General features: G+C 36.3%; 1 protein-coding gene, 2 non-coding genes and 1 pseudogene across 3 annotated transcripts; 3 read left to right on the forward strand and 1 right to left on the reverse strand.

The window, feature by feature from the left end:
- The first annotated feature begins 23302 nt into the window (after positions 1 to 23302).
- On the forward strand, positions 23303 to 36029 carry LOC108459292 (receptor-like cytoplasmic kinase 176; annotated as a pseudogene).
- A 5977-nt stretch (positions 36030 to 42006) lies between these two features.
- TRNAN-AUU (transfer RNA asparagine (anticodon AUU)) lies at positions 42007 to 42076 on the forward strand. Its single transcript has one exon. It is a non-coding gene; the product is annotated as a tRNA-Asn (tRNA).
- Positions 42077 to 42865: 789 nt separating this feature from the next.
- Positions 42866 to 44870, reverse strand: LOC108460970 (expansin-A6-like). Its single transcript, XM_017760698.2, has 3 exons — positions 44608 to 44870; positions 44084 to 44402; positions 42866 to 43604 (listed from the first exon to the last, which is right to left on the reverse strand). The coding sequence occupies exons 1-3, from the start codon at positions 44771 to 44773 to the stop codon at positions 43295 to 43297; spliced, it is 795 nt and encodes a 264-aa protein (XP_017616187.1). The 5' UTR covers positions 44774 to 44870; the 3' UTR covers positions 42866 to 43294.
- Positions 44871 to 66717: 21847 nt separating this feature from the next.
- On the forward strand, positions 66718 to 66824 carry LOC128292160 (small nucleolar RNA R71). Its single transcript, XR_008282145.1, has one exon. It is a non-coding gene; the product is annotated as a small nucleolar RNA R71 (small nucleolar RNA).
- The last annotated feature ends 5265 nt before the right edge of the window (positions 66825 to 72089 follow it).

Genomic DNA, 72089 nt, shown 5'->3' on the forward strand with positions numbered 1-72089 from the left:
TGAATAAAATGAAAAACTTTAAGGGCATTCAAAAAATTAAATTGAATTGGTACATGCATGTTAGGGACTTTTATAAAATGATTGGTATTAATAAATTGAATAGAATTATTGTAGAGATCGAGAATTAAACCAAATTGAGGATAATCAGGGAAAGGCAAAATTGCTAATTTATCCTTAAAAACTTGTTTGTTTGTTGTTTTGTCAGTTAAGTTCATATGAAACTTACTGTTTTGTTTCATGCTATGATTGAATTGTATTTATTTTGCTTATTAGTTTGTACAAATGTGATTTGGTGATTTTTGGCATTAATTGGGCTAAATTGCAAAGTATGAACTATGGTATTTATGAATAGGTACAAGGTACCAAAATGGAAATGGGATATTTATAAGATTGGTATGACATGTAAATGTTGTTACAGGGATTGAAATTGTATGATTAATAGTAATAATGCCCGTGTGAACTTAGTAAAAGATTAGGATACGTACGGCATGCAATTAGGGTCAAATATGAAAACGATTAGGGATTTTCATGGTTATATGAGATCCAACATTCTTTGTGGATTCTCGGCTTATATGTATCATTGGTTTAGCCTGGACAACCTTGATACGATATCAACTTGTGTGAGAAAATTCAAAAATGTCAGCTTATGTGAACAACCCTAATCACTTTCAGCTTGTGTGAGCAATATAGTCTCGTGTATTCGAGTTTGATTTACTAAGGTTCTTTTAGGCGAAAATGTAACTTAATGGAAATGGAATTATTGAAATGGATTGAATACGAATTGAGCTATATATGTTTTCTAATAAACTATTAATTGGTTGGTACATTTACCAAATTGAATGGTTATATATGAATTTTGTTATAAGTTCTTGATATATAAATTGACTAACCATTAGTTGTATATGATGATTTGGATATGATGCTACAAAATATGTCAAAAGATGTCATGTTAAGTACCAATGTGTTTTTAAATGTTAGTTTGTTGAAATGTCAAGATAAGTTAAGTAAATTTCATATGGTCTTACTAAGCATTCAATATGCCTACTCTGTTGCCCCACTTTTTCCTTATAGATTGGCATCTTGCAGAATGTGTCAATTGGATTGTCGAGAAGCTCACAATATCCCGTTATTGATTTAGTAGTTTTTCAATTGTTAAAAAGTTCGATTTTGTCGCATGTATATATATATAGGTTTTGGTACAATTTGAATGTATTAAGGACTTGATGAGTTAAAGGTTGTTTTGGTGCATGATATTGAAAAGTATGTTTTAGCCATGGTTTATGTTTAGTTGAAATGATTTATTTTGCTTAATAAGTTTGAAATATGTATGCTATTGAATGGCTAAGTGATTAGATGAATTGGTTGAAATTGAACAAGTTGAATTGATATGTTTTAATGCCAATTTGAAAATATTTTGGATTGATTAAATTGAAATGGCTAAATGCAATGTTTTGGTATGTGTTTGGGATATTTTTTGTGCAGGTAAGTTAGACAAATGAGCACAAAATGTTAAGTTTGTGTGGAAGCTTTGAAATAGGTACCAAATGGCTTTAAATTTACCAAAAATAGAGTCCACGTCCCGACGAGCCACCTTCCTCGTCGCAATGTCGGTCGACAATGAGTCACGTCGTGACGTTGTGTGGCCTGAGGTCACAATGTGACAAACTATTTGGCAATGTCACGATGTCGACTCTAAAATTTCAAAACTTTATAATTTGGTGACATTTCAAGCTCAAGTCAACAAAAGATCTTTCGTAAGCTCGATTAAGGCTCGGATTTGATTGCTTAACATAATGTAAATTTGTTTAACATATGATTGAATGTTTGAAATATTTATTTACAGTGTATTTAACGATAGTTGTTCCAGCAACGAACGTGGCATTCCTATAGCTCGGATCCGATAATCAGGTTGAGTAAGGGATGTTACACTCATGAGGTGTTGAACTTTTATAAGACTTTGGTTGGAACTACAAGTGAATATGGCATTGATTTTGTTAATTTCTTTTTTCTTTCAAGAATTTATCTTGAAATTTTGATAAAATTATGAGGAGCTATTAATGATATTATTCAATTTTAGTGGAGCGTATCCTCCAAAGACAGGCTTCTTTCTATGCTTTGGACTTAAAAAGGGAATAATATCATAAATGGTCCCTTATAATTTTATCAAAATTTCAAGATAAATTATTGAAATGAAGAAATTAATAAAATCAATGTCATATTTACTTGTAGTTCTCACAAAGTCTTGGCTTGAAACCGGGTAATATTGTATTGAAAACAAAAGAAAAAAAAACAATTGAAAATAACTAAAATTTGTTATTATAAAAGTTTGATAAAATATGGGGACTATTCATGATATTTTATCATTCTTGAGTTGAGCAGACCAAAAAAATATATATGAAATCCGACTTCAACTATTTTGCAAATTATTATTTTTCCGCCTATTTTGTTAAATATTTTTCTTATTTCATATAAAAAAAACGCCTACTTTACAATTTACGAAATGTGAAAAGAAAAAGGAAAAAGTACAAGTTCATTACTTTCTTTTTCTTAATCTTTGCCAGAATTAAAAGTTATGGAATTACAAAGGGAATTTGCTGGGCTAAAACGGGAAAGAAAATCAAGATATGAAGAATGGTATCTTTGGCATGATTAAAGCTGATTTGACTTGTCAAAACATATTGTAAAATTGAGGGAGATTCTCCTAATTTGTCAATAATATTTTATTATTTTTTAACTCAATATATTGATGTGATCTTAATGGGGGTGTGTGAGGGGATGAAGGGGCGGGGGGAGTTGAGACTTATTGCTTCCTCATCAAAGGTTGTGATTGAAGCAAAGCCATATGAGAAACAGTTTCAATGGTCCTGATTGAGGATTGCACATAGCAGCCATGTGGGCAGCAACAAACTATGAATATATTCTTTCTAATTTAATACTAAAGCCAAAGCAGTACAAGGAAAGGCTGCAAATTTTGTATGGGGATCGGTGGGGAGTGGTATCTGAGCTGACCTGACCCTGTCTGAGCCATTATCATCTTTAACCCCAACATGGTTCCATGTAGGGAAACATCCCTACACCTTTCCTTGCTTTTACCTTTTGAGCCACCATCTCTCCCTCTACCTAATGATCCCACTGTTAACCTACATCCCAATTTCAAACTTGAGATTGGGTGATTGCATGAAGTAGATTCCTAAAATTTAGTTCAGTTTTTGAATGAAACGAGAATTTGTCTTAAATAGAATAGTGGGCTTCATATTAGACAAGATGAAGATGTTAAGCCCAATGTTTTATAGATACAAGTGAACCTCCACTTTGGTTGGCCTAAAATAAATAATTGATCCCAGTGTTTGAGGCCTGCACTACGCTCATGCAAATCACATATTTGCCTGACGTGGGGACCTAAACATGGGCATTTTTGTGCTTACTCAAGTAATAAAACATTAGCAGATATAAAAATTCAAATTCTAGGTGTGCAATTATTAGAGAATGGAATATAATATATATGTTAGATGCATCTGCCTTCCTACACCCAAATTCCTCTTATTCCAATATTAGATATATACTAGAATTAATAACATTATAATATGATAAATTTATTTAATTGTTTTATAAAACTATAATTGTAATATTTTGAAATATAAATAAATACAAAAAAATTAATGCTTAATTTCAATAAACAATAAATATAATACTTCTCTATTTTAATTTTAATATTTCAAATGTGAATATTATATTATTTTATTAATTAATCGAGTTTAAACTCAATTGGCATTAGTATTATTGTCGATTGCAAGGGATGCGAGTGTGTCTTTTTATAATTACATTAATCATAAAAATTATATAACTTACTAATTAATTAAAAATATTTTATAAATATTAATTTTCATTTAAATAGCTAATTAAAAATATATTTATATTTTATATAAAATATAATATATATATATATATATATATATATGAAAAATATTTGGTATCTTGCCATTGGAGTTTTTGGACTCCACAAACAGGATTAGGAAGTTGACAAGTGTCCTATAAAATATAATAAAATATTAATAAAAAAGACATGTCAATTTTTTAAAACTGCTTGTAGAATAAAAAAAGTACACTAACAGTGGAGTTTTTTAGAATCCACAAGTACGAAGTTGACAAGTGCCCTATAATGGTATAGTAAAATATTTTAAAAATAGATATTTAAGTAGGGTTAGGGGGTTGACAAATGTCCTATAGAGGTATGATAAACTATTGAAAAATAGATATTTAAAAAAGCATAGACAAATGTTATTTTTTTAATGCTGCTTATGAAATGAAAAAATATATTGCAAATACTCACCCATAGAGGAAAAATATTTGGTACATTGTCAGTGGAATTTTTAGACTTCAAAAGTAGAGTTAAAGGTTGACAAGTGTCCTATATGGGTATGATAAACTATTGAAAAATAGATATTTAAATAGGATTAGGGGGTTGACAAGTGTACTATAAGAGTATAGTAAAATATTTATAAAAAATAGATATTTAAGCATGGTAAAGGGGTTGACAAGTGTCTTATAGGAGCATGATAAACTATTGAAAATAGATATTTTAAAAAAACAAAGACAAATGTCATTTTTTTTAATGTTGCTTGTGAAATGAAAAAATATATTGCCAATGTACCAAATGCTCACTCATATTAGGAAAATATTATTGCACTGTCAGTGAAATTTTTAGACTCCACAAGCAGGGTTAAGGATTGACCAGTGTCCCATATAGGTATAGTAAAATATTAATATACATATTTAAATATATATATATGTCAATTTTTTAAGGATGCTCGTGGAATAAAAAAATTATAGTGCTAGTTGAGTTTTTAGACTCTACAAGCAAGGTTAATGGATTAACAAGTATCCTATAGGTGTATGGTAAAATATTAAAAAAAAGACATATGTCAATTTTTTAAAGTTGCTTGTGGAATAAAAAAAGTACACTACCAATATACCAAATACTCCCCCATATAAAGGAAAATATTCGGTACAATGTCAATGGAGGTTTTAGACTTCATAAGTAAGGCTAGGGTGTTAACAATTGCCTTATAGTAGTAAAATATTAAAAATATATATATTAAAAAAAGACACATGCTAACTTTTTAAAACTGCTTATGAAATAATAAAAAAAGTACATTGTCAGTGTATCAAATACTCACTCATATAGGGAAAATATTTGATACACTGACAAGGGAGTTTTTAAACTCCACAAGCAAGATTAGGAGATTGACAAGAATTCTATAAGGTAAATATTAAAAAATATATATTAAAAAAAGAGATACATGTCAATTTTTTAAAGTTACTTGTGAAATAAAAAAAAATAGATATTAAAATAAAGACGTAGCTTAAGCTTATTTTGAATCCTTTAAAAGAGGGACTGATTGCAACATCATTTACTAACATTTTAGATTCATCAATGCTAAATTTTTAATGATTTTTGTTAAATATAAATGGTATTTTTGTTGTTGTTGTTAAATATACACAATATATCAAAAAGTGATTAAAGTAATACATCAAAGAAGATGCCCTAAAATGGAAAATTTTAGTTTAATCTCTTTAAAATAATAAAATTGTAAATTAATCTATAGTAAAATTATACTTTGACCCCTAAATAAGAAAAATTATATTTAATTTCTTCAAAAATAATGGAATTATAAATTAATACATGATAAAATTACATTTAAATCTCTCAAAAAATTTATAATTCAATTTTGACTCTAAAAAGGATTCTAACTTCACCTCGAAGATATATAAAATTATAAAAATTCAAAGTATAATTGTTGAAGAAGGAAACGTGAAAGAGACAATTACAATATGCATCAAAGTTATTCTATTATTGATAAACATTGAAATTGATAAAACAAAGCATAAATGCCTATATTTATAGGCTTACAAAGAAACTACCTTAACACAAAAATAGCTACAACTTATTCAATTAAACTGAAAAGTTGGAACTAATAAAGATTCTACCGAGATACTTGGTCAACTAAACAACCTACTACTTTGAATTAATTCTCAACACTCTCCCTTAATTCAAAGTTGCAGAAACCAAGTAGACTTTTGAACTTCTCATTTGATAAAGCCTTTGTTAACACATCTGCTAACTGCTTTTGGGTGTTGCAATACTTCAAAGATATTTCCTCTTTTGCTACCAAATCATGAATGAAATGATATTGAATATCGATGTGCTTTTTTCTACTATGAAATGTTGGATTCTTTGTCATGAAGATAGTGGATTTGTTGTCACAAAATATCTCTGTTGCACATTGTTGTCACAAAATATCTCTGTTGCACATTTCTACTCTTTTTGAAGATTGGCTAACACTCTCCTTTGCCAAATAGCTTGACAAGCTGCTGCAATTGTTGCTACATACTCAGCCTCTGAGGTTGACAATGTTGTTGTAGCTTGCTTCTTAGAACTCCAAGTGATCACCCCTGAACCTAGAGTGAAAACATTTGCTGATACACTTTTTCTATCATTTAAAGAACTTGCGCAATCATTGTCTGTGAACCCACACAATTTGAAATTTGGAGTTTTTGAGTACCAAATGCCATACTCCAAAGTTCCAACAATGTACCGAAAGACCCGTTTTGCTACTCCATAATGAACCTTTGAAGGTTGCTGCATAAACCTAAAAATAACACCAATAAGAATGCAATATCGGGCCTAGTGTGAGTAAAATAAATTAAACCTCCAACCAAGCTTCAAAACCTACTTGCATCTGTCATTTCTTCTCCATCTTCTAGCTGTAATTTCTCATTGATATTCATGGGTGTAGCTACAGGTTTGCAATTAAACATGCCAAAATTACTGAGAAGATCCTTGGCATATTTTCTTTATGAGATAAAAATTCAATCTTCAGCTTGATGAACTTCAAGACCAAGGAAATAATGCAATAAATCCATATCCAACATCTCGAATTCATTCATCATTTGAGACTTAAACTCATCAATAAGAAAGTTAGAGGAACTAGTATAAATGATATCATCAACGTAAAGACAAACAATGATGAAATCATTTTTACCTTCCTTTTTCACATATAAGGTGGGCTCATTCTCACTTCTCATGTACCCTTTCTTTTGAAGATATACATTGATCTTGTTGTACCATGCTCGAGGGGCCTGTTTCAATTCGTACAATGCCCTTTTCAACTTGTACACCTTTGTTTATTTGCCCTTCTCTATGAAACCTTCTGGTTATGCTACATAAACCTCATATTGTAGATCTCCATTGAGGAATACTGATTTGACATCAAATTGATAAACAGGCCATTGCAAGTGTGCAACTAATGCTAGAACAAGCCTCACTGTTTCAAACCGAGCTACAAGAGAAAAGGTTTCTTTAAAATCAACACCATATTGATGTACATAACCTTTCACTACAAGACGAGCTTTGTGCTTTTGGATGCTTCCATCTGCACAAATTTTTTTCTTAAACACCCACTTCAAACCAATTGCATTTTTGTCTTCCGACAAGTCGACCAACTCCAAAGTTCCATTCTTTTCGATAGATTTCATCTCCTTTATCATCACCTTTTGTCATTCTTCCTTATCAGCAATTTCTTCATAACATAGAGGATCTAAAACAGCTAAAGCAAATTGAAAAGATGCATAAGTGCGATTAGTATATTTTGGATTCAACTTTCTGACCCTTGTTGATCTTCTTAATGGAATTGGTTCTTCAGAAGACTCTTCAAGTGTTGTAGATGTTGCTGGTGCTGAAGCTTGTTTTTCATCTGGGAATCTTCAATTGGAAAAGAAATCTCCTATTGTACCTGCTCTACAGTATATCCTAACTTGTATTTTCATCAAACACTACATCTCTTTTACTTGAAAATTTTCCACTATGAGGGTTATACAATCTATATGCTTTGGATTGAGTACAATAACCAATAAAAATACATTTTTCATATTTTTCATCAAATTTTTTACGAGCATGAGAATTTACCAAAGCATAAACAACACAACCAAAAATTCTTAAATGACTTACATTAGGTTTCCTACCACACCAAGCTTTATATGGAGTTTTGTTCATGACAGCCCTTGTTGGCGAGAGATTCAGTAGATAGACTGATATTGCCACAGCTTTTGCCCAAAACTGATTTGAGAGTCCCTTTGCTTGTAACATGCTTCTTGCCATCTCCACAATAGTTCGATTCTTCTGCTCAACAACATCATTCTGCTCTGGAGTGTAAGGAATTGTTAACTCCTTACGGATGCCATTGTCTTCACAACATAGATTGAACTCCTTGGACATGAACTCTTCTCCTCAATCTATGTAAAGAAATTTGATATGGCAGCCGCTTTGGTTCTCCACCATAGCCTTGAATTTCTAGAACTTTTCATAAGTTTCTAAAATGTTTTCTAGAAAATACACCCAACTCATGTGGCTGTAATCAGCAGTAAACAACAAGAAGTAACTGCTCCCAGCCAAGGACTCAGTTTGCATTGGACCACATAGATCTGCATGAACTAATTTTAAACATTCAGTAGCTCTCCATGCTTTTCCAACAGAAAATGGCTTTTTAGTTTGCTTTCTATAAATGCACCCCTCACATAAATCAAGAGAGCCAATTTTTGGTAGTTCAAGAACCATACCTTTATCACTTAGCAATTTCAGGCCTTTAATATTGAGATGTCCATACCTCAAATGCCATAGCTTCGAGTCATTCTTTTCACTTGCAGCAAGAACAAAGTTCTCTATGTTTGAAACATCTAACAGAAACATCTTGTTTGGAGTCATATGGACATGGACTTGTTTGCTTGACTTTTTATTTTTGATGATACATGCATCATCATCAAATATGACAGAATATCCACCAGCCATTAGTTGTCCAACACTCAATAAATTGTATCCTAAATCAGGAAAAAAGTGAACATTGTCCAAAATATTTCCTTCTCTAAAAAATTTCACCGTTTCTTTTCCTTCAACTTACATCTCCCTTTTGTTTCCAAGCTACACCTTTATCTTTTGTAACTCATCAAGCACCTTGAACAAGGATTTGGCGCCTGTCATATGATTCGACCAGCCGCTATCCACAAACCACAAATCACTTGGCTTATGGTTAGCATCAATACAAGCCATAAAAAGCTTGTTTTCCTCATCACTTTCTACTGCAAAGTTAATTTTTTTATTCTTATACTAGCAATCAGCTTTTATATGCTCATATCTATTGCAAAGATAATATTGTATGCCATATTTTATGTTACCTTACTCATTATATTACCTCTGACCATCATTCTTTCCTCTGCCTCTACCTCTACCTCTACCATAACCACGGCTATGACCACCACGAAATCTTCCTCTTCCTCGATTATTGTTTATTGAACAGTCATTTTCGCCTTGATTTGTGAATGTCTCCTTCACTTGAAATGTCTGCTCTTCACTCTTTTCTGCTAATCTGTTGATTCTCCCCTCATGAGATTGAAGAGACCCCATCAGTTCATCGACGAAGAGAACTAACAGATCTTTGGGTTCTTTTATAGCAGCCACAACATGATCAAATTTTATCGTCAAGCTTAGCAAAACTTTCGCTACAATTATCTTATCTGAAATTTGTTCACCGTAAGAGCGCAATTGGCCAACTATTATCCTTGTTCGTGACAAAAAATCAGCAATTGATTTACCATTCTTCATCATCAAGGTTTCAAAATCACGTCGTAGTTATTACAATTTCACCACTATAACCTTTGAATCACCTTGATACTCTTTCTGTAAAATTAACCATACTTCATTTAATGTGGCTGCTACAACAATTCGTGAGAAAATAGAGTCAAGAATTGCTTGCTGGATAATGAACAATGCCTTAGCATCGTTTTTCTTGGTTTCTTTCAATCTCTTTTCTTCTTCTTCATCAGGTTCAAGTATGTCAGCAAACCCATACTCGACCAAGTCCCATAGCTCTTGTGATCTGAGCAATGTCTTCACCTTGATGCTCTACCACTCATATTTCTCACCATTGAAAATAGGTATGAGTGGTTGAGAGGAAAAAAAACCAGCTGATGCCATTCCAAGAACACACACTCTCTTCTCTCATGTTTCTCAAAGACCCAAAAAGGTGTTTCTCTCAAATACCCAGTGGACCCAAACCTAACTTTCACTCAATTTCCTAAAATATCGAACCTAGCTCCAATGCCAAATTTGTTAAAGAAGGAAATGTGAAAGAGACAATTACAATATGCATCAAAGTTATTCTATTATTGATGAAATTGATAAAACAAAGCATAAATACCTATATTTATAGGCTTACAAAGAAATTACCTTAACACAAAAATAGCTAACAACTTATTCAATTAAACTGAAAATATGGAACTAACAAAGATTTTACCGAGATGCTTGGTCAACTAAACAACCTACTATTTTGAATTAATTTTCAATAATAATTAGAAAATGATCAAAGTAGTAAAATATTGAATAGCAATACCATAATCTAATCATGCCAAAAGTAATTCAATGTGCATTCTCAAAAGTAAAGAAAAAGATTAAACGTATATATGCTTGTAGTTCTAAGATGTTCAAGACAAATTCAACCATAGCTTTTCATCCAATTTTTCAGAAAATGCTCCAATTATTATAATAGTTAAGTTATACAAAAAATTTAGAATAGATTACGGTGGTTATTTATATTGTATGTAGTGTGGAGAGTCACTAAGTATGGAAGCTTAGGATGATGTTTTAATAAAATGATGACTAATAATTGATTTTCTATCATATGTGTCTTGTTCTATTTTCTTTCATCTTTCTTTGATCTTAGAAGAGGTATTTATAAGAGAAGGAAGTAATCCTTCATATCATTCTTGCCTCTTTAAAAGAGTCCAATTTAAACTTAACTTAGGGTATGATCTGAGTGTATTACCATGTGAAATTGATGAACTTAAAAAGTAATAACAATATTAAATTTAGTGTGACGGTTGTCTTTAATGATATCATGATAATACTTTTTTATAATGTGAACAGTTATATTTAATGATGCCATGAAAACTTTTTTTTAGTCTGAAGATATCAGTATAACAAAAATTCCAGTGAATAATAATTGGAATCAAATCAATACAAAACCCTTCACATTTTTTTAATAAAGTCTTGGTTTTTAATCTTCAATAGTCTTTACATTAAAGTTTTCTTATCATACATTTTATGCATGAGATTTCTATTTTATGAAGCCAGAGTTCAAGAGTTATTGATAAAATACTAATACGTCTTGTTAAAACATTATAGAAATATTTGCATCTTGCATTGCTTATGTCTTAAAGTAAATAACTTCCATAAAAGTCTGAATTTTTCTTTTAAAAAAAAGAAAGAACTTGACTCGCTTACTTTGACTTTAATTAAGGTAGGAATGTCACATGTAGAGGCTTGTTGAAGTAACCTTAACAAGTCAAAGAAAATGTGACAGCCCAAAATTGACCCTAGTCGGGATGTGGTTTCGGGACCACAAAACCGAGGCATAAAAATAATTTAAAATTTATTTTGATGCCTATGATATGTGTTAATTTGTGTGTGACATTTTTGATGTTTCGATTTAGTGTTATAAATGTGAATTTCACTAGAAAGGACCTAGTAGTGAACTTTGAAAGTATGATGGGAAATGTGTGATGACTAGTTGCTCATGCATGCAAAAATAAGGATTTGCATGTCAAATTTCCCCCAACATGAAGTGGCCGGCCATGGCAAGAGAGGATGGGCAAAACATGTCATGAAACATGTTTTGTTGGTGCATTAGGGAGAAATAATAAACAAAGGTGTATGGGTAAGAAAAGAATGAAAAAAATGTGTGTGAGTGTGGTATTCCCCGCTGTCAGTGAGTTGTAGAGAAAGAAAGAAAAATTTTGTTCATCCTTTCTTTGAGCCAAAACTAAGGAAGAAGGAGGATTTTGCTCCATTTTTGGTTTGGAAGAGATCTAGAAGGAGATTTTGGCTATACTTGCATCAAGATTAAGGTATGTATGAGGTTGTGTCATGAGATTCATGCATGTTTTAGTTGCTAACTTGATGTTCATGTTAGCCATGGTTCAAATCCTTGTTATGCCATGGAAATGGTATTTGGCCAAGGTTGTTATTGTGTTGAAGCCATTGCATGCTAAATGTGAAGCTTGCTAATGATGCATGCAATGATGGATTGACTACTCTTGAAATTTCTTTGTAGCAATCTTGAGTAAGACATTGAATTCTTTGTTTAACCATGACCGAAGTTGAAAGAGTATGGTTGTGATGTATTCGCCATGGTGCATTCATGAGCATGATTTATGCTTGTTACTTGATTGGTAAAATTTGTGTTTGGATGGGTATGAACCCCTTGAGATTGACCTTGCACCTATATGTGTATACATGTTTGCACATGATGTATTGGCATGACATATATACTATTTCAAGGTATATATTTGCTTGTGATGATGTTTGGTTATGAAGTACATGAGAGATGTGTATTGAGCTACAATATGTAATGCGTTAGTTAGTAAAATGCATGCTGTTTTGTGTGGTATTAAGTGCATAATTGGCCTCAACATGGACATGCATATTCGCCACATGAGGGGAAATTGGTGTGCATGCATTCGGTTAGAGGCAAGCATATTGATGCCTATTCTTGGCTTAGAAAATTCGCTAAGAGGAATATTAACTAATGTGTTGAGTTCGATTCGTGATTTCGTACATATGTGACTTTGATGCCTAATGAGCATATATATTGGCTAGGTATCTTGAATTCCTCTTCGATGCTCAATTGATAAAACCAATTTATTTGTTAAATTAAGCTCAAGAGCAAAGGGAGCTAAATCCGATAAGGGAAGGAAAAGTCGTCGAATAGCCGTCGAAATCGTTCGACCACGTCCGAGGTAAGTTTTCGAGTATCGAAACTTAGATTTTGATTCGATTAAATGAAGTAATGAGCAATCAATTTGTGCCTTTGTATGTGGCCATTGAGCCGAAATGATATTTTTGCTAAGGAATTGTGCATAAAAGTTGTGTTATGAAATTGAAACAAAGATGTGTATGAATGTTCGAGTGATATCTGGGCTAAGCTCGAAGGCAATTGTGCAAATTGTGATACCGGGCTAAGCCCAAGGCAATTGTGCGAAGTTATGATATCCGGCTAAGCCCAAGGCAATTGTGCAAATTGTGATATCCGGTTAAGTCCGAAGGCCTTTGTGCGGGTTCCATAACGGGCTATGTCCCGGCGTTTGAACGAGTAGCTATATCCGGATAAACTCCAAGGTATGTGATTCGAGAACTTTGAACTTGCTGGAAAATTTTCAATTAATGCACTTGTGAAATTCCCAACAACAAGGTATGTTTTGTGTGTGCTTCGCACACTATGAGTAAGTGCGTATGAATATTCGCTCTAATGATAAATGAGCTATCGGCATTAACTAGGCCGTTATTTGTGTATGAATATAAGAGTTGGGATTGTGAAGTAAGCATGTCTTTGAGAAATTGTGCATATGAATTATTGTTTAGCTACTTGAATGCTATGCTTTGGTTGTGTGTATATTATGGCTCGAAACTTACTAAGCATAAATTGCTTACTGTTTCTTTGTTTCTCTGTTTATAGATTTTGCTCGTTAGCGATCGGATTCGGGATCATAGAAGTTGAAGTCAACCACACTATCAAAACCCTTTTGGTACTCCTTTAGTTGAGTTTTGGATATGGCATGTATAGGACTACTCTCGGTTGTTTTAAGTACTTGTGATGTATATGCGTGTATGCCATGCGAAAATGGTTCGTAAAAGTGGAGTATGGAATTTGACCATATGTGGTTTGTAATTATATTTGGTTTCATGATGTGATTATGGTTTGGAATGAGAGAGTTGGTCACATGATCAGCCATTGGAATGGCTAAATATGATCATATGTTGGACCTAAGTATGACTAGACTATAGTTGGTCCATGGGAACTACAATATAGGTAAAGCCTACCTTAAAAGCAGATGCTGCCACTGCAGTGACGTGGATGTGGAAAATCACCAAAATTTGTAGGAATGGTGTTAATTAGTGAATAAATTATGCGATCGAACCTTGACGAGTCTATTTTCATATGAAAGTAACGAAACAATCATATGAACAGTATACCGAGAGATATTAAAGTTCTCGTGAGACAGGGCCAGAACGGTTTCTGGGTCCCCTATTGTGACTTTGAAAATTTACCATAAATTATCCAGAATGAATTAGAAGTCATGCCTTATATGTGCAGATTCCTTTTTGAGTCTAGTTTCATTAGAAACAAATGGCATCAGTATTGAAACCCTGTACAGAGAGATATTCAAGTTGTAACGCGCGAAGGTTAGTCTAGTCGACCCCTATAACATGGGTGACTTTAACTAATAAACTGTACCAATTGGCCCAACCAAAAATTCTAGAAATAAATCCATGGAGGGAAAATTTATGGAATCAGTTTCCGAGTTGTGAAACTCGAGATACGCTTTTTAAGGCGACAATGACGCAGCTTTTCAACTTGCTCGAAATGTCAAATTGGTCGGTGCCATAAGTGGTTTTGGCTTGTTAACCCCTTGTGTCCGACATCGGCAACGGTCTCGGGTTCGGGGTGTTACAATTTTATTGGTACCAGAGCTACGGTTTAGTCTATCCTAGGACTACCGTGATATGTTTGGGGTCTAGCTATACATGCCATTAAGTGATAATTGATAGTGTGGTTATTTCTGACATTTTGAAATTTGTGTTTGTTTATAGCCATGGATCTCGATCCCAACCGAGCAATAGTCGATAATGTGGAGAGTGTGGAGCTGCTCCCGCGCAAGGGACAAATCTTGGCAGACTCTCAACCTATTGCTAGCAATCAATGATGAGGCTAAGCAAGCCTTTTATAAGCGTGATGAATGATTGGTTCAACCAATACATTCGAACTAACACTACTGTTCCACAACCTCCATTCCCGACTAATGCAACCCTCAAGACCTACAATACCTCCCAGAATCGACCAAATAAGGTCAAGTAAGCCCCCAATCGATGTAATTCGAAAACATGGGGCTCTGAATTTAAAGCTACGGATAGCGACGATGCCGAGCAAGCTGAATTTTGGTTGGACAACACTATCCGGTGCTCGATGAGCTATCATGTACACCGATGAATGCTTAAAGTGTACTATCTCCTTGCTACGCGATTCCACCTACTATTGGTGGAGTACTCGACTTCTGTTGTGCCTAGGGAGCACGTAACTTGGGAGTTCTTTCTAACCGAGTTCAAAGAAGTATATCACCGAGATTTATGGATCAAAGCGGAAGGAATTTCTTGAACTTAAACAAGGTTCCATGTCGGTTCCGACTACGAACGAAAATTTGTGAGGCTTAGCCAGATGCTGCTGAATGCATTTCTTCGAAGGTCGTGATGTGTAAACGCTCAAGATGGATGAATAATGATATAAAGCGGTATGTTGGCATTTTGGATATCCGAGAGTTTGTGGCTCTTGTCGAGCGGCGCGGCAAAGCCGAGGAGCTCAAGATGGAGAAAAGAAAAGTGAAGTGGGAGCAAGGGAGTTTCAGAAGAGGTCTTTGGGAAGCCCTTCCCACATCATCAAAGAAATTTAGAGATGGCTTAGGCGGTCTAGAGACACTTCGGGCTTTTCTAGACAAGACCGCGATCAACCCCCTATGGGCACGCTGAGTCACTTCGATCGCCGGTGTTGGCAATGATCGTCGAGATGTAAGCAGAGTGCCAATATTGTGGCAAATGGCATTCAGGAGTTGTAGATTCCGTGACCGCTTCGTTACAAGTACGGATCATCGATCATTTCATTAAGGATTGCCCGAGTTTATCCGAACAAAACGTAAATCAAAGTAGGAACCCGGTGCTACCACAACTCGAGGTAGGCCACCTAGAAATATGGGCAATGCTAGTGGCGGTCGAGAGGATCTAGAGATGCTACCATCGATCCGAGGCTCGTGCTCTCGCTAGGACTTATGCCATACGCCGACGTGAGTATGCTTCCTCGTCCGATGTTATTACCGGTACTTTTACTCTCCTTTACACTAATGTGATTGCTTTGATTGACCACGGTCCTACTCATTCTTATATATGCGAAACCTTAGCATCCAAAGAAGACTTTGCCCATTGAGTCTCATCGAGTTTGTAATTCGGTGTCAAACCCTTGGGTCATTACGTGCTTGTCAACAAAGTGTGTAAGAAAAGTCCCCTAGTATTCCGAGGTTCTTGTTTTCCGGTGGACTTGATGCTTTTGCCGTTCGACGAATTCGACGTTATTCTTGGTTTGGATTGGTTGACCATGCACGATGCGGTTGTAAATTGCAAAAGCAAGACTATTGATCTGAGGTGCGCAAATAACGAGATAATTCAGGATGAGTCTACGGATTTAAAGGGGTTGCCAGCTGTAATATCAGCAATGTTGGCCCAGAAATATGTAAGAAAAGGGTGCGAAGCGTACCTTGCGTATGTGCTCAATGACAAGGAGTCAGAAAAGAAACCCGAATTTGTGCGTTGGTTTGTGAATACCGGATGTTTTCCTCAAGAATTGCGGGTTTACCACTGCTCGAGAAATAGAATTTGGCATCGAATTGGTACCTGGTACCACTCCAATTTCGATAACTCCGTATCGTATGGCACCAATGGAATTAAAGGAGTTGAAAGCTCAGTTGCAAGAATTGGTGGATAGAGGTTTTGCTCGCCCGAGTTTCTCGCCTTGGGGTGCGCCAGTGTTGTTTGTGAAAAAGAAGGATGGAACCATGAGGCTGTGCATCGACTATCGTCAGCTTAATAAAGTGACGATAAAGAACAAATATCCGTTACCGTGTATCGACGATTTGTTCGATTAACTGAAGGGAGCTTCAGTGTTCTCGAAAATAGATTTGAGATCGGGCTATTATCAATTACGAATTCGAGATTCGGACATACCCAAGACTGCCTTCAGAACGAGATATGGTCACTACGAGTTCCTAGTGATGCCATTTGGGCTTACTAATGCCCCTGCGGTATTTATGGATTTAATGAATCGGATCTTGCAGACCATATTTGGATCGGTTCGTAGTCGTGTTCATTGATGACATCTTGGTCTATTCAAGAAATGAGACCGAACATCTTTGAACACCGAGGTTAGTCTTTGCAAATTTTACGGAATAAGCAATTATATGCTAAGTTCAAGCAAGTGTGAGTTACGGTTAGAGAGGTTAGCTTCTTGGGGCATGTGATATCTCAGACGGGTATTCGAGTCGACTGAACAAAATTTCAGCCATACTTCTTGGAAGCCTCAGAAATATTACCGAGGTTCGAGCTTTTTGAGGTCGGGCGGTTATTACCGACGATTTGTGAAAGGTTTCTCAACGATAGCCACGCCAATGACGGTTACTCCAAAAGGATGTTAAGTTCGAATAGACGGAGAAATGTCGAAAAGTTTCGATCAACTGAAAACTTATTTGGTGAAGCCCCAATTCTAGTGCAACCCGAATCGGGCAAAGAGTTTGTCATTTATAGTGACGCATCCCTACTTGGGTTGGGTTGCGTATTGATGCAAGAAAGGCGAGTTGTGGCCTATGCGTCGAGATAATTAAAGCCACATGAGAAAAATTATCTGACCCATGATCTCGAATTGGCTGCCATCGTATTCGCCTTAAAGATATGGCGATATTACTTATTTGGTGAGAAGTGCCATGTGTATTCGGATCACAAAAGTCTCAAATATTTGATGACCCAAAGAGACTTAAATCTGCGACAAAGACGTTGGCTCGAGTTGTTAAAAGATTATGAGCTCGTCGTTGATTATCACCCGGAAAGGCTAATGTGGTTGCGGATGCCTTAAGTCGTAAATCATTATTCGCTTCTGAGCGATGAATGTGCACTTGTCTGCTCGATCCGACAATGTGTTAGTAGCTGAATTGAAAGCCAAACCATTATTGATACATCAAATTCGTGAAGCTCGTAAAGTCGACGACGAGTTGGGCGCAAAACGGCCGAGTGTGTTTGAACAAGGACTCGGAGTTTCAAATCGATGATGACGATTGTTTGAGGTTCAAAGGTCGTCTGTGTGTTCCAAAGAATTCGAAACTTATTTCGATAATTCTGAACGAAGCCCATAGTAGCCGAATGGCAATCCACTCGGGGAGTACGAAGATGTACAACGATTTGAAACGTCGGTTTTGGTGACGTGGTATGAAACGAGACATCTCCGACTTTGTTTTGAGATGTTTAATATGTCAACAAGTGAAAGCGGAACATCAAGTGCCTTCAGGATTACTTCAGCCGATCACGATACCCGAGTGGAAATGGGATCGAGTCACAATAGACTTTGTATTCGGACTGCCATTGTCAGCAAGTAAGAAGGATGCGATTTGGGTCGTTGTAGATAGATTGACTAAGTCGGCTCACTTTGTCCCCGTACGTGCGGGTTTTTCAATGGACAAACTAGCCGAATTGTACGTTTCTCAGATTGTGAGATTACACGGGTGCCTATTTCCATCGTGTCGGATAGAGATCCGAGATTTACCTCGCGATTTTGGAAGAAGTTGCAAGAAGCTTTGGGTACCAAGTTGCATTTCAGACCGCCTTTCACCCCCAAACCGATGGTCAATCCGGCGGATAATTCAGATACTTGAGGATATGTTAAGATGTTGCACCTCGAGTTCGGTGGTTCATGGGAGCGGTATTTGCCTTTGATTGAATTCGCACAACAATAGTTTTCAATCAAGTATTAAGATGGCACCCTACGAGGCTTTGTACGGTCGTAAATGCCGTACGCCATTGTTTTGGACTGAGCTCGGTGAAAGCAAAATTTTCGGGGTGGATTTGATTAGAGATGCTGAACAGAAAGTGAAAGTAATCCGTGAAAGTCTGAAGATAGCCTCCGATCGTCAGAAGTCGTACGCGGGTCTGAAACGAAAAGACATCGAGTATCAGGTGGGAGATAAAGTGTTTCTCAAGGTTTCGCCTGGGAAAAAGATACTCAGATTCGGCCGTAAGGGCAAGTTGAGCCCGAGGTTCATTGGGCCATATGAGATATCCGAGCGAGTCGGTCCAATGGCATATCATCTGATTTTGCCCCCTGAACTCGAAAAGATTCACGATGTCTTTCATGTTTCGATGCTTCGACGCTATAGATCTGATCCATCGCACGTGATTAGTCCATCAGAGGTTGAAATTCAAGTCAATATGAGTTATGAGGAAGAACCGATTCGTATCCTATCACGTGAAGTGAAAGAGTTGCGAAACAAGCGGGTTCCTCTGGTGAAAGTGTTGTGGCTCAAACACGGGATAGAAGAAGCTACTTGGGAAACCGAGAACTCTATGAAAGAGCGATACCCAACCCTATTAACTGTAAGATTTTCGGGGACAAAAATTTCTTAAGTGGGTGAGAGTTGTGACAGCCCAAAATTGACCCTAGTCGGGATGTGGTTTCGGGACCACAAAACCGAGGCATAAAAATAATTTAAAATTTATTTTGATGCCTATGATATGTGTTAATTTGTGTGTGACATTTTTGATGTTTCGATTTAGTGTTATAAATGTGAATTTCACTAGAAAGGACCTAGTAGTGAACTTTGAAAGTATGATGGGGAAATGTGTGATGACTAGTTGCTCATGCATGCAAAAATAAGGGATTTGCATGTCAAATTTCCCCCAACATGAAGTGGCCGGCCATGGCAAGAGAGGATGGGCAAAACATGTCATGAAACATGTTTTGTTGGTGCATTAGGGAGAAATAATAAACAAAGGTGTATGGGTAAGAAAAGAATGAAAAAATGTGTGTGAGTGTGGTATTCCCCATTGCCGTGAGTTGTAGAGAAAGAAAGAAAAATTTTGTTCATCCTTTCTTTGAGCCAAAACTAAGGAAGAAGGAGGATTTTTGCTCCATTTTTGGTTTGGAAGAGATCTAGAAGGAGATTTTGGCTATACTTGCATCAAGATTAAGGTATGTATGAGGTTGTGTCATGAGATTCATGCATGTTTTAGTTGCTAACTTGATGTTCATGTTAGCCATGGTTCAAATCCTTGTTATGCCATGGAAATGGTATTTGGCCAAGGTTGTTATTGTGTTGAAGCCATTGCATGCTAAATGTGAAGCTTGCTAATGATGCATGCAATGATGGATTGACTACTCTTGAAATTTCTTTGTAGCAATCTTGAGTAAGACATTGAATTCTTTGTTTAACCATGACCGAAGTTGAAAGAGTATGGTTGTGATGTATTCGCCATGGTGCATTCATGAGCATGATTTATGCTTGTTACTTGATTGGTAAAATTTGTGTTTGGATGGGTATGAACCCCTTGAGATTGACCTTGCACCTATATGTGTATACATGTTTGCACATGATGTATTGGCATGACATATATACTATTTCAAGGTATATATTTGCTTGTGATGATGTTTTGGTTATGAAGTACATGAGAGATGTGTATTGAGCTACAATATGTAATGCGTTAGTTAGTAAAATGCATGCTGTTTTTGTGTGGTATTAAGTGCATAATTGGCCTCAACATGGACATGCATATTCGCCACATGAGGGGAAATTGGTGTGCATGCATTCGGTTAGAGGCAAGCATATTGATGCCTATTCTTGGCTTAGAAAATTCGGCTAAGAGGAATATTAACTAATGTGTTGAGTTCGATTCGTGATTTCGTACATATGTGACTTTGATGCCTAATGAGCATATATATTGGCTAGGTATCTTGAATTCCTCTTTCGATGCTCAATTGATAAAACCAATTTATTTGTTAAATTAAGCTCAAGAGCAAAGGGAGCTAAATCCGATAAGGGAAGGAAAAGTCGTCGAATAGCCATTTAAATCGTTCGACCACGTCCGAGGTAAGTTTTCGAGTATCAAAACTTAGATTTTGATTCGATTGAATGAAGTAATGAGCAATCAAATTTGTGCCTTTGTATGTGGCCATTGAGCCGAAATGATATTTTTGCTAAGGGAATTGTGCATAAAAGTTGTGTTATGAAATTGAAACAAAGATGTGTATGAATGTTCGAGTGATATCGGGCTAAGCTCGAAGGCAATTGTGCAAATTGTGATACCGGGCTAAGCCCAAGGCAATTGTGCGAGTTATGATATCCGGGCTAAGCCCAAGGCAATTGTGCAAATTGTGATATCCGGGTTAAGTCCGAAGGCCTTTGTGCGGGTTCCATAACCGGCTATGTCCGAAGGCGTTTGAACGAGTAGCTATATCCGGATAAACTCAAGGTATGTGATTCGAGAACTTTGAACTTGCTGGAAAATTTTCAGTTAATGCACTTGTGAAATTCCCAACAACAAGGTATGTTTTGTGTGTGCCGCACACTATGAGTAAGTGCGTATGAATATTCGCTCTAATGATAAATGAGCTATCGGCATTAACTAGGCCGTTATTTGTGTATGAATATAAGAGTTGGGATTGTGAAGTAAGCATGTCTTTGAGAAATTGTGCATATGAATTATTGTTTAGCTACTTGAATGCTATGCTTTGGTTGTGTGTATATTATGGCTCAAACTTACTAAGCATAAATTGCTTACTCCGTTTCTTTGTTTCTCTGTTTATAGATTTTGCTCGTTAGCGATCGGATTCGGGATCATAGAAGTTGAAGTCAACCACACTATCAAAACCCTTTTGGTACTCCTTTAGTTGAGTTTTGGATATGGCATGTATAGGACTACTCTCGGTTGTTTTAAGTACTTGTGATGTATATGCGTGCGGCCATGCGAAAATGGTTCGTAAAAGTGGAGTATGGAATTTGACCATATGTGGTTTGTAATTATATTTGGTTTCATGATGTGATTATGGTTTGGAATGAGAGAGTTGGTCACATGATCAGCCATTGGAATGGCTAAATATGATCATATGTTGGACCTAAGTATGACTAGACTATAGTTGGTCCATGGGAACTACAATATAGGTAAAGCCTACCTTAAAAACAGATGCTGCCAGCTGCAGTGACGTGGATGTGGAAAATCACCAAAATTTGTAGGAATGGTGTTAATTAGTGAATAAATTATGTGATCGAACCTTGACGAGTCTATTTTCATATGAAAGTAACGAAACGATCATATGAACAGTATACCGAGAGGTATTAAAGTTCTAGTGAGACAGGGCCAGAACAGTTTCTGGGTCCCCTATCGTGACTTTGAAAATTTACCATAAATTATCCAGAATGAATTAGAAGTCATGCCTTATATGTGCAGATTCCTTTTTGAGTCTAGTTTCATTAGAAACAAATGGAATCAGTATTGAAACCCTGTACAGAGAGATATTCAAGTTGTAACGCGCGAAGGTCAGTGTAGTCGACCCCTGTAACATGGGTGACTTTAACTAATAAACTGTACCAATTAGCCAGACCAAAAATTCTAGAAATAAATCCATGGATCGATATGTGAGTCTAAATTCAGGGAAAATTTACGGAATCAGTTTCCGAGTTGTGAAACTCGAGATACGCTTTTTAAGGCGACAGTGACGCAGTTTTCCAGCTTGCCTGGAAATGTCAAATTGGTCGGTGCCATAAGTGGTTTTGGCTTGTTAACCCCTCGTGTCCGACACCGGCAACGGTCTCGGGTTCGGGGTGTTACAGAAAACATTGCTCAAAGTCCAACATGTCACCTCTCTGAGGGTTGCATTCAACAAATAAGCACTTAAAACATAGAATCACATGCGGTGAAGACAGATAAGGCTCTTTCTGAGGAGGAGTTTGGACAAAGGTTGAGTTTTACTATTAATCTTTGAGAAAAAAATTCAATCAATGGCATCCAAATCCGATGATTCTTAAATACAACATCTAAGTTAGATTATAAAATTGAAGTTTTTCATTTTATTTATTTATTTATTTTTTTACTTATGGGTTAATGGAAAATGAGCATATAATAAGTTGTTTTTTTCTTTCAATGAGCATATAATAAGTTAGTGACTTAATGGTAAGTAGTAATAATATTGTCTTGTTCCTATGGTGGTCTATTGGGGGAAAAACAGACAAAAGAACCTAAAAAGGCGAGTCAACTATCTACAAAAGTTATACTTGGGTTGGCTGAGAGGCCTAAAAGGAGATATGCATAAGGAAAGGAAGAAAGAAAAAAAAAGCAAATCCAATAGCAAAGAAGCCTTTTTTATACCTTCCTTTTTGGTTTTGCTGATCTTTTCTCGATTCTCCCCATCTTTGAAAAGTAAAAAATTGAGCACAGAAAAGGGATCATAATCCAAAAAATCTTGCTGCCCTAATAGCATCTAACATTTTCTTTCATCTTTCTAAATAGGCAAGTTGTGTTTCTTTGTAGAAAGTTAGGCAGCCTTCTAATACAGCAAAAGGAAAAGGGAAAAGATTGAAAGGAGCTGGTTTTATTATTATTATTATTATTCTAGTTGTGATGGGAGCTTGATGGAGCAACCGCATCAAATCTGTCAGTTCTTCTGGTACAGGTAACTTAAATGTTCTTTGGTTCTGATTTTGCTTAAAGCTTTCAACTTTTTCATATTTGTTTATGAGAAATGAACTTGTATGTCTTGTTTCCTGTTTTGACATCAATCAGAGGAGTTGGTTTTTATTGTGATGTGAGCGTGTAGCTTTATTTGTTATAGAGCTTTGATGATTACAATCCTAAATTGGAATAAAGACCCTAATTGGAGCTTTAGAAGTGAGTTTTTGGAGAGACAATCTTAAATGAACTTACAAAGTATGAAACTTTATCTGTTGTTGTATAGGAGTTGATTTAAGGAGTAAGAGCAGAAATGGAAACAATTTCTCAAGCAGCAGAGTGTCTTCAGCTTCTATACCATAAGCACCTCGGAGTGATGGTGAGATTTTGCAGTCTTCAAATTTAAAGACGTTCACCTTCAGTGAGCTCAAGGCAGCTACCAAAAACTTCTCACCAGGCACTGTGCTAGGAGCAGGTGGATTTGGTTCTGTCTTCAAAAGATGGGCTGATGAGCATTCACTTATAGCCACCAAGCCTAGTACTAGCATTGTTATTGTTGTTAAAAGGCTCAACCAAGAAGGTTTCCAGGGTCACAAGGAATGGTTGGTTAGTGATGGATGGTGAAATTATGATGTTATAATCGCTTTTTCGGTACAAGTAGTGTTATTTATGACTTTTCTCTAACAAGAGAGTAACTTGATTTTTTTTTTATAATTTGGCATATAGGCTGAAATCAACTATCTTGGACAACTACATCACCCTAATTTTGTAAAGTTAATTGGTTATTGCTTAGAGGATGAGAATCGACTTTTGGTATACGAGTTCATGGCTCGGGCTAGCATGGAGAATCATTTTTTCAGGAGTGAGTTCCTTGTGTTGATGAAACATTCATAACTATGACATAAAGCATATGTCTCATTCCACCATAGCCAATTTTATTTTGAAACAGGAGAGTTATACTTCCTACTTCTTCCTTGGGGCATCCGGATGAAGGTTGCACTTAGTGTTGCAAAAAGACTTACCTTTCTTCACAATGCCTAAACACAAGTCATATATTGCTACTTTAAAACTTCTAATAACTTGCTTGATTTGGTACATAAACGAGCTAATGTTTCCTTTTGCATTGCTGTTCCATGGCGAATACATTGGAACATTGGTCATTCCACGGATGAGCTATTTATTGTTCTTTCATTTGATATTTGCAGAATTACAATACAAAACTCTCTGATTTTGGGTTAGTTAGGGATGGACCAATTGTAACATCCTGATTTTCGGATTTATTCGCGATTTTCAATATTTTGTAAAGATTTTAAAATTTTGTATTTGGATGTGAAATTAATATTTTGAGTAGGTAAATGGGCTTATAGAAGGCCCATGTGTTGGCCAAAACCCGATTGAATTTTTGAATTTTGGACTTAAAAGGTTAGGGGTTCTGGCTAAGTGGCCCTTAAGTGGAGTGATGGGTAAATTGCATCACAAATGAGCCTCTGGTAAAGTGGCAAGGGTGACGCCACTAGGTTCCTAGAAAAGTGGCGTGTGGAGCATTGGGGAAGGCATGGGATCGATTCCCTGTGTTGGCAAAAAGATGCATTTATTTTTAAGTGCAGGAAGGGTAAGTGTTGGAGTCCAGGTGGGTTCTGCTAGAGGAGAGTTTGGATCAGTCCAAACGCTTGGATTAAGGAGTGATAAGGGGGGAGATTTAAGGGATTAGGAGAGAGACTAAGAGTTGGCTGAATTTTGGGAATTGAAGAGGGAAGAATCGGCAGGGGGTTTTGAGGTTAGTATTTCGGCACTTAGGGTGTTGAGTGGTGCCGTTTTCTTTTGCTGAAACACCTTAGGGTTTTTCTTTTCTCTCTTCTTCCTCTCTAGCCGAAACTACCACCTCCCATATTCTTCTTTTTCTACTTTTTCTTTAAAACCATTCATCAATTCTGCTGTTCATCAATACTTTTGCCGAATCCGCAAAAGCCGAAATCCTGTGATCACTGCTTGTGCCGATTTCTTCAAAGCCAGGTCCTTCTATGTTCTTTTATTTTTATTAAATATACGATTATCTTTTCTTAATCCTAGATACCTGACGGCAATTCTACTTCAAGGTCATAGCCTCATATCGTTATCTCCTTCACCACCCAAAAGCCGAAAGTACCATTGGTTTAGGGGCTTATAGCCGAAACTTCTTCAACCCTTGGATTCGGTTTTACCATTGTTCTAAGGATAAATCTGACCTTTGGATTGCGTGGAAATCAAGTAGGAGTAAGGGTAAGTACTTATCATCTCGGATCTGTTCTTATTTTACGATGTTAGAAAGCGAAATCCCTAAAAATTAGGGAGGCTGTCGATTTGAGCATAAGGCTTTAAGGGTTTGTAACTGATGTTTTCTTTCAGTGATTAGAGTCTTCTTAAGCATTGGATCAAAAGCGTGAATCATTGGAACAATCGGATTCGGAGCTAGCTATCGATTTTGGCAAAAAAGGTACGGTTTCAAAGGCTTTTAGGGACATGGTTTGAGCATGGATGAGTAAGTTTTGGGGTTTAGTGATTATGGTTTGTAAATAAGAACTGTGCTAATCAATTGTAGGATATCGAAAGGGATCTTAGTAGCAATCGTCGCGAATCAGGTGTGTACCGAACACCCTTTCTTAGTTCAATTCGGCAAAAGCTGAAATGCCGAAATTCCAGCATTTCATAGGCTTGTGAGTATGCGAATGCTCTCAAGACATAGAGTAATTGTTAGATCTGGCACCGCAAAGTGGTAAGTAAGTTCGTGTGACGTTTTAATGTACCTCGGAAAAAGGGCCTCGATGGGCCAAAACTGGGCCTAATGGGCTTACGGACCAATAAGGGTAAGAGATGGGCAAAGTAGCATGTTAGTTAGATGGTGGGACCAAATTGCATAAAACGGCTAAAAATTACTAAAATAACGTGTGTAGTTGCGTAAGTACGAAATTACCACTAAAGAGCATAATTACCGAAATACCCCTAGGGTTTAAATTGGCTAAACTACATGACCGATTGATACTGTATTTTGCATGATATGCTTTTATTAATATCATTGCATGGGATTGGGGTATTGATGGAGGAAGTATTGAAAGTGGTTTATCCACGATTGGAGGCTTTGCCCCAACTCATCGATATTTGAGTAGCGTTCTTTGTTAACCTGTGGAGTGTAGAAATTTGGGTGGGTTGAGATATTCCCACATGGAGTGTAGAAATTGGTGCGGGCGGTGTAGCGGTTGGTGGGTTGAGTAGTCTCCCCAGATGGGTTTGCATGCATTACTGCTATGGTTACTTATGTTACTGAATTGGGCCTGTGGGCCACACTATTATGTAAAAAGGGGCTAAGGCCTTGCTACTGTATTCTGAAAAGGGCTTCGGTCCATTGTGTACTGTGATCTGAATGGGGCTTAGGCCCAATGGGCTCGAGCTGATTTGGGCTTTGGATGGGTTTCTGTATACACTGAGTTTTCCCAAACTCACCCTTTCTTCCTTCCATCCTTGTAGGTGAGCCCTAGTTGGTGGACTTGGAGCTGGGCGGGATTCGGAGTGGCCACACGTTTTCTGCAAATTCGTTTTCTTCTGGTGAACTGGGTTTTCCATATTTTTCGTTTTTGGTTTTGGGTTTTTTTTTGTAATAAGGCCGCTAATTATTTTTATGGTTTGGGTTGTTTCTTTATTATTTAATTCTACTATGATAAAACTGAACTATGATAACTAACGAAATAGATTAGCTCTAGGACGCGTTTTCAAAAACATTAAGTGATTTGAAAATAACACGAATACAAGTAAGACTTCCGCTAAGCAAACGTTTTCAACCTTAATCATTTTCTTAAGATGGACATAACCAAACGGTTTTCTCAAAATTATACGAGATGTTAGAGTGTAGCAATGGCGGTGTGCATGTCTAGGATTGGATCCGAAGGGAGCTTGGTACTTAAGCAGTCCGACGGACTCACCTCCTCTTCTTCCTGGTTTCTTACCTGGTGCACAGCTTCTATTCACTTTTACCTACTTTTAAAAGTGTCTTTTACAATACCAACTAAGTTTTCCAACTAAGTAATACGGAATGTTTTGAACGCTTCGATGTGGCACATCAGATCCAGTCATAACGTCTAGGCCAGGTTTGAGGTGTTACATTTAGTGGTATCAGAGCCTGGTTGCAACAACTCGGCTGTGGATCGGGTCTGAAAATTTTTTTAAAAAAAAGGTTTTTTTTTATAAGTTTTTCAAAGATGTTCAAACTTTTTCTATTGAACGAGGTTAAATCAATAGTTTTAAAATAAAAGTGTTTTCAAATGAAATCTTTTTATTTTCGGTAACGAAAACATGGGTTTTTATGGATCGATAAGGAAGTGGCACACTAAATCCCTAAGCACCAAGTCGTAAGTGTTCTTTTATGTTTTAAATATTTATATGGGCTCGACCGAAATAATCTCGTAGATAGTCTTGAGCCTTAGAGATAGTGCTATTGATAAGGTAGTATTAGGGCTACAAAGCGGGACCGTAGCTAAATTGTGATTATGCGAGAATAACTCAAACTCTATCTATTCATAAGACATTCGTAATAAACAAAGTGAAACCAATAAACTAATGTCATAAAATTCGTGAATCGATAAATAGTTATGAGTACAAGGGCTACTCGGGAAGAGGCGGTGGTCGAGGCCGAGGAAGCACTCAAGTTGGATCTGCGTTATCTGAACACATGCCAGCTGGCGAGGCACGTCCACCACCGGTTAATGAAAATGGGCCGTATGACCGGGCCGCAGGGATGACGCTTTGTCTCGTGCCATGTTGAGGGTTTTGGAAAGGTGGCGGAGCTAACATCGGCTCATGAATAGGGGTCCATTTCAACGCCTTTCGCCAACTGAGCTGAGATTTTTAGGGCGTGTCTGGAGTGGCCCCAAATGTGGCCGAATCTTGGTTGGAAGCCACGAGTGGATCATGGATGACCTAGACGCTTCAAGAGAATGAAGTTGAAAGGGGCGGTTTCGTTACTGCGGGATGAAGCGTATCAGTGGTGGATTACTATGAGAGAGGGTACCCCAGCTGAGAGGGTAACATGGGAGCTGTTCAAACAGACCTTTAAGGAAAAATATGTTGGAGCTAGCTATGTGGATGCACGCAGAAAGGAGTTCTTGAATCTGACTCAGGGGAATAAGACCATTGCTGAATATGAGGCGGAGTTTCTACGATTGATTCGGTATGCTAATGGCATCGTTTCCACTGAATACGAGCGCAGCGTTCATTTTGAGGATGGCCTCAGAGATGAGTTAAGGGTGCTCATAGCTCCGCAGAGAGAGCGAGATTTCGCTGCACTAGTAGAGAAGGCTAAGATAGCCGAGGAGGTGAAGCAAACCAAATGGAAGAATCGTGATAGGGATCGAAATCGGTTCAGAGGGATCTTTGGACGGTGGGTCGCAAATCGAAATGTTAAGAGAGCTAGGATGGAGGAACCAGTTCGAGCAGTTCCGGTGAATACAGGTAGACCGCAAGCTTGTGGGGATTGCGGCAGAATGCATCAAGGAGAGTGCTGGAAGCGTTTTGGGGCTTGTCTTCGTTGTGGGTCTAAGGAGCATAGGATTAAGGATTGTCCTAGGAGGGCCACTCAGCTCAGGTGGCCGAACAAGGGGTCAGGCGACGGCTCACCCTGTGAGGGATGGACCGCTGCTGCCAAGAGGTCGTGGACAAGGTCGCGGTGGTAATGGCCGTGGACGTGGGGCACCTGGCAGGAGTATTAGTAACGCGGATGCTCGTCAGCCAGCTTTGGTGTATGCCGCTTCGTTGTCATGAGGAGAGGTGACGCTTTTGATGTCATAACTGCACGTTTTTATATATGGTGTACCTTACACAGCTCTGATTGATGTGGGATCAACCCATTCATATGTGGCATATAACATTTCTAGGGCACTGGGTGTGCACTCCAAGGAGACTGTATGTGGGGTGTCTGTGATAAGTCCTTTAGGTCATTCGGTTAAGGTAGAGAAACTCTTCAAGGAGGTGCCTCAAGATTCAAGCGTGGTTTTCGTGGGGATTTGATGGAGTTACCGTTTGAAGAATTCGATTTGATACTAGGGATGGATTGGTTGACCAAGCATAAGGCAACTTTGGATTGTGCAACTAAGAGGATGGTGTTAAGGATATCAATGATGAAGAGGTAATGATTATTGGAGAACGAAGGATTACTTATCCAATGTAGTATCGGCATTGTGAAATTGAGAAACCGATGCGCAAGGGTGCAAGGCATATCGCTTTGGTAAGCCAAGTGAAATCGAGGATCGATTGTGGAGACCATCGAATCGTTAGGGAATTCCGGATGTTTTTCCGAGGAGCTTGGATTACCTCGAATCGAGAAGTCGAGTTTGGAATCGATTTGTTGCCCGGAACGACTCCAAAGATCTATTGCACCCTATAGGATGGCACCAAGGAGTTAGTGGGAATCAAGGCTCAAATTCAAGAGTTGCTAGATAGAGGCTTCATTAGGCCTAGTGTGTCTCCTTGGGGAGCACCGGTCTTGTTTGTGAAGAAAAAAGACAGAACGATGCGCATGTGCATCGATTATCGCCAGTTGAACAAACTGACAATTAAGAATAAGTATCCACTACCAAGGATTGACGATCTGTTCGATCAACTGAGGGGAGCTTCGGTATTCTCCAAAATCGATCTTCGTTCTGGATACCATCAGCTAACGGTAAAAGAAGGGGATGTTTATAAAACAGCATTCCAAACTCGATATGGACATTATGAGTTTGTGGTCATGCCGTTTGGGCTGACGAATGCACCTGTAGCTTTTATGGATCTGATGAATCGAGTATTCCAACCTTACTTGGATCGGTTCGTAGTCGTCTTTATCGACGATATCCTGGTATACTCTGAAACGGAGGCGAAGCATGATAAGCATCTCCGTATTATGCTGCAAGTGTTAAGGGAAAAGGAGCTCTATGCGAAATTCAGCAAGTGTGAATTCTGGTTGAAGGAGGTAACCTTCCTAGGGCATGTGGTCTCTGCCGAGGGGATTAAGGTGGATCCTCGTAAAATTGAGGCGATTCTGGAATGGAAGCCACCTAGGTCAGTATCGGAAATTCGGAGTTTCCTAGGGTTGGTAGGTTACTACAGAAGGTTTGTGGAAGGTTTCTCGGTGATGGCGGCACCCTTGACAAAACTCATAAGGAAAGGAGTATCATTTGTCTGGACCGAGAAACAGCAAAAAGCTTTTGATCAGTTTAAAAATGTATTGACCGAAGCGCCAGTGTTGATTCAACCGGTGTCCGGAAAGGACTTTATCAGATACTGATGATGCGTCGCATGTGGGGTTAGGTTGCGATCGATGCAAGAGGGCAAGGTGGTCGCTATGCATCGCGACGACTTAAGGCTCATGAGGTGAATTACCCTACGCATGATTTGGAGCTAGCAGCGGTGATTTTTGCGTTAAAAATTTGGAGACATTACTTATATGGGGAGAAGTGCATTATATATACAGATCATAAGAGCCTAAAGTATTTGTTGACTCAGAAGGAGTTGAACCTTAGGCGACGAAGATGGGTGGAATTTCTTAAAGATTACGACTGCTCGATAGAGTACCACCCAGGAAAGGCTAATGTGGTGGCGGATGCATTGAGTCGAAGGGTAGTTACTAATTTGAGAGCTTTGTTCGCACGTTTAAGTCTGTACGACGATAGAAGCTTGTTGGCAGAACTGCAAGTAAGGCCTACTTGGACTGAGCAGGTTAGGGAAAAACAGTTGAAGGACGATTCATTAGCTCTTCGGTTCCAGCAAGTTAAGAATGGTGAGAACGAGGATTTTGGGTTGAACACCGAGGGAGTTCGTGCTTTCGTGGAAGGGTTTGTATTCAAAGGACCACGAATTGAGGCGATTAATTACGAAAGAGGCTCATGGTGGACTCTGTGCCATGCATCCTGGAGGGAATAAGTTATATCGAGACTTGCGAGAGATGTACTGGTGGCCCGGATTAAAACGAGAGGTGACTGAATTTGTTGGGAAATGTTTGACGTGCCAGCAGGTTAAGGCTAAGCACCAATTGCCTTCGGGATTATTGCAACCTGTGAAAATTCCGTTATGGAAGTGGGAAAGAGTAACAATGGACTTTGTGAGTGGGTTACCTTTGACACCCACCAAGAAAGATTCGGTGTGGGTGGTTGTGGATAGGTTAACACAATCTACTCATTTCATATCTGTTCGTACTGACTACTCACTGCAAAAGTTGGCCAAGTTATATGTGGCGGAGGTAGTGCGACTGCATGGGGTGCCAGTGTCGATAATTTCTAATCGAGACCCTAGGTTTACATCTCGATTTTGGTGAAAGTTGCAGGAAGCGTTGGGTACACGATTGGATTTTAGCACTGCTTTTCACCCACATACAGATGGACAGTCAGAAAGGGTTATTCAGGTTCTGGAAGATATGTTAAGAGGTTGTATCATTGATTTTCGTGGAAGTTGAGAGGACTACTTGCCGTTGGCGAAGTTTGTTTACAATAACAGCTATCAAGCAAGTATTCAGATGGCACCATATGAAGCACTTTATGGGCGAAGATGTCGTATGCCGACGTGTTGGACAGAGTTGGGTGAACAACGAATGCTTGGACCAGAATTGGTGGCAGACACTGAAAGCAAGGTTAGGCTGATAAGGGATCGGTTAAAGGAGACATCCGATAGACAAAAGTCGTATGCGGATCTCAAGCGCAAGGAGATTGAGTTCGCTGTTGGGGATATAGTTTTCTTGAAGGTTTCCCCTTGGAAGAAAATTTTGAGATTTGGTAAGAAGGGTAAGTTGAGCCCACGGTTTATTGGGCCTTACCGAATTGTTAAGCGGGTTGGACCGGTGGCTTATCACTAGAGTTACCACCGTAATCGCATCGTATCCACGACGTTTTCATGTATCCATGCCGAGGCGGTATCGATCGACCCAACTCATATCATACCGATTCACGGAAATCGAGGTAGTCGATTTAACTTTCAAGAGGAACTCGTGCAAATACTTGATCGTGACGTCAAGGTGTTGAGAAGGAAATCAGGCCCACTAGTAAAAGTACTTTGGAGGAACCATGGCAAAGAAGAAGCTACTTGGGAGACTAAGGAGGCTATCGTCAACAAGACCTCAACTGTTCTAATAAGGTAAAATTTCGAGGTCGAAATTTCTTTAAGGAGGGTAGAGTTGTAACATCCTGATTTTCGGATTTATTCGCGATTTTCAATATTTTGTAAAGATTTTAAAATTTTGTATTTGGATGTGAAATTAATATTTTGAGTAGGTAAATGGGCTTATAGAAGGCCCATGTGTTGGCCAAAACCCGGTTGAATTTTTGAATTTTGGACTTAAAAGGTTAGGGGTTCTGGCTAAGTGGCCCTTAAGTGGAGTGATGGGTAAATTGCATCACAAATGAGCCTCTGGTAAAGTGGCAAGGGTGACGCCACTAGGTTCCTAGAAAAGTGGCGTGTGGAGCATTGGGGAAGGCATGGGATCGATTCCCTGTGTTGGCAAAAAGATGCATTTATTTTTAAGTGCAGGAAGGGTAAGTGTTGGAGTCCAGGTGGGTTCTGCTAGAGGAGAGTTTGGATCAGTCCAAACGCTTGGATTAAGGAGTGATAAGGGGAGAGATTTAAGGGATTAGGAGAGAGGCTAAGAGTTGGCCGAATTTTGGGAATTGAAGAGGGAAAAATCGGTAGAGGGTTTTGAGGTTAGTATTTCGGCACTTAGGGTGTTGAGTGGTGCCGTTTTCTTTTGCTGAAACACCTTAGGGTTTTTCTTTTCTCTCTTCTTCCTCTCTAGCCAAAACTACCACCTCTCATATTCTTCTTTTTCTATTTTTTTCTTCAAAACCATTCATCAATTCTGCTGTTCATCAATACTTTTGCCGAATCCGCAAAAGCCGAAATCCTGTGATCACTGCTTGTGCCGATTTCTTCAAAGCCAGGTCCTTCTATGTTCTTTTATTTTTATTAAATATACAATTATCTTTTCTTAATCCTAGATACCTGACGGCAATTCTACTTCAAGGTCATAGCCTCATATCGTCATCTCCTTCACCACCCAAAAGCCAAAAGTACCATTGGTTTAGGGGCTTATAGCCGAAACTTCTTCAACCCTTGGATTCGGGTTTTACCATTGTTCTAAGGATAAATCTACACCGGATTGCGTGGAAATCAAGTAGGAGTAAGGGGTAAGTACTTATCATCTTAGATCTGTTCTTATTTTACGATGTTAGGAAAAGCCGAAATCCCTAAAAATTAGGGAGGCTGTCGATTTGAGCATAAGGCTTTAAGGGTTTGTAACTGATGTTTTCTTTCGGTGATTAGAGTCTTCTTAAGCGTTGGATCAAAAGCGTGAATCATTGGAACAATCGGATTCGGAGCTAGCTATCGATTTTGGCAAAAAGGGTAAGGTTTCAAAGGCTTTTAGGGACATGGTTTGAGCATGGATGAGTAAGTTTTGGGGTTTAGTGATTATGGTTTATAAATAAGAACTGTGCTAATCAATTGTAGGACATCGAAAGGGATCTTGGTAGCAATCGTCGCGAATCAGGTGTGTACCGAACACCCTTTCTTAATTCAATTCGGTAAAAGCCGAAATGCCGAAATTCCAGCATTTCATAGGCTTGTGAGTATGCGAATGCTCTCAAGACATAGAGTAATTGTTAGATCTGGCACCACAAAATGGTAAGTAAGTTCGTGTGACGTTTTAACGTACCTCAGAAAAAGGGCCTCGATGGGCCAAAACTAGGCCTAATGGGCTTACGGACCAATAAGGGTAAGAGATGGGCAAAGTAGCATGTTAGTTAGATGGTGGGACCAAATTGCATAAAACGGCTAAAAATTACTGAAATAACGTGTGTAGTTGCGTAAGTACGAAATTACCCCTAAAGAGCATAATTACCGAAATACCCCTAGGGTTTAAATTGGCTAAACTACATGACTGATTGATACTGTATTTTGCATGATATGCTTTTATTAATATCTGTTGCATGGGATTGGGGTATTGATGGAGGAAGTATTGAAAGTGGTTTATCCATGTACTGGAGGCTTTGCCTCAACTCACTGATATTTGAGTGCGTTCGTTGCAACCTGTGGAGTGTAGGGTGGGTGGGTTGAGATATTCCCCACATGGAGTGTAGGGTGATGCAGGGGTGTAGCGGTTGGTAGGTTGAGTAGTCTCCCCAGATGGGTTTGCATGCATTACTACTATGGTTACTTATGTTACTGAATTGGGCCTATGGGCCACACTATTATGTAAAAATGGGCTAAGGCCTTGCTACTGTATTCTGAAAAGGGCTTCGGTCTATTGTGTACTGTGATCTGAATGGGGCTTAGGCCCAATGGGGTCGAGCTGATTTGGGCTTTGGATGGGTTTCTGTATACACTGAGTTTTCCCAAACTCACCCATTCTTCCTTCCATCCTTGTAGGTGAGCCCTAGTTGGTGGACTTGGAGCTGGGCGGGATTCGGAGTGGCCACACGTTTTCTGTAAATTCGTTTTCTTCTGGTGAACTGGGTTTTCCATATTTTTCGTTTTTGGTTTTGGGTTTTTTTTTTGTAATAAGGCCGCTAATTATTTTTATGGTTTGGGTTGTTTCTTTATTATTTAATTCTACTATGATAAAACTGAACTATGATAACTAACGAAATAGATTAGCTCTAGGACGCGTTTTCAAAAATATTAAGTGATTTGAAAATAACACGAATACAAGTAAGACTTCCGCTAAGCAAACGTTTTCAACCTTAATCATTTTCTTAAGATGGACATAACCAAACGGTTTTCTCAAAATTATACGAGATGTTAGAGTGTGGCAATGGCGGTGTGCATGTCTAGGATTGGATCCGAAGGAGCTTGGTACTTAGCAAATCCGACGGACTCACCTCCTCTTCTTCCCGGTTTCTTACGGTGCATGACTTCCATTCACTTTAACCTACTTTTAAAAGTGTCTTTTACAACACCAACTAAGTTTTCCAACTAAGTAATACGGAATGTTTTGAACGCTTCGATGTGGCGATCAGATCCGGTCATAACGTCTAGGCCGGGTTTGGGGTGCTACACCAACTGGTGATAGGAGCCATGTTTTCACTAGGGTCATGGGAACCTACGGTTTTTCTGCTCCTGAATATCTAACCACAGGTATCACTCTCAGGTTTATTTTCTTCTCTAACTTGATCCATGCTGTTATATATCCTACAGGTTTCTCATGCATTTAGCTATTTGTTATTGGATCATTTGAATTAAAGTTGATAAAGTCTGAGTGTTGATATAAATTTAAAATTTCTATTTGAAAGGTCACTTGACTGGCAAGAGTGACATATACAGCTTTGGAGTTGTTCTTCTTGAAATGTTATCCAGCCGACGAGCTATAGACAAGAACAGGCCATCTGAAGAACACAATCTAGTGGATTGGGCAAAACCTTACCTGACCAACAAACAAAGAATATTCCGTGTATTAGACACCCATCTCCAAGGTCAGTATTCAATGAATCGTGCCCAAAAGGCAGCTAACCTAGGACTTCAGTGCTTAGCTGCTAAACCTAAGTTGAGACCTAGCATAGATGAGATGGTATAAACACTTGAGCAGCTTCAGGAGCCAGGTGACATGTAGAAAAGCACACAGAAAGAACACCATGTAAATGCTCACAACCCATCAAATGACAAACCAGCAGCTTATCAAAAGCCTTCTACTTTATGACTTAGTGTTTAGATGAAAACTTTTTTGATGTAGCAGCAAATCAAACCATGGTTGAGCAGTATACTGTGTGTTTGCTTAAATCATTTAAATCAGCTCTGAAATTGATCAACGTCATATATGAGAGCAAATAGGAACATGATCTAAGTTTAGATAAATATCATATCATATTATATCATATCATACCAGTATGATTGAAAAGATGTGGAAGCTTGTCTCAAGATTTTTTTGGCTCTTCCTTGATCTCTAGCATATGATCTTGTATTGTATGCCAGTGTATTTAAACTCATTTGGGAAATGTAAAAATCATTATTTCTTTCTCTTAATTGTTGATATTTTGATATGTGACGTGTTTTCTCAATTATTTTAAACTTCATATTAACTTTCTTTATCTATATTGTTTATTGGACATGGAAAAAGAAGAGTGGGATTTGGGTTGTATAGAGAACTTCGAGGCATTTGCTTGATTTAAGTGACCCAGAAGGTGTGGTGCAAAGGTTTCAATTTCCAATAAAGACTCTCTCTTATCAAATAAAAAATAGATTTAGAAAGTTTCAAGTCATTTGTTACATATTCAGAATGAGGGCAGCTCGGAGTGCCGGTAACCATTTTTTTTGGATTTTACTGAGTAATTTAAACAACATTGTAAGACCTAGTCAATTGTGCATTTATGTAGTTTCTGGAACAGCCCATTTTTGTCAAAATCAAATGAAACTAAGAAATCAGTAATGGAGTGAATGAAGGGTTAAAACAAATGGTATTGGATGGTGCATGGACCACATTGAAAGTACGAAAACAATTATTTACTTGACATCCATGTTAAAGCATTTGAGAGGGGAAACTTCAGTTGCAATAACTATCAGTGTGATTGAATGCAATTCTCCCTACTGTAGCATTTACTTGGAATGGAAATCTTTCTTTCCATTGAAATTGTAGAAATGTTTTTGGTTGTTAGAGTAACTATATTAGTTAGTACTCTGTTACAGTTAGTTAATATTCTGTTATAGTGAGTTACATATCAGTTGTGAAGAATGCTGCAATATAATGTGTTACTATCAGTGTGTTCGTTATCTTTAGAATTAATAAATGAAGTTCTTTATGTGTTTCTAATATGGTATCAGAGTGAATTTTTTTTTTTAGGAATGGAGTTAGCAATAGATAAGTTTTTGGCTTTTGCCCCACAGAAGGTAGCTGTGCTGGTTGATGATGGAAATTTCTTGGCCTGGAAACAGCATATGTTGTTGATTGTCAAGACTCATCGGCTACAAATGTTTCTTGATAGGACGGTCGCTATTCCTCCAAGAATGGTTGTAACTGAATGTGGTATTTCAGACGAGAATTCTTTGTATGTGCGCTATGAACAACAAGACTCTGCACTTGCGGCGTGGCTGCTTTCGACTATTAGTCCATTATTGCATAATCAACTCGTCGGGAATTTTGGTTCGTCTTGTGAGTTGTGGCAAGCTCTTATGCATATTTTTGGGTCTCATTCAACCACTAAAGCCATGAGCTATCGATTGTTGCTGCATAATATTCAAAAACAATAAACTCTCCATGTCTGCGTATTTAATACAAATCAAGCATTTCTGTGATTCTTTGGTAGGATATGGACAACCAGTAACTATAGAAGAACAACAATCTGCAATTTTGAATAGCTTACCTCTAGAGTTTGATCATGTGGTGTCGATTATCACCATGAGTAGAGTGCCATTCGATCTTCAAGGTATCACAGATGGCATTTTTAGCAAATGTTGCCGTGGTGCAAAAGAATCCTTCGTCTCAAAGTGCTCCGACTTATGCCGGACAACTACCACCAGATATGTTTCGCTCATCATGAGGATCTCAAGTTTCTCGTCGTGGTCAAAGTCGTGGAAGACGTAGTGGTGGTGCAAGACCAAAATATCAAATTGTGGGAAGTTTGGGCATCTTGCTCAGAGATGCTTCTATAGATATGATTCGGCGTCTGATGGAGAAAGAGAAAACCCTAGTGTGAAGGATGACACTGAATATTCTGCTTCTCGTATGGGTCATAAGTATTGGGCTGGATATGTTTCTCGCGTGGATCAAAAGCCTGTTACAGCATATATGTGTTATGTAGATGATGGGCTACATTCTTCCTATTATGCCTCTAACCAGGCCATACGTAGGCCTCTTCTACAGATTCATCCCTCATTTATTGAAGTAGAGTCAATTCAACGTGGTCAAAGTCCATAATTTTACATGCCTGTAGTTGTTGGTCAGGCTTTACGTGCTTCTTTTGGTTGTGATGCTGATTATGTGCGTCATTGTTCGGGGTTTTAATCTCAGTCGCCCTTTTCAATGGGTGGACATACAGTAAAGTCGATTGGGTCATCTAGGCTTGCTAATCCTTCTATAGTTGCCGATCCTACGTGGTATCCAGATAGTGGAGCCACTACTCACATGACGAATGACTCGACCAAACTTTTCGATGCTCGGTTGTACAATGGAGGAGGTAAGGTCATTATAGGTAATGGTCTTTCTATACATATTAAGCATGTTAGTGGTTTATCAATATTGGCTGATGATTCTAGTCCATTGTTGCTTAAGGATTTATTGTATGTTCTTGATATTAGAAAGAATTTATTGTCCGTTTCTAAGTTTTCTAAAGACAATGGTGTATTCTTTGAATTTATCCTAACTACTACCGTGTCAAGGATTTGAAGACTCGTCAGACGTTGCTTTGCAGAAGTGAGTTGAATGGGTTGTATCGGTTTGATACTGTCGAGTCAGACTTTGCTTTTAATGCTGAGAGTACATCTCGTACGGAGTCTCTTCCACCACAGAGGTCAGATGTTAGGTTTGACTGGTGGCATCGAAGGTTGGGTCATCTATCAAATAGTATTGTTAGTAGTGTCTTATATGCTTGTAATATTAGAATTTCAAGACATAAGAGCTAATCATGCCTTTTCATTCTTCTGACTCTGTGTATACTGCTCATTTAGAACTTGTGATTGTTGATGTATGGGGGCCAACTCCTTGCTACTCCTCTGGTTATCAATATTACCTGTCTTTTGTTGACTCATTTTCTCGACACACTAGGATTTATTTTCCTAAAAAAAAATCTGATGCTTTTGTTTCATTTATGTTAAGCTACAGTTAGGAGTTAAACTCAAACAACTTCAAATTTATGGTGGTGGTGAGTTTCGATCGTTTGATTTGCATATGAAATAATGTGGAGTTGTTTATCGTATCTCCTATCCACATACCTCGGAGCAAAATGACATTGTTGAGCGTCGCCATCGGCAGATTGTTGAGACAGGATTAGTGCTATTAGCTCAAGCTTCCTTTCTTATTTTTTGTTGGGCTAATGCGTTTGCTACTATTGTGTTTATCATGAATATTCTTCCAACGAAGGTACTAAATGGGGTATCTCTTTGTGAGCAGCTATTTGGTCACAAACCAGACTATCAACGACTTCGTGTCTTTGAATGTCTTTGCTATCCTCATCTTCTACCTTTTAATCGGCACAAGCTTCAATACATGTCTGCTTCTTGTACCTTTCTGGGTTATGCCTTCAATCACAAGGGTTATAAATGTGTTGATAGGTTTGGTCGGGTCTAGATCTCTCGACATGTTCGTTTTGATGAATCTATTTTTTCGTTTGCTCAAGTTTCAAAGTCTATTGTACCTATCATTGATAACAGGTCTAAGCAGTTCAAGAGAGATGTTACTACTTTACCCATATTCATGGTTCCTACTGTTGAGGTTTCGGCTCAACCTGGGGCTGGTTATACTTCAGTTAGTAATACTAATACTATGGATCATTCGGATCGTTCTTTGGATGATGCTCTCGACTTTTCTTCAGAAAGTCCTGCAGGTTCTTTAAGACAAGTCTGTGAGCATTAGGCTCTAGTCGGTGAGCTGCAGCAGCCCTCATCAGTAAATTGTCATCCTATGATGACTAGAAGTAAAATGGGGATTTACAAACCAAAAGCTTATATGGTAGAAATGAGTGGTATCGAGCCTTCAACTATTCATGAGGCAATGGTAATTCTTTTATGGAAGTAAGCTGTGAATGATGAACTTCAAGCCTTAATTCGAAATTATACTTGGGATTTAGTTCCAGTACCGGCAAATCAAGCGTTAGTCGATTGCAAATAGTTGTTCAAGATTAAGAAAAACTCTGATGGAAGTATAGCACGTAACAAGGTTCGTTTGGTTGCTCAAAGGTTTTCTTAAACGGCAAGATTGGATTATCACGAGACTTTCAGTCTAGTTGTTAAAGTCAATACTGTGCAGTTGATACTTGCTTTAGCTGTGTCACGGAAATAGAAGCTTCGACAGGTTGACGTGAACAATGCATTTTTGAATGGAGACCTCACTGAGGACATTTATATGAAGCAGCCTCTTGGGTTTGAAGTCGTTGATGAGCATGGGCAACCTTTGGCATGTAGCCTGAATAAGGCCATCTATGGCCTTAAACAAACTCCAAGAGCTTGGTTTGAAAAGCTGAAGAATTTTTTGGTGCATCAACTGAATTTTATGCCTTCAAGGGCTGATTCTTCCTTATTTTACAAACACACAGATGCTGGCAGTGTGTATTTTCTTGTTTATGTTATGACATTATTATTACAGGAGGAGATTGTGTTGAATTACATACTGTTATTTCTTGTCTTGATCGTCGTTTTTCTCTTAAAGACTCAGGGGAGCTGAGTTTTTTTCTTGGACTTGAAGTGGTAAGACATTAGGATCGTATGCATGTATCTCAGCAGAAGTATGCTCATGAGTTGCTGAAACGTGCTAACATGCTGCATGCTAAGCCCGTGAATACTCCTATGGTGAGTTCACCGACTCTTACGTCCTTGGCTGGGGTGCCATTACTAGATAGTACTCTTTATCGACGAGTGGTCGGCAGTCTGCAGTTCTTGTGTTTGACTCGTCCAGACTTGTCTTTTGTTGTCAATAAAGTGAGTCAATATATGCATCAACCTCATGATGTGCATTGGACAGTTGTAAAACGTATCTTGCAATATGTTAAGGGTACAATTGATTATGGGTTGTTATTTCAAGCGTCTAGTCTGAGTTTAACTAGTTTTAGTGATGCAGATTGGGCAAGTTCGATTGAAGATCGCAAGTCTACTTCCGATTTTTGTATATACTTAGGTGATAATCTAATGGGTTGGATGTCCAAGAAACAGAGCATTGTCTCCCGGTCTACTACCAAAGCTGAATATCGAAGTTTAGCTAATGCAACATCTGAAGTGGTGTGGTTTCAATCTCTGTTGACTGAGATAGGATTTAAGCTTAGTAGTACACCAGTCATTTGGTGTGATAATACTAGTGCAGTTTCTGTAGTTGCTAATCCTGTACTGCATGCGCGAGTAAAACATGTGGAGTTCGACATTCACTTTGTTCGAGAAAAGGTTCTGAGTAATCAGTTGTGTGTAAATTTTGTTCCTGGAGTGATCAGGTGGCTGATGTGTTGACTAAGTCGTTAACGTTTGGAGATTTTTCTCGCTGTCGGGATCGCATGAGTGTTGTTGCTGCTAGCAGTTTATTTTCCGATACTGGAAGCAGAATGTTAGAGTAACTATATTAGTTAGTACTCTGTTACAGTTAGTTAATATTATGTTATAGTGAGTTAGAAATCAGTTGTGAAGAATACTGCTATATAATGTGTTACTATCTGTTTGTTATCTTTGGAATTAATAAATGAATTTCTTTATGTGTTTCTAATATTGGTCAGGCATCGCAAGGTCCTAACAGCATGACACGTGAGTTAAATTTATTACAAGAAATAGAAAAGAATCTTAGGTTGTGTTTTCTGTTTCAACTACCATCAATTGTTTGTTCATCCGCAACTAATTTAGCTCCTCAAATATATGACATTCTTCATCCTTACCTTTACTACACATCTCGGATGGAATAATAAATGGGTTGCCTCCGTTGGATCTTTTCTACACTGAAGTGGGCTAAAACATAGCGATATTAGTAATTATATTTATCATTTTAATTAGCAGCCGTCTTAGCTCAGCTGGTAGAGAGCGTGGCTATTAACCACGTGGTCGTGGGTATTCCCACAGACGGCGTCTAATTCATTTGAATTTTTAAGTTTTAGCGAAAAGGAACACGCACGTTACCACTTTTAGTTTAAAAGCCCAGATCAATCTCACCCACTATTTTTTTCCTCTATAAGGTAAGTTTTATTATTTTCTGACAAGATGAAATCATTCAAGCAATTTATTGTTATTAATATTCAATATAAGCTTATTATAAAACTGCTATTATTTTATAAAACAGGCTTCTGCAATTTTGGTTTTGTGGAGGGGATGGATTGAACTCTGTTTAACATGGCCTACTCTGAACTCTGTTTAACATGGCCTACTCCACCGGCCTATTTTTTACCTAAAAAGACAAACGATAACAACATGGTATTTCTTTTAAAAAAATAAAATAAAATAAAATAAAATTAGATAAGTTTGATTCTTAATCCGTAAATTAAGAAAAAAGAAAAACCATTTGTCTGCAAAAATAAATGTATGAAAGAGCATATTCAGTCAGTAGAATGAAAAATAACATAATGGAGGCCAATTTTTTTATATTTTTACTTGTAAAGCAAGCTTAGCATATTTATAAATGGATGTCTAGGGTACATCATTATCATTATTGGAAGAGAGGAAATTAATCCAAATGGCCCTTTTTGTTTTCTTCTTTTTTATCTAAATTTGGAATGTGATGTCCATCAGAATCAGAAATGGCCCACTTCCTTTTATCACAATCTTCAATATAATTGCCATTGCAACAAAGACAAAGAAGCAATTGCCTTTTCAATTATTTAACGTAGAGACACGAGAAAGACATTGCAGATCAAGAAAATATTGTTTTGGTTTATCTAAATCTCTCTTATTCTCATAGCAGTAAAAATGAAATTACTATATGACTCGAGTGCTGCGGGCTGCATGTTTTCTTTTGCTTTGCAGCCGCTTCAGCACCCCCACCTTACAACTTTTTTTGCCATCAGCTGGAATTTTTTTTACTGTTACCCACCAGCTTACTTGCAATTCCCAAACAAAAGAAATACAAAATGCAACACTCATGACTCAAATCCAACAACACACACAATGGTCACTTGGTGACTTTGCTATCTATTTTTCTTTTCCGTAAAGTCCTACCCAAAAGCCCATTTTTACCCACCCGCCACTTCAAATTTTCCCGAGAAAATAAAGGAAAATTGAAGGGCAGGAAAGAGAAAGTTAAATTGAAGAAGTGGTAATAAAAATTAAAAGGGGAAAGAAGTGTGTTTAAAATCAAACACGGAAATTCTTTGCGGTGAAGGTTTGTCCGAACTGCCAATTAGCTGGTGCCACGTTCCAGGAGGTGGAGGTTCTTCTATCACTGCCCGTCACTCTAAACGAGAGTTGTTGGCCTACCAAAACGGCGTTGGACTGCCAGTTCTGACCCCAGTTACGGCTCATGCTCAACCAACCGGTGTTGGTTCCTTTCACGCTCACCTTCACAATATTCCCCGCACCCGCCACGTTGGTGACCAAAACCAAGTTGAAATAACGGAATCCGTTGATAGTGAATCTAATTCCACCTTGCTTTCGGCATGGCACTCTGTCAATCAATCAATAATTTAATAAGAAGGGTGTTTGTGGAAATTATATAAATTGAAAGCCCTTTTTTCCTGCATTAATGATGGTGTGTCGTCAATTTTGTCGTTTAAGGAGGATGTCTGAATGGGCGGAAAATCTTGGTGATCCCTAAATTTACAGTACTGCCCTGGTAATCATTGGGAATCGAGAGAGGAGGGGTGTTTGGGTCATTCCAGGCGTCACAGGAAAACCGTTGGATCTAAGTGTGGGTAAAGGACATTAAATTCTGGATTGATTCTCAAAATCTCAACAGACCCCGAGACAATGAGGTCATAAAGGGCGATTCTTTTGAGGCCGTCCTTTTGCCTTTCCCAAGGAAGTACGTAAAAAGTTATTTTAATTAAAAACAATACTGTGTTTGGTTCCTAAATGTATACACATTTCACCACCCTTCTCTTCGTAAAAATACTAATAAATGGAAGAGTAATGAGGGAGACTGACCTGCGGAAGGAAACGGGGACAATACCAGCACGGTACTCGGCGATCTTAAGGAACATAGGCATGGCAAGGTCAAAGTGAGGGCGAGGAGGGTTACACCAGCCGCCATTATCACTTGGGAGAGCATAGTTAGGAGGGCAAAAGTTAGTAGCAGTAATAAAAATGGAAGGGTTGCCTGGGTGGCACCATCTTGGGTCATCCGTGCACTTGATCTCAAAGCAAGCTCCGCAGCTTAGCCCATTGTTGAAAATGGCTGTGCTTAATGCTGCAGTGTTCACGCCATACCCTTGGCTGTACAGATTCCCATACCCACATGCACCGCCTTAACAAACAAAAAAGGGAAACAATTGAAGACATTTTAATGGACATGAAGAAAATAATGCAATGCAATAAAATAAAAAAAAGAAGACGAAACAGAGATTTTGTTGGAAAATGCATGTTAACAAAATGGGTTATTTTTTTACCGCTTTGCACTAGAAGTAAACAAAATATTAAATGTTATAAGATTAATAGAAAGAAAGAAATACCCATAGTTCCAGAAGCATCACTGCCACCATAAAAAGTAGCATGGGCAGATTCCCAAGAGCCACCAGTGTAAACTCCAGGGATTCTTGCATTCACCATGCCAAAAAGGCACATCAATGAAGCAAAGCATAGCAGTGTCAAGGAAGAAGAAGAAGCGTCAACAGCCATTGTTTTATTTAAAGAGGAAATTATGAGATAAAAGAAAGAAAGGGTGATTCGTTAGCTTTGGGGCGAATGGAAAGCGGGAAGAAAGTTGGGGGGGGGTTACTTATTGAGGAACCGGAAGAGTGAAGAGTGGGGGCCCACAATAAATGAATGCAGTCAATTTCTCATTAACCCCATTTTTCTGCAATTAAAATTCAAACCTCACAACTTTTATTATTACTATTTAAGACATGTTTGGTTTTGTTCCTAAGACTCCGAAATTTGAAGGCCATGTGGCTCACACATGGGCAGTTCTTAATTTTGTTTTAGTCAAAGAGTGGTGCAAAAATTGAAGACCTAATTACCATAATTGAAATGCTTGCACATGCATCCTTCACGTAAGATGCTACTAGAAAGTTTAAGCTTTTTGATTTCACACATAAATCAGTTCTTTTTAGAAGAATCTTTAAAATAAGGTTTAATTATTCAGATTGAAACATTGAAATGCAACACTCATTTGCTTATGGAGAAAATAGCGGTGAAGGCTCAAGTAAAAAAGTCAATATCTCGGATAGGTGTCTCGAAGGTGTTGTTTGAAGAGATGTTTAAATAGGTGTTTGAACAAAAAGTAAATCAGTCCTAACAAGTTCAGAGACATATTAGGAGAATGGAGATAGTACAAGTGTGAAATCATAAATTAAACAAAAAAAAAAGTTAAACTAATACCTAATTATGTAGGTGATTCTTTTTTGTTCACACAACTATAAAAATTCTCAATTTAATCATTAAATTTTTTTCAAAATTTGATTTTTTAGTCTACTGTTAAATGGGTAATGAAAATCTAATAATTTTTAGATTTCTACGTGGGTAAGTAAAGTAGTTTATTGTTTCCTCTTCACTTGACTTAGCCGTCGTCGCCCTACTCCGGTGGCTATTCCTATCCATTTACTTCATTTTATTGAAGGAAAGTAATTCCTCCCATATTGTCACAACAAATATGCATTGGAAAGTAAGTAATGAACCACAAAATTAAACATTTTCTATTACTATATTGATAATACAATTTCACAAATAAAGTAGGTGGGACTTTAAAGATGCTACCAATTGAATTCTAAACTTTCAATTTCCAATATTATAAAACATTTAATTGATTCATCAACATTCACAAAATTTATAAGAAATTACTGAATTATTTGAAATATATGCAAACTAATATATATTAAAGTATTGAAAATTGGCGCTAGAAGATAAACAGAGGGTTATTTGCAGCATAAACCCCTTCGTATTATTTATTTTATAAGGCTTTCTACTTTCTTTTATTTACTAATCTAGCCCTTTCAATTTTATAGTTATTCTTAATTCAAAATGACTTAATAATATTATTTACATTAATCAGTATATAGTTTCACTTACTTATGAAACAAAATTGTCTTGTTTTTTCTCTGTTATTTATAAAAGGTTAATTTTATGACTGATTAATTAATTGAATTTTTTAATTATATTTAAATATTTAACTAATAAATATTAAAAATTATATTTTAATTTTAAATAAATATACATAATGTTCAATAAATATTAAAATTATATTAGAATAAATAATAAGGGTGCGTTTGGTTCATCAAATCCTAGATTACGTTTAATAATAAAATTACAAGAATGTAAGATTATGTGTGCAATATAAGATTATCTTGTTTAGTTTATTTAATTGAAACGTAAGATCCATGTGTTTGGTTAATAAAATATAAAATTACCTAAAAATAAATTTTACTAATTTGTCCCTATTATAAAATTTTTATTTTTATAAGCTTAACATTTTTAGCCTTAAATTTTTATAAAATTATAATAACTTAAGAAATTTGTTTGCATTACACCTTGATTTTTTTATATGAACCCAATTTAACAATGTTCTAAAGAACTTGGCTTGCTTTTAATATGAAAAGTGAGGTCATTAGCATCCAAGTTTTATGTTCAATTTAATGACTTCCCAACAAGTATAAAAAGATTGAGCTTTTTTTTTTTTAACAATGTGCCTCTCTTTTTAATTTGTTAATTTTGTGGCAATTTAGATTTTGTTTGATAATATAAGTTATTAGTACTTATTTTTAGAATTTTTTGTAAGATAAGAAAAGATAGAGAATTTTATTTTCAAAAATGAGACCATATAAAAAATCTAGTTAATTTAATAATTTCATAAAAGAAATAAATTCAAGTTATTAGTTTAACATGAAACACCAAAATGTGAGAGTACAGGATGGACGGAATGTTGAGAATCCAAACACTACAATCTCATTTCAAAATGTAACATTATGAGTCGCAATGTAAAATTCAGTCAACTAAACGTTAATATCATTTTAACATTATTCTATTAAAATTAAATACTTACATGACCTTATTCAAAATTGTGCATTTATAATAACACAAAAATAAATTAAATGTTATTATAAAACATTTTATAATCCATAAATGAACAACATTTAGCATTTTTAATGCCTATTTAAAAATTTTACTATGAAAGTTTATTAATTTTAAATTAATATATAATATTATTAAATAATGAACTTTTGTTTTCTCTTTTAAAAATTAAAAATAATATGACTTTGAATAAATTATCCTAAATAGTAGTTAATTCAAACTTATTTTAAATATTTTATTTTTATTTTTAACTTATATTTTGATAATTCAAATTACAAAATTCAGAAAAATAAATATTTAATTATTATATTTTACTTTTTCAACATGAATTAAATATGATATATTACAATTTATACATATAAGTAAGCCAATGCATTATACCAAATAACAAATTCCATGAATTCTCAACCAAATCTACTCATTCCATGAATTCTATGGTTTTTAATCTTTCAACCCTTTCAACTCCCATTGAAAATGGACTAATGAATTATATATGATTCTATTTATGGATTCATTTTTGTATATTTATAATAAACTTTATTAAAGTAGTGTTTGTAACTAAATTTAGTTGTAATTGTTTGTAATTGCATAAGAGTCATATGTTTGGGTAACCATTATTATTGGTGGATTTCACTGAATTGGGTGTAATTAGAGCACCTAATTACACATTCGAATTCTTAAAAGGAGGGTGAGAATTGAAGTAATTATGCAAGTAATTACACTCAAATATAATTATCCTATGACTTTCCAAACACTTATACAAGATTTAACTTTAAAAACTTGCATTTTATACCAATTGAAATTATTAGAATTATATTGTAAGATGAACACGTATGAGTGTTTGGAATGGTTATGGCAAAAGAATTTCTAAAGTTATATTATAAATCCTAAAAAATATATTATAAAATAATTTCTATGTATTTTATAAAGTTATAACCAAAATAATTATATTTTTAAATCCTAAAAAATTCTAAAGTTCGACCAAAATGTTTATTATAAAAATAATTTTCATGTTATAAAAGTATTACAAAAAATGTTATAATATACTTATTTATAAAAATTTATGACAAAAAGTATGGATGCAACTTATTTACATGTCTATGCCATATATGATAAAAAATAGTTATTTATAAAAAAAATGCTATAATTTTTCGTCATAATATTTATACAAATGTTGTGAAAGTTATTGGACATTTTATAAAACTTTTTATATATTATAAATTTTATATAATGTTTTACATAATTTATGTCTTACAAAAGGGTTATAACCTAAGTTTTTCTCCAAATTAAATTTATATAAGTTTTTATAAACAAAACTACAAACAATTTGCACAATGAATCTAAATATTATGCGGTAGATGGCATGCAAATACAAAAGGGTTTTGTATCATATAATGGGTATGATATCATTTGAGATAATGGTGACAAACAAAAGCAAGAGAAAGAACTTATGAACTCTTTAATTCGAGACATTTAAAGTTGTGAAATGTGATTTAGAGGATATTTGTTGCTCTAAAAAAAGATTTACTATATTAACATCACTTCAATATAGGATAAAAAAAAACAAGGTTGGATCGTACTACTATGTTGCATAGTTTATAACTTCATTTATAGGTGTAATTGGGATAATTTATACTTTGAAAAGTAAATGGGAAAAGAAGATCTTGATAATATTAATTATACAAATTCAAATGATGAAGAACTCGATCAAAGATCAATAAATGATAATAAGGAGCATATGTTAAATGTTAAACAAGAAATAACCTGAAAAATATAGAACGCTTGTGCAATTAGATTAAAATATTTATTTTTCTTGTTATTTTATTAGTAATCATATTATGGACTAAGATATGCATATTATGATTTGATTTTAATTATTGTTAACCATTTAGAACTTTTATAGCAAGTAATATTTAAATAATATATAAATTATATAATTATAATTTGTACTACTAAATATGTCATAAGAAATTTAATATAATTATACTCTATCAATCAAACATGCTTTCGTCCAATTACTTTATACTATCCAAACAAAAACGATAATAATATTTTTTTCCAGTTTTTTTTAGAAAGGCATAATGATAAAACAACCCTTACGTTTACTTTTGGGAAAATTAGCCATTATTCTTTCTTTTTAGTAATTTTCAACATCAAATGAAATTACTTGTAACGATACATGATTATGTGGAAATATTTAATTGACGTGGCTGAAATGATGTGGTTAAAAATTGTATAAGCTAATAACTAAACGCAAAAAGCCTTCAACATCCCTCTCCTCATTTCAAAGAAAAATTGCTAATTCCAATCAATTTGAGAAATGAAAACAAACTGCTGATTGATTTGAAAAGTAAACCAAATCTCCTCATCTTTCACTTACACTTATTTTATTTATTCTTATATTTTGGTTGTTGAGCTTCTAAAACTTATTGCTTGTAATTGTTGTCGTACATCAAACAATACAAAATACAATATTGGTGAATAGAACACAACTTAGTCTTTTCTTAGTTTAATTTTAATCAACTAATTGTCCAAACAATTCACCGATACTTAAAGTATCTAAATTCTATTGTATTCGTCAAATCTGAATATTTACACACTATGTGTAGAGGTTATCTGGAGTCAAAATTGTTCGCCAAACCTGGGCTTCCTCATGATACATAGCATGTCTGTTTGGGATGATTGGGAATGTTTCATCCATCAGAATGAGTTGTGGTTTGATATGATTTTAGATATGATCTGACTAGTTTCCTGAGATCTGCCAAATTGAGTATGTGAATCCATCAAAAGTTTGATCCGTTCGAAGTTCACCTTAAAAGATCAATTGGTATAAGTACCCGTCAAGAATAATATCAAAAAGTACACCATCCTGATTGAAATGTTCAACATCTATCTATGTGAAAAATCCATCGAAAGTAGATTATGTACGAATATCTTTTTGAGAAATGCATTCGTTTTCTAAAAAGGAAATAAGAACCGCATTGAACGGTTGATGTAGTTGTAAACCAACATCTGACTAAGACAAGTGCACCTTTCAATTAATAGTATAGCTACAGTGAGCAAAGATATCATTCCCACGAAGACTAAAAGTATTAGTAATTACCGTCTTTCTATTATTTAATCGATAAATTCGAGTGATTAATTAAAACTAAAATTAACTAATTTAATTAACTAACGAACACAACAAAGAACAAATCAAGAAAATAATTGAGTAAAAAACCAAGAAGCGAAACAATACCCACGAAAGAATTCATCTAGATTTCATCTGTCATTATCAATCTAAATTACGTAAATTTTTCACTTAGTATCTTGATTCATAGAATTCTCTAAATTATGATAATATCTCTATTCAAGAATAAGAACAACTGACTCTAGGTTGATTAATTGAAAATTTTCTCTAATTAAAACCCTTATTATCGCATTAACTAGATCTAAGGTTTCCCCTACTAGATTTGACTCTAATCTGGTAGATTTATGTCGTTCTATGTCTAGAATTGCATGCAACTCCACTCAATTACACTAGATCTACTCTTAAACAGGGTCTATTTTTCCTCTGATTTAAGTAGATCAAACATGGATCAATAGTTTAGAAATATTAAACCAAGAATTAAACACACATAATTGAAAACAAGATCTAAGTCTATATTGTGTAAAATAAATATTAAAAGACAAAATTCATCAAAGGGTCCATCTCCCTTAGGTATTTAGAAAATTAGTTCATGCTTGCAAATAAAAAATCCAAAATACAGTATAACCATAAGAAACAAAGAAACTCATAATAATCTCCAAAGAAATCAAAAGGGAATATTTAATTTTGATGGAAATCTGCTTTAGAATCCGTTTTAATGATGTTTTTCGAGTTGTTTTCTTGAATATTCTATGACAGCGCACTTCTATCTTCTTATATTTGTCATATATAGGTCTTAGAATGCTCGAAAAATCTAAAACTTTTGTTTCCCATAGTTCAGAGTTCAAATTTGTGAAATTGGCACAGCTTGCCACATGGCCGTGTGGCTGCCCGTATGCCACAGCTTGCTCAAATTTTCTGGTTTTCACTTGTTTCTCGCTCTTTTTGCTCCCAAATACTCTCCTAAGTATAAAAATATGAATTTAAAGGATTAGGAGCATAAAATTCACTATTAACATCGAATAATCACCCCAAAAAGCATTAAGAATGAAACTAAAATATGTTACTTTTAGCACCTATCTAATATTCTTACACTTAAGCGTTTGTTTATCCTCAAGCAAAATCTTCAACCCACATTCAAGTTAACTTCCATCAATTTATTGTTTTCACCAATAATGTCTTAGGATAATTTACAGATAATTATGAATTGGAAATTCACACTAAAATGACACTAAACAGTACAAGCAATCTAAGCAGAGAATTTAAAGCTTTAAAAATATTAGGCATCTCCCCTATCTAAAAAATTACTTGAAATTCAAACTCAACAAGAAATAACATTCTTACTAAAGATTCTCTCAAAGCACTTAAAGTGTTTAAAGTTCAAATAATGTGCACTCAACAATCAAACGAGAAATGTTATTACCATAGGCTTACTCGAAAGTTAAATCTGCACCACTATAACTGAGATGACATACCAATCAAAAGGTCTTTACAAGATTGTAATGGAGCTTAGGTCAAGGGTATGGAAAATGTCAAAAAAGTTGGTTAAAATCTAAGTCAAGTTGATAAGTTACCAAATTAGAAAAAAAAAAATCAAATGCTGAATTAAAGGAATTTACATCAACAAGAAATAAAGAATAAAAATGAGTTGTTCAACACAATATGAAACTAACTATTCAAGCTCAATCAATTTTTTTTTCATTTCTTTTATTTTTAATTTTTTTTCCTTTTTTCTGTTTTTTTTAAGAGCAAAGTAAAATTCAACAATGCAAATGATGAAATATAGTTAAGCAAATAACCAAATCAATTCTTGACAAAAATGGAGTCAATAAGAAGGATAATTTTACAACATGAATATGGGTTACGGGTTAACATTAACATGTGATAAAAAAAATATTGTTAGGATCAAGGGGGTTTACTAAGGGTCAACACAACAGGTAGGTTGATTAAAGGTTAGGTGGGTCAAATCCTAAGTGCCTCTATCGTCTCAGTATACCAAATCAATAATGTGGTCTCGACATGTATAACCGAAACAAGTTCTAGAATAACAAATTAAGTCGACATACTCTCAACCAAAAAAAAAAATGAGCACGAATAATATATGCTCTGTAAGCTCAAAAGCTCATAAAAAATCATGGTTTTGATGTCAAACTTGCAAATTTAAAATTTCAAGATAATGCTTCAATTCAAGAAGACAACCTAAAACAATAATTTTTGAAAAAAAACGTATCATGCTTGACTCCCTCGCGTCTTAAAGCATAAATCAAATAATGCACAAAAATCCACAAATTATTCCAAAACAAAATCAATAAAAACTCCAAATTAAAAGAATTTACTTAATGGTAGCTATGAGAAAATTACTTAAAAACAAACAATAATTTAAGGATTTTATTGCATAAGCATATAAACAACCTCCCCACACTTAAGATGTACATTGCCCTCAATATACAAATAGATATAAACAGAATAAGCAAAATATCATAAGAGAGGGAGAAAATTGAAACTGCCTTAAATTTGGATGAATTCGTCGGAATAATGAAATACGAAATTGTAGGAGATTCTAAATGAAGTACATATTTCCAAGCAAACTAATAAGAAAATAGACAAAAATAAATAAGATAAAGAGATTTCAAACTAAAAAAAAGTAATTGAAAAAGCATAAAAAAAAAATGCTGTAACACCCCAAACCCGAGACCATCGCCGGTGTCGGACCCGAGGGGTTAACAAGCCAAGTTCACATGTTTTTGCCCACCAATTTGACACTTCCAGTCAGGCTGGAAAACTGCGTCACTGTCGCCTTAAAAATCATATCTCGAGTTTCAAAACTCGGAAACTGGTTTCGTAAATTTTCCCTGAATTTAGACTCATATATCCATCCATGGATTTATTTCTAGGATTTTTGGTCGGGCCAATTGGTACAGTTTATTAGTTAAAGTTACCCATGTTACAGGGATCGACTGCTCTGACCTTCGCGCGGTATAACTTGAATATCTCTCTGTACAGGGCTTTAATGCTGGTGTCGTTTGTTTCTAATAAAACTAGACTCAAAATGGAATCTGTAAATATAAGGTATGTCTCCTAATTCTTTTTGGATAATTTATAGTGAATTTTAAAGTTGCGACAGGGAACCCAGAAACCATTCTGGCCCTGTCTCACAATAGCTTTAATATCTCTTAACCTGTAACTCCTATGACCATTTCGTTTCTTCCATATGAAAATAGACTCATCAAGGTTCATTTACATAGCTTATTCACTATTTAATTCCATTCCTATGAATTTTGGTGATTTTTCACATTCACGCCACTGCAGCTGGCAGCATCTGTTTTAAGGTAGGACTTACCTATTTGGTAGTCTCCTTGATTCAACTAGTCTTGCCATACATAGGTTCATATATGATCATTTTAACCATGCCAATGGCTGATCATATGACCAACATTCCCATTTCCAAGCCATAGCCACATCATGACACCAAATATATACATACAACCCACAATTAGTCTAAGTTCATGCTTCCTTTTCGAGCCATTTTCGCATGGCCGTACATACTTACATTACAACGTATTTAACAAACAAGGGTAGTCCTATACATGCCATCTCAAGTTCAACCAAAATTTATACCAAAATGGAGGCTTGATAGTGTGGATGACTCCGACTTCAACGATCCCAAATCCGATTGCCTCGAGCGAAATCTAGAAAACCGAGAGCCAAAGCAACGGGTAAGCATTTTATGCTTAGTAAGTCTCAAGGATATAATCAACTCTAATTACAGCAATACATTCACATAGCCAAATGCATCATTTCATTTGTACACATTCCTACTTCACACTTCATCATTATATAATTTCACAAAGTATCAATCAATTCAATAACTGAAATTCATTAGTCGATTGAGCGAATATTGCTCAAACATGTCGACTTTCCAATGCACATATAACGTACCTTATCCTTTGGGCTTTTCGAGTGTGCTAATTGAATTCATTACAGCAACCAACACTCACCTCCAGCCCAAGATTCTTCGGAATATAACCGGATATAATCACGTGCACAAATGCCTTCGGGTCTTAGCCCGGATAGAATAACTCGCACGAATGCCTTCGGGTCTTAGCCCGGATATAGCCACTAGCACAATTGCCTTCGGGTCTTAACCCGGATATAAATTCCAGCATAAATGTCTTGGGCTTAGCCGGATATCATTCAATTTCTCATGCACACATACATCAATAATCATTGGACATACATATTTCATTTTCGTTACTAAGGCTCAAACACAATTATAATCATTAGCATATTCGCCTTCGGGACTTAGCCCGGGTGGAATTCAAATACTCATACACACATAATCAACAATCATACACATCCATATTTCATCTCACATAATTCAAGTAAGGTCACTTCTTGAGGACTTACCTCGGATGTTGTCGAACGGCTTTTTCGGCTATTCGATCACCTTTTCCTTCCCTTTGTCCAATTGTGGCCCTCTTAGCTCTTGAGCTAATTCAAACAAATTCAATTTATTAAAACCTCATTGTGCTTGCTTATGGCCGAATATGACAAGGATTTTAAATGGTCATATGGCCACTCTTTAGCTTGAATACACAATGGTCATGCACATTTTATACTACATCAAGCAATTCAATACAATTTATTTGAGCATCAAGGAAATGCTAAGGCCTTCAATAGGCTACCCAAGGCCGAATATTCATGTACATGTTGAGGTCAATTTTGCACTTAATACCTCACAAAAACAGCATGCAATTTACTAATTAATGCTTTGCACATTGTGGCCCAAAACTTATAATATAGCATCAAGCACTTATATGTGTGCTAGGCAATTGTGCTTGCAATTTCACAAGCATTCTTCCACATTTTCTTCTTTAAACCAATATATTCATCACTTAGTTCATAACCAAACATAATGTGCAATCATATATATGCATATATGAGCATGGCCGAATTTTCAAGGTGTCCATAGCCATCCAAAACACAAATTTTTAACTAACATGCAAGAAGCATGAATCATGCTCAAGAATGCATCATGGCCGAATATGACAATCATGCTCCTTTTCAACTTCAATCATGATAAAACAAAGAGAAAACTCAAAATCTTACTCATGAGTAGAAAATCCATCATTGCATGCATCATCATCAAGCTTCACACTTAGCATGCAATGGCTTTATCACCATAACAACTTTGGCCAAATACCATTTCCATGGCATAACAAAGATTTGAGCCATGGCTAACATGCACATCAAGTTAGCAACCAAGACATGCATGAAACTCCTAACACAACCTCATACATACCTTAATCTTGATGCAAACTTAGCCAAATCTCCTTCTAGATCTCTTCCAAACCAAGCATGAAGCAAAAATCCTCCCCCTTTTTCCTTAGTATTTTAGGCCAAGAAGTGAAAATGGATGAGCAAAAATTTTTCTTTTCTTTCCTTAGGACATTCGGCCAAGAGCTATGGTGAAGGATGAACATTTTTTTTTTCATACTCTTATTTTATTATTTCTAACATGCACCACTAGCAAAACATGTTTAAGACATGTTTTCTTTTGCCCATATTCATCACCATGGCCGGCCACTATAGTCAAATTTGGGGAATTTGACATGCAAGGACAACATTTCCTAGTGTGCATCAATAGGCCACTTCCACATTTGCCTATCTCAATTCTAAATTTTCTCACACAAGTCCTTTCTAGTGAAATTCACCTTTATAACACTAAATCAATCATCAAAAAATGTCATACATGAATACTCACATATTATAGGCATCGAAATAAATTTTAAATTATTGTTATGCCTCGGTTTTGTGGTCCCGAAACCACATTCCGGCTAGGGTCTATTTTGGCTGTCACAACTCCCCCTCTTAAGGAATTTTCGTCCCGAAAATCTTACCGTAAATAGGTTTGGATATCGTTCTTTCATAGAGTTCTCGGTCTCCCAAGTAGCTTCTTCTATCCCGTGCTTGAGCCATAACACTTTCACTAGCGGAACACGCTTGTTTCGCAACTCTTTCACTTCTCGTGATAGGATACGAATCGGTTCTTCCTCATAACTCATATTAGCTTGAATTTCAATTTCGATGGACTAATCACGTGCGATGGATCGGATCTATAGCGTCGAAGCATCGAAGCGTGAAAGACATCGTGAACCTTTTGAGTTCGGGGGCAAAATCAAGCGATATGCCACTGGACCGACTCGCTCGATATCTCATATGGTCCAATGAACCTCGGGCTCAACTTGCCCTTACTAGAACCTAAGTATCTTTTTCCAAGGCGATACCTTGAGAAACACTTTATCACCCACGATACTCGATATCCTTACGCCTCGGATCCGCTGCACGACTTTCGACGATCGGAGGCTATCTTCGACTTTCACGGATTACTTTCACTTTTCATTCAAAGCATCCCTAATCAAATCCACCGAAAATCTTGCTTTCACCGAGCTCGGTCCAAAACAATGGCGCACGGCATTTACGAATCGTATAAGGCCTCGTAGGTGCCATCTTAATACTTGATTGAAAATTTGTTGTTGTAAGCGAATTCAATCAACGGCAAATACCGTTCCCATGAACCACTAAACTCGAGGACGCAACATCTTAACATATCCTCAAGTATCCGAATTATCCGCTCGGATTGACCATCGGTTTGGGGGTGAAAGCGGTCTTTGAAATGCAACTTGGTACCCAAAGCTTCTTGCAACTTTTTCCAAAATCGCGAGGTAAATCTCGGATCTCTATCGACACGATAGATATAGGCACCCGTGTAATCTCACAACTCGAGAAACGTACAATTCCGCTAATTTGTCCATTGAAAAATCCGTGACGTCACGGGGACAAAGTGGGCCGACTTAGTCAATCGATCTACCACGACCCAAACCGCATCCTTCTTACTCACGACAATGGCGGTCCGGATACAAAGTCCATTGTGACTCGATCCCATTTCCACGGGTATCGTGATTGGTGAAGTAATCTCAAGGCACCGATGTTCCGCTTTCACTTGTTGACATATTAAACATCTCGAAACAAAGTCGGAGATGTCTCGCTTCATACCATGCCACCAAAATCGACGTTTCAAATCATTGTACATCTTCGTACTCCGGGTGGATTGCCATTCGGCTACAATGGGCTTCATTCGAATTATCGAAATGAGTTTCAATTCTTTGGGACACACAGACGACTTTTGAACCTCAAACAATCGTCATCGTCGATTTGAAACTCCGAGTCCTTGTTTGGAACACACGCACTCGTTTTGCAACCAACTCGTCATCGACTTTCGAGCTTCTCGAATTTGGTGTGTCAATAATGGTTTGGCTTTCAATTCAGCCACTAACACACTTGTCGGATCGGATAGACAAGTGCACATTCATCGTCAGAAAGTGAATAACGATTTACGACTCAAGGCATCCGCAACCACATTCGCCTTTCCGGGTGATAGTCAATGATCACTCATAATCCTTTAATGACTCGAGCCAACGTCTTTGTCGCAGATTTAAGTCTCTTTGGGTCATCAAATACTTGAGACTTTTGTGATCCGAGTATACATGGCACCTTTCACCAAATAAGTAATGTCGCCAAATCTTTAAAGCGAATACGATGGCGACCAATTCGAGATCATGAGTCGGATAATTTTTCTCATGTGGCTTTAATTGCCTCGACGATAGGCCACAACTCGACCTTCTTGCATTAATACGCAACCTAACCCAAGTAGAGAGGCGTCGCTATAGATAACAAACTCCTTGCCGGACTCGGGTTGCACTAGAATTGGGGCTTCATCAAATAAGTTTTCATTGATCGAAACTTTTTGGCATTTCTCCGTCCATTCGAACTTAACATCCTTTTGGAGTAGCCGTCATCGGCGTGGCTATCGTTGAGAAGCCTTTACAAATCGTCGGTAATAACGGCAAGCCCCAAAAAGCTTGAACCTCAAGAATATTTCTGAGGCTTCCAATTTAGTATGGCTGAAATTTTAGTCGGTCGACTCGAATACCCGATGCAGATACCACATGACCCAAGAAGCTAACCTCTCTTAACCGTAACTCACACTTGCTGAACTTAGCATATAATTGCTTGTCCCGTAAAATTTGCAAAGACTAACCGCAGGTGTTCAAGATGTTCGGTCTCATTTCTTGAATAGACCAAGATGTCATCAATGAACACGACTACGAATCGATCCAAATATGGTCTAAAGATTCGATTCATTAAATCCATAAATACCGCAGGGCATTAGTGAGCCCAAACGGCATCACTAGGAACTCATAGTGACCATATCTCGCTCAAGGCGTCTTGGGCACGCCCGAATCTCGGATTCGCAATTGATAGTAGCCCGATCTCAAATCTATTTTCGAGAACACCGAGGCTCCCTTCATTGATCGAACAAGTCATCAATACGTGGCAACGGATATTTGTTCTTTATCGTCGCTTTGTTAAGTCGACGATAGTCGATGCACAATCGCATGGTTCCATCCTTCTTCTTCACGAACAACACCGGCGCACCCAAGGCGAAAAACTCAAGGCGAGCAAAACCTCTATCCACCAATTCTTGCAACCGAGCTTTCAACTCCTTTAATTCCGTTGGTGCCATACGATACGGAGCTATCGAAATTGGAGTGGTACCAGGTACCAATTCGATGCCAAATTCTATTTCCCGAACAGGTGGTAAACCCGACAATTCTTCGGGGAAAACATCCGGGTATTCACAAACCACGGGCACAGATTCGGGTTTCTTCTCTGATTCCTTGTCATCGAGTACGTACGCAAGGTATGCTTCGCACCCTTTTCTTACATATTTCTGGGCCAACATCGCTGATATTACAGCTGGCAACCCCTTTAAGTCCGTGGACTCAACCCGAATTATTTCATTATTCGCACCTCAAATCGATAGTCTTGCTCTTGCAATTTACAACCGCATCGTGCATGGTCAACCAATCCAAACCAAGAATAACATCGAAATCATCGAACGGCAAAAGCATTAAGTCCGCCGGAAAACAAGAACCTCGGAACACTAGGGGACTTTTCTTGCACACTTTGTTAACAAGCACGTAATGACCCAAGGGTTTGACACCGAATTACAAACTCAAGAGACTCAATAGGCAAAGTCTTCTTGGATGCTAAGGTTTCACATATATATGAATGAGTAGAACCAGGTCAATCAAAGCAATCACATTTGTATTGAAAAGAGTGAAAGTACCGGTAATAACATCCCGAGAGGCAAGATCCTCGGCGTGCGCGTATGGCATAAGTCCTAGCCGAGCACGAGCCTCGGATCCGATGGTAGTATCTCTAGATCCTCTCGACCGCCAACGACATTGCCCATATTTCTAGGTGGCCTACCTCGAGCAAATGGTAGCACCGGGTTTGCACTCGACTTACATTCTGCTCATGCATCCTCGGGCAATCCTTCATAAAGTGGTCGGCCGATCCACACTTATAGCAGAGAGCGATCACGAAACCAACAGCTCCCGAATGCCATTTGCCACAATGTGGACACTCCGCCTCTCTCGGCGATCATTTCCACCATCGGCGATCGAAGTGACTCGTGTGGTCACAGGGGTCGATCGCGTCCTCGTCTAGAAAAGCCCAAACGCCTCTAGACCGGCTCGCATCATCTCGAAATCTCTTCGATGCTTGTTGAAGAGACTTTCCGAGGACCTCTTCGAATTCTCCAATCCCCACATCAGCTTTTTGTTTCTCCTTTCTAAGCTCTTGACTTTACAAGCTCGCTCAACAAGTACTACGAACTCTCGTATCTCGAGAATGCCAACAAACATCCTTATATCATCATTCAGCCCATCCTCAAGCGTTTACACATAATAGCTTCGGACGAAATGCATTCTCAAGATACCGGCTAAGCCTCACAAACTTTCGTTCGTAGTCAGTAACGGACATAGAACCTTGCTTAAGATCAAGAAATTCCTCCGCTTTTGGTCGATAAATCTCGATCGATATACTTTTTTGAACTCGGTTTGAAAGAATTCCCAAGTCACTTGCTCTCTAGGCACCACGAAGTCGAGTACTCCACCAATAGTAGGTGGACTCGCGTAGCAAGGAGATGGTACACTTTAAGCACTCATCGGGTGTACAGGATAGCTCATCAAGCACCGGATAGTGTTATCTAACCAAAATTCAGCTCGCTTCGGCATCATCATCATCCGTAGCCTTAAATTCAGTGGCCCCATGTTTTGAATCCTATCGATTGGGGCTTACTTGACCTTATTTGGTCAGTCACCGGAGGTATTGTAGGGGCCGGGGTTGCATTTGTCGGGAATGGAGGTTGTGGAACAGCCGTGTTGGTTCGAATGTATTGATTAAACCATTCGTTCATCACACTATAAAAGGCTTGCCTAGCCTCGTCATTAGGATTGCTGGCCATAGGTTGAGAGTCCGGCGCTGTCCCTTTGCGCGGGCAGGCGCCACACTCTCCACATCATCAGCTATCGCTTGGTTGGGATCGGATCCATTGCTACAACAAACACAAAGTCGAATTGTCAGAATCATCACACTATCGATTCATCATTTAATGGCATGTATAGCTAGACCCCAAACACATCACGGTAGTCCTAGAATCGACTAAACCGTGGCTCTGATACCAATAAAATTGTAACACCCCAAACCCGAGACCATTGTCGGTGTCGGACCCGAGGGGTTAACAAGCCAAGTTCACATGTTTTTGCCCACCAATTTGACACTTCCAGTCAGGCTGGAAAACTGCGTCACTGTCGCCTTAAAAATCATATCTCGAGTTTCAAAACTCGGAAACTGGTTTCGTAAATTTTCCCTGAATTTAGACTCATATATCCATCCATGGATTTATTTCTAGGATTTTTGGTCGGGCCAATTGGTACAGTTTATTAGTTAAAGTTACCCATGTTACAGGGATCGACTGCTCTGACCTTCGCGCGGTATAACTTGAATATCTCTCTGTACAGGGCTTTAATGCTGGTGTCGTTTGTTTCTAATGAAACTAGACTAAAAATGGAATCTGTAAATATAAGGTATGTCTCCTAATTATTTTTGGATAATTTATAGTGAATTTTTAAAGTTGCAACAGGGAACCCAGAAACCATTCTGGCCCTGTCTCACAATAGCTTTAATATCTCTTAACCTGTAACTCCTATGACCATTTCGTTTCTTCCATATGAAAATAGACTCATCAAGGTTCATTTACATAGCTTATTCACTATTTAATTCCATTCCTATGAATTTTGGTGATTTTTCACATTCACGCCACTGCAGCTGGCAGCATCTGTTTTTAAGGTAGGACTTACCTATTTGGTAGTCTCCTTGATTCAACTAGTCTTGCCATACATAGGTTCATATATGATCATTTTAACCATGCCAATGGCTGATCATATGACCAACATTCCCATTTCCAAGCCATAGCCACATCATGACACCAAATATATACATACAACCCACAATTAGTCTAAGTTCATGCTTTCCTTTTCGAGCCATTTTCGCATGGCCGTACATACTTACATTACAACGTATTTAACAAACAAGGGGTAGTCCTATACATGCCATCTCAAGTTCAACCAAAAATTTATACCAAAATGGAGGCTTGATAGTGTGGATGACTTCGACTTCAACGATCCCAAATCCGATTGCCTCGAGCGAAATCTAGAAAAGCGAGAGCCAAAGCAACGGGTAAGCATTTTTATGCTTAGTAAGTCTCAAGGATATAATCAACTCTAATTACAGCAATACATTCACATAGCCAAATGCATCATTTCATTTGTACACATTCCTACTTCACACTTCATCATTATATAATTTCACAAAGTATCAATCAATTCAATAACTGAAATTCATTAGTCGATTGAGCGAATGTTGCTCAAACATGTCGACTTTCCAATGCACATATAACGTACCTTATCCTTTGGGCTTTTCGAGTGTGCTAATTGAATTCATTACAGCAACCAACACTCACCTCCAGCCCAAGATTCTTCGAATATAACCGGATATAATCACGTGCACAAATGCCTTGGTCTTAGCCGGATAGAATAACTTCGCACGAATGCCTTGGTCTTAGCCGGATATAGCCACTAGCACAATTGCCTTGGTCTTAACCGGATATAAATTCCAGCATAAATGTCTTCGGGCTTAGCCGGATATCATTCAATTTCTCATGCACACATACATCAATAATCATTGGACATACATATTTCATTTTCGTTACTAAGGCTCAAACACAATTATAATCATTAGCATATTCGCCTTGGGACTTAGCCGGGTGGAATTCAAATACTCATACACACATAATCAACAATCATACACATCCATATTTCATCTCACATAATTCAAGTAAGGTCACTTCTTGAGGACTTACCTCGGATGTTGTCGAACGGCTTTTTCGGCTATTCGATCACCTTTTCCTTCCCTTTGTCCAATTGTGGCCCTCTTAGCTCTTGAGCTAATTCAAACAAATTCAATTTATTAAAACCTCATTGTGCTTGCTTATGGCCGAATATGACAAGGATTTTAAATGGTCATATGGCCACTCTTTAGCTTGAATACACAATGGTCATGCACATTTTATACTACATCAAGCAATTCAATACAATTTATTTGAGCATCAAGGAAATGCTAAGGCCTTCAATAGGCTACCCAAGGCCGAATATTCATGTACATGTTGAGGTCAATTTTGCACTTAATACCTCACAAAAACAGCATGCAATTTACTAATTAATGCTTTGCACATTGTGGCCCAAAACTTATAATATAGCATCAAGCACTTATATGTGTGCTAGGCCGAATTGTGCTTGCAATTTCACAAGCATTCTTCCACATTTTCTTCTTTAAACCAATATATTCATCACTTAGTTCATAACCAAACATAATGTGCAATCATATATATGCATATATGAGCATGGCGAATTTTCAAGGTGTCCATAGCCATCCAAAACACAAATTTTAACTAACATGCAAGAAGCATGAATCATGCTCAAGAATGCATCATGGCGAATATGACAATCATGCTCCTTTTCAACTTCAATCATGATAAACAAAGAGAAAACTCAAAATCTTACTCATGAGTAGAAAATCCATCATTGCATGCATCATCATCAAGCTTCACACTTAGCATGCAATGGCTTTATCACCATAACAACTTTGGCCAAATACCATTTCCATGGCATAACAAAGATTTGAGCCATGGCTAACATGCACATCAAGTTAGCAACCAAGACATGCATGAAACTCCTAACACAACCTCATACATACCTTAATCTTGATGCAAACTTAGCCAAATCTCCTTCTAGATCTCTTCCAAACCAAGCATGAAGCAAAAATCCTCCCCTTTTTCCTTAGTATTTTCGCCAAGAAGTGAAAATGGATGAGCAAAAATTTTCTTTTCTTTCCTTAGGACATTCGCCAAGAGCTATGGTGAAGGATGAACATTTTTTTTCATACTCTTATTTTATTATTTCTAACATGCACCACTAGCAAAACATGTTTAAGACATGTTTTCTTTTGCCCATATTCATCACCATGGTCGGCCACTATAGTCAAATTTGGGAATTTGACATGCAAGGACAACATTTCCTAGTGTGCATCAATAGGCCACTTCCACATTTGCCTATCTCAATTCTAAATTTTCTCACACAAGTCCTTTCTAGTGAAATTCACCTTTATAACACTAAATCAATCATCAAAAAATGTCATACATGAATACTCACATATTATAGGCATCGAAATAAATTTTAAATTATTGTTATGCCTCGGTTTTGTGGTCCCGAAACCACATTCCGGCTAGGGTCTATTTTGGGCTGTCACAAATGCATAATAGAATAAATAAAATAAAAGATATAAATCTAGAAAAAAGAAAGGGCTTGGTGTAAGGAGGAACAAAGGAACAAAAATAAAAAATAAAACAAAAGAAAAAACTAGCTTTAAAGAGGAAAAAAAGTACATGACCATGTGAGCCACACGACCATATGGCCAGACCGTGTGATTAAAAAAATAGTTAAAAATAAGCCTAGTATCCACACGACCGTGTGCAATGATTGTTCTCTTCTCTCATGCTCATGCGCGAGGGTGTGGGTCACACGATCTAACACATGCCCGTGTACCAGGCCATGTGAGTCTACAGACCATGTAACTCTCTGTACCCATGTTGGTTAAAATAAAATTGAAAAAAATTAGCTCCAGTATGCACACGGCCTAGGACACGCCTGTGTGTTTAGGCTGTGTGTCACACACAACCGTGTCTCTAGGCCATGTGGATCACCCCAAACTGTGTGAACTTTTTTTTTGAATTTTTTTTCAATTTTTTTAAAGTAATAAAAATAAAAATAAATGTACTATATATTTTTTATATTTTAAAAATAATAAAAATAAATTTACTAATGCTTTTTTTAAATAACATGAAAGTAAAATAAATAAATAAAAATACTCAGGTTGCCTCCAGAGAAGCACTTATTTAGAGTCTAAGCTTAACTTCCCTTTTTAGATAACGATTAAGGTGGATCTTGGAGCCGAAGCTCCTCTCTTTCGTTGCCAATATTACCACCAAATAAAGTTTGTGACGAATATTTTTTTACCTTGAATGTGTCATAATTAAGATGTGTTGCCTCAATGGTTCTGTATGGAAATACATTTTGTATCACAAATGGGTTCAACCCTCTTCACTTAAGCTCTGAAGGGAACATTCGTGGATCTAATTTGTCTAGTATCACTTTGTCCCCGAACTTTGAATTTATTCGTCCTCTTTACATGTACACTATGGTATTGCTTAGTTATTTCTTTGACTGTTTTTGGGTTCTCATTAACCTTTGTTCGCCATTCATCTAATTCATTGAGTTGCACCATTCGCTCTTCACTCGTCTATTGATTTTTATCAGTTTAAGATAGATACTGTTTGAAACATATTCATTAGTAAATTCCTGAAAAGAATATTGAGCCACATGATTACTAACATTAAAAGAATAATGAGTATCATCTCGCTCACTAGGAACTCTAACAAAATCACATGCTTGAAGAGTAACATTTTCATCACCTACACTCAGCACAAGTTCACCACTACCCACATCAATAACAATTTTAGCAGTGGCTAAATATAGCTGACCTAAGATCATGGGTACCTCAATATCCTCATTTATGTCCAATATAACAAAATCAAAAGGGAATATAAATTTTTTTAACTTTAACAAGTACATTTTCAATAATACCCCTATGATACCTAATTGATTTATCAGCTAATTGAATATTCATCCTAATGGGTTTTGGTTTCTCGAGACCAAGTTGTTTGAACATTTTATAAGGCATGACATTTATACTAGCTCTCAAATCAGCCAAAGCTTTTTCAACATTTAAACTACCAATAAAACAAGGAATAGTAACTCATTGGATCTTTAAGCTTGTTGAGTAGTTTATATTAGAGAATGATCGAACAATCCTTATTGAGCTCCACAGTTGACAAGTCATCTAACTTCCTTTTATTTGTTAACAACTCCTTTGAAAATTTTGCATATTTGAGCATCTGCGAAAGAGTTTCAATAAAAGGTAAGTTAATATGCAATTTTTTTAAGAGCTCAAGAAATTTACCATATTGTTCATTTATGCGGTCTTGCTTCAATGCTACCATATGTGAAATTCGTGGTTTGTATTCTCTAACCATTGGCTTATGCTCTTTTACTTTCCTCAATCCCATCATTTTTTTCAACAGCTTCTAGATTCAGTTTCTTTTTAGGCTCGACTAACCTTTCCATTTTTCAAACAGTGACTGCGTGGACTTATTCTTTTGGGTTAGTTTCAATGTTACTAGGTAAACTGCCTTGTTGTTTTTCCGAAACCAGTTTAACAAACTGTTCAATCTGATTTTCAAGCCTTTGAATCGATGCTTGTTGATTTTTCAGAGCACTGAAATAAAATTAGCTAACATTTCTTCAAGGTTTAGTTTTTTTTTCTTGCTGATAAGGTAGCTGAAAACTCGAAGGGGTTGTGACCTTTGATTTCCTTGACCACCCCAAGAGAAATTTGGATAATTCCTCAATCCTGGATTATAGTTATTGCTATAAGGGTTATTTTGACGTCTAGAATTGTTACCCATAAAGTTGACTTGCTCATGCTCTATGCTAGAACTGAGGGGTAAACATTCCGGATCGATTATCCCTGCTCCAATTGCATCACATTACATTACCAGATTCATCATGTTATTGCAACTCAAATTATCAATACTTTTATTCAATGTTTCCATCTGATTTGCCAACATAGCAACTGTATCCATGTTAAAAACACCAACTACTTTAATTAGTTTTGTTCTCATAACTTGCCACTAATAGTTATTCAGTGTTATCTCCTCAATACACTCTTGCGCCACCTTAGGTGTCTTATTATTCAATGTTTCGCTAGTTGCTGCATCAATTAGTTGCTTAGTTGAGGGGTTCAAACTGTTGTGAAAGGTTTTTGAACTTGTAACCACAAAGGTAACTCATGATGAGGACATCTTCTTAGAAGATCCTTAAATCTCTTCTATGCATCATATAATGTCTCCAACTCGATTTGAGCAAAAGAAGAGATGTCGTTCCTCAACTTAGCTATTTTAGCTGGTGGGAAATATTTCAACAGAAACTTCTCAGTCATCTAATCCCAAGTCGTGATGGAACCCCGTGGAAGTGAATTCAACCACGAAAATGGGAACAATTGTAAGCGTATGACATCATTAGTAACACCATTAATCTTGAATGTGTCGCAAATCTCTAAAAATTTAGCCAAATGAGCATTCGGATCTTCATCTTACAACCCATCAAACTAAACATATTGTCGTACCATCTAAATTGTGTTCGGCTTTAGCTCAAAATTATTTGCAGCAATAGCTGGTATGACGATACTCAATTCAACTCCAATTAGAGTAGGCTTAGCTTAGTCAAACATAGTACGAGGACCAAGACGTGCAAGAGGCTACTGATTATTTTGATTACCATTCATCTCCATAGTAATGTCATTTTGCTCGTGGTCATCTATTAAACTTTGTTGACCTTGCCTTGCTTCTCTAACTTCTCTACGATTTTTGCAAGTGATTTTTTTAATCTCACTGTAAAAAAATAATGGTTCCAACGAGTTGCCTCTAGTCATAAACCAAAAGAATCTGTAAGAATAAAACAAAAGAAAAATTAAAATGTAACAATTAAATTAAAATAAATTAAAATAAAAATAAAAATAAAAATAAAAAATTAACAGAAATAAAGTTTTCCTAATATTTTAATCCTGACAATGGTGCCAAAAACTTGTTACCCACGAAACTAACTAAAAATCTGACTAAGTCAAGTGCACCTATCAATTAATAGTATAGCTACAGTGAGTAAAGCTATAATTCCCATGAAGACTAAAAGTACTAGTAATTACCGTCTTTCTATTATTTAACTGATAAATTCTAATGATTAATTAAAACTAAAATTAACTAATTTAATTAACTAACAAACACCACAAAGAACAAATCAGGAAAATAATCAAGTAAATAACCAAGAAGCGAAACAATACATAGGAAAAAATTCACCTAGATTTCATCTGTCATTATCAACCTAAATTATGCAATTTCTTCACTTAGCATCTTGATCTGTAGAAATCCCTAAATTACGCTAATATCTCTATTCAATAATAAGAGCAACTAACTCTAAGTTGATTAATTGAAATTTATTTCTAATTAAAAACCATATTATTACATTAACTCGATCTATGGATTCCCCTATTAGATTTGACTTTAATTTGGTAGATTTATGTCTTCCTATTTCTAGGATTGCATGCAACTCCACTCAATTACGCTAGATCTACTCTTAAACAATGTCTATTCCTCCTCTGATTTAAGCACATCAAATATGGATCAATAGTCTAAAAATACTAAACCAAGAATTAAGTACACATAATTAAGAATAAGATTTAAGCCTTTATTGCGTAAAATAAAAATCAAAAGACAAAATTCATCATAGAGTTCATCTATCCTAGGTATTTAGAAAATTAGTTCATGCTTGCAATTAAAAACATCCAAAATACAGTATAACCACAAGAAACAAAGAAAATCATAATAATCTCTGAAGAAACAAAAAGGGAATCTTCAATCTTGATGGAAATCTGCTTAAGAATCCACTTCAGTGGTGTTTTTTGAGTTTTTTTTCTTGAATATTCTATTACGGCTCACTCTCATCTTTTCATTTTTGTCATATATAAGTGCTAGAATGCTAAAAAAAAAAAAACTTAAAAATTGAGTTTCCTAGCAATTTAGAGTCCAAATTTTTGAAATTGACATGACCTACCACATGGTTGTGTGGCAGCCCTTGTGGCTGACATGGCTGTGTGGATAGGCTGTATGGAAGGGGTCAGCCCATGTGGCCATTGTACCTTGCTCAAATTTGCTGGTTTTCACTCGCTTTGCGCTCTTTTTGCTCCCAAAAGCTCTCCTAAGTATAAAAACATGAATTAAAAGGATTAAGAGCATAAAATTCATCATTAACATTGAATAATCACCCAAAAACGCATTGAGAATGAAACTAAAACATGTTACTTTTAGCATCTATTAGTGGTAATATCTAAAATCTGCCTAATGAGTGAATTGTGTGTAGGTTGGTCAAGTATGAAAATTGGTGTAAATATATATGTCGATATTAGAAAAATACCCGCCAAAGACTGAAAAGAAATCCAAAATCTTCGAGTGTGGAGTTCAACAACAAACGCTTCAAGGTAACTTGGGTTAAAATTCGCTAAGTTTGTTTGAACTTACAAGTATCTGTTTATGATGCAAGTTCTGTTTAATGAGTTGGTATGTCAGGAGGGACCAAGTCAGGAATGTGCCAAGGTGACAGTTGAAGTTGCAATATTATGCATACAGAGGGCACCATAGTAATATCACGCTTAGTTCTCTACATCAAAGTTTTAAGTTGTAACGTCATATGTTGCTTTTGAAAATTTAGTGTAATTATTAAACATTCTCTTTTATTAATCCTCTGTTTTTAGACAGTAAATAAATGAATAATAAGTATGTTTTAGAATGATTTTGTGCTTGTTGTAAAAATTATGCTAAGTGTTTAAGTTTTGTAACATTTAATATCCAGATCTAGTATTTCAGGGTGGGATATAGGGTGTTATAGTTGAATTGTCTTATTTAACTTTTCCTAATAAAAAAATGTTATAGAATCATGTACAATTAATGTAATTGTGTAAAAATAGGGTGAAAGAAATCAAATCATTTAAAAATTAATCAAAATCAGAAGGAAAACATAAAAGGAAGAAGTGAACTTATCTTGGGTCATTAGCGGTTTATAGAGCTTTGACCATCACTTTGCGAATCCTAACGATGAAGAAATAGCCACCATTGAGAAAAGTAACATATCTCAAAATTAGACCAATCTAACAACCGATGAGAAAGATTCAGGTTCGAGAAGCTTGGAAGTTTCTTGGAATATTTGAAAATTTCTAGTGATTTTTCAAGAAAAGCATTTAGAGAAAAGAAGAGAAGAGGTTTCACGCTTTGCTTTGGGTGCTTTTGGACGATGTTTCATCATCAGAGTGAAGTGACAATAATACAACAAGATGCTAGGGCTAAGGTTGAAGGGAAAAAGAGAAGGAAAATGAGAAACAATAGTGAGAAGAGAAGAGTGCACTTGTTGTCAAGAAAATGATCGGTGACGACACGAGAGAAGTGGCGACCGCAACATTGGAAAAGCGACGACGATAGTAGAGGTGGCTAGGGTGTCTATGGAGAAGAAAAAGAGAAAAGAAGATAAAAAAATAAGGAAAATAAAAGAGATAAAAGGGAAAATAAAAAAGTAAAAAAATATTTAAAAACATAAAAGTCACATGGATTTATTATGTTAAAAAATTCCCACACAGATGCCACATCATATTTTAGTATTTCTAATGAAAGTATATCAAATTGACAAAACATTATTATTTAAAGGCTAAAAGAAATAAAAAAGAAAAAAAGTAAAGGGCTAATTTAATTTTTAGAGAAAGATTAAGGTGAAAAATGTCATTATGCATCTCCTTTTTCTTCTTCTTTCATTTGTTTGTTATATAATTTGTTACTTTCTGTTATTTATTAATTCCTCTACTTAAATCTTAAAGTTGCTAACTTTGCATTAGGTAAAGTCTAAAGTTGAGTAATTTGAAAAATTAAAATTTTATTATTTATTACTATAAATGGTAAGAAAATAGTAATTTTATATATTTTTAAACATATTTATGTACCAGTTGGTGTATAATGTTTTGACAAGTACAATTAGAATTAGATGAAACTAGTTAATGCAATTGATATTGATTAAAATTTTTATTGATGTGAAAAAAAAACTGAATATTCCATAATATGTGACTGAAACAACACTAATTTAAAAGATACATATATCTTTTTAAGTACATTAGAAATAAAATATTAAATAAGATAAGTGGCAGAATTTTGTTTTAATTATGAATAAAAATTCTTACTGACCTTGTATCAAATTGTATGTGTATACATGATGATAAAATGATTGACAAAAAAATAAATAAATAAAGTTAAAAAAATACCATGTGCCCTTTCCCCTGTTCTAAAAGCTGTGCCCCAAAAACCCATTTTCATCATTGAAGAAAATCTTGAAAAAAACCAAAAAAAGAAAAAAAAAATCCAATATCCAACCCTCTCACATGTGAATCAAATTATCGTTTTGGTTGCTTCTTTTTCTCTCCAAACTTTTCCCATCTCATATGTCTAAGACTAGTATATTTATAACCCACCCCCATGTGCCCTCACTTATTGCTTTATATACAAAATACATCTTCAGTTTTCCGATTTATTTTATTTGTATTATCATGATGTATTTTTATAAAGTTTTACTGGATTAATATTTATTTCACAAACAGTGTCTTATTTTTAAAAATAATATTTTATTATTCTTTTATACAACACCTTGAAAACTGGGGTCATAATTTGTATATATTATTCATTCCTAATAAATATAAATATAAATATATATATATATATATATATTCTTTATCTTATCTTGTCTTGTTTTCAAATAATATTATATTCTCTTCTGGATTTAATTTCACTTGTCTTTTCTTGAATGCTATTTTGTTGGATTTGAAATTTGATGGCTTATCTTGAAATGTAAGTTTTCATTCATCTATGGCAAAACTAAAAAAGGAAAAAGAAAAACAGACAAAAATGTCTCTTACAAGGTGATGTGAAGAGACATTTACTATAATGTGAATAAGTTACACCCTTTCAATAAAATAAGTTTTTTAATCTGATTATATTATTCATCACATTTTGATGATCCATTATACCAACACTTGTATGATTCGGTTGGCGATATATATGGGAATTTGAAATGGGTGTGATTTTCTTTAATTAAAAAGGGGGAGGAGGTTGAGGGGGGTCCGACCAACCACATCTAAGTAAATCTGCCACATCAGCATCATATTGAAGGTTTCCAAGTGCTTCTTCATCTCCCTCACCAACACATTACCAATCCGGCTTCGCTGCTCATGCATGCATGCATAGCCCATATCTTCTCATATATTATCTATATTAAAAACCAATAAAAATAGGAATTTAAAACATTCCATTTATCATTCATCCAAAATTTAAATTCCATTTATCTCTTTTAATTGTATATATTAATAATGTTATTAATTAAGTTATTGTCACAAATTAACTTGACACTAATTTATAATTGATGACAACACTATGATAAATAATTACGGTACATTTAGTATCATTCAATCTGATATATTTATGCATTTAAATTTTATTTACTCACAATTTAATCTATTTTTTTATTATTTTAATATCATACATATTTTATTTATTATTTATGATTAATTAATTAC

Source organism: Gossypium arboreum, chromosome 4 (assembly GCF_025698485.1).
Source record: "Gossypium arboreum isolate Shixiya-1 chromosome 4, ASM2569848v2, whole genome shotgun sequence".
In the NCBI taxonomy this organism is placed as follows: Eukaryota; Viridiplantae; Streptophyta; class Magnoliopsida; order Malvales; family Malvaceae; genus Gossypium; species Gossypium arboreum.

Bases quoted from the DNA above. Each gene is read 5' to 3' on its own strand.
- LOC108460970 (XM_017760698.2), bottom strand. From the start codon at position 44,773: ATGGCTGTTGACGCTTCTTCTTCTTCCTTGACACTGCTATGCTTTGCT. The intron at 44,403-44,607 runs GTATTTCTTTCT...TTGTTTGTTAAG, and splicing joins TGATGCTTCTGGAACTATGG to GCGGTGCATGTGGGTATGGG. The intron at 43,605-44,083 runs GTCAGTCTCCCT...ATTGATTGACAG, and splicing joins GTCCCCGTTTCCTTCCGCAG to AGTGCCATGCCGAAAGCAAG.